The sequence below is a fragment of the Mytilus edulis genome, chromosome 5 (assembly GCF_963676685.1).
Source record: "Mytilus edulis chromosome 5, xbMytEdul2.2, whole genome shotgun sequence".
Classification (NCBI taxonomy): Eukaryota; Metazoa; Mollusca; class Bivalvia; order Mytilida; family Mytilidae; genus Mytilus; species Mytilus edulis.
In genome coordinates this window covers 35,795,398-35,863,336 of record NC_092348.1, presented here as the reverse complement: position 1 = coordinate 35,863,336, position 67,939 = coordinate 35,795,398, and the positions used below count along the sequence as shown (strand labels likewise).

At 32.0% G+C, this 67,939-nt stretch overlaps 1 protein-coding gene across 4 annotated transcripts; it reads right to left on the bottom strand.

The window, feature by feature from the left end:
• Positions 1-17,377: 17,377 nt before the first annotated feature.
• LOC139523538 (uncharacterized) lies at positions 17,378-59,058 on the bottom strand. Of its 4 annotated transcripts, none has more exons than XM_071317640.1 (2): positions 58,951-59,058; positions 17,378-19,577 (listed from the first exon to the last, which is right to left on the bottom strand). In XM_071317640.1, exons 1-2 carry the CDS (start codon positions 58,955-58,957, stop codon positions 17,584-17,586), a joined length of 2,001 nt encoding a protein of 666 aa, XP_071173741.1. In that variant the 5' UTR covers positions 58,958-59,058; the 3' UTR covers positions 17,378-17,583. The 4 variants fall into 4 exon arrangements, with proteins under 4 accessions (XP_071173741.1, XP_071173742.1, XP_071173739.1 ...); XM_071317641.1 differs by lacking the exon at positions 58,951-59,058 and adding an exon at positions 46,096-46,231; XM_071317638.1 differs by lacking the exon at positions 58,951-59,058 and adding an exon at positions 39,148-39,224.
• Between the last annotated feature and the right edge of the window lie 8,881 nt (positions 59,059-67,939).

Sequence of the window (67,939 nt, the reverse complement as noted above, 5' to 3'; positions counted from 1 at the left end):
TTTATATATTAGTAAGTTATGGTTACGAAATAAGTCAGATGAACTTGATGTATTTAATGATGTACCAGCCACAAAAACTGCAATCGATAGAATTCCTTATTGTGGCAATTATCAAAGAATTATAAATCTAGTAAGTGTCGTGAAGAAAATTACAAGCTACTGTTTGCTGATATGACTGTTTAGGTGCACACTTTGGATTTTTCAGTCTTACGATCTCTAAAGTAAAACCTTGTACTAGGTTTTGTATTTAAAAAAATATTCAAGTTGGTGTCTCTGACGAAAAGTTGAGTATCGAAATGAGAATCGGTTCCTAAACAATGATAATGTTCATGTTATTGGCATTTACCAATGTCGAATACGGAACAGTATTTTAATTTGACACTTAGTATTTTTCAAACAACTTAAATGACCCTTCCTAAGCAGAATATCGAAGGATAAATTAAGTGTTGTTTGCTTGCGTTATACACAATGGAAACAATTTCAGGAGAAGAAACAAACAATAAACAATAGAAAATTTCTGCAAGGTACACAACTACTTAGTACTCCAGTCTTGATATACATTTAGAAAGATACATATAACTGTATACCTGTCAAATTGCAGACGCCGATGAAGGAGTTGGTACAGGGGTTCTTCATGGAGCTTCATATAGGATAAATGAAAGAATCACTACAAACTTTGTCTTGCCAGCCCTCTCACCTCTTTTCCTAATCTGGGATCTGCGTCAGATCTGTATATGCAATGTATATCCATTGCATATATATATATAAACTGCATCCGTGAACAAATAAATAAATAAATATCAACTGTATATCTGTAATGATGTTTATGCACATCTAATATCTTTACAAATGTACAGTTCATGTGAATCGTTGAATAAAGACAACAGTAGTATACCACTGTTTAAAATTCATAAATCGATTGAGAAAAAAAAAAAAACAAATCCGGGTTACAGACAACTAAAACTGAGGGAACACATTAAATGTAAGCGGATAACTACGACACAACAGAAACACAACATTAAAATGAAACACACACAAAAACGAAGGTGTATATAGTATATACTCCAATTATTATGTATATCTTTACATACGAACAGTCTGTTGATTTGCATCTCAATAGATGTACAGTTTTCATATTTACAAATGAAAAATTTCTATTCATATTCTCAAGAGATGTAGATCAAGATCGCTTGTACTAAAGTAGCGCTGAGTATTATATGGTAAACCTGTGTATGATATAATGGTTGATGGGTATCTGAGACGGTGTTCTGGGATGGGGGAAATGAATAACAGTTGTTCCACATTTGTGATTGAAACGAGAAGGGATAAACATGGTCTTGGTTTATATTTTGTATTGTATCGTTAGTTGTATTCATTTTGGTGCTGCTTTCGTCTGAGCGAGTTATTCAAAATACTTTGTTTAACGCTTGTAAAAATGTTAGGAATATATATTCTCACAAGATAAACAAAAAGTAAACACATCAAAGGAACGGAAACTGACTGTCATATTCCTGATTGGGTACAGGCATGATCTAATGTAGAAAAAGGTGGATAAGACCTGGCGTTATAGCTTGCTACGGTTCTCGCTCGTATGACAGTGAACGGACAAAAAAGTCCTCATGCGAATATGAACTTGAAAGAGAGAGTGAACGAACGAGAAAGTGATCGTTCGAATAAGACAGTATGAACGAGATATAGAGAGTGAATGAAAGAGAAAGTGATCGTGCGAATATGACAGTATGAACGAGAAAAAGAGAATGAACGAACGAACGATTACGCAATCAAAGGGAGGAAGAGAGCTTGAATGAGAGACATATAAATGTAGATATATTTAGACAATGATTTAACGTGAATGAGTGAAAAAAAACCTGTCGGCGATTGAACTAACATAACAGTGTGATTAGAAGAAGCAGCAAGTAATTAAATGTAAGTGAGTGAACGAAAGACAGAGATAAGTTGGGCGTGACACTGTCTCTTGACAAGGCATCAGATAAACGTCCTCATTCAGACTGAATATGCGGTGTGTATATCACAAATAGTCGATGGTTAACTGACTGTCGTACTAAAAGACCATAAAATGACCTATATCGTATACCCTGGTCACTCCTAGGAGGTATAGTTCTCGACCTGATAGCCTATTTTTATCCTCGTCACAAATGTAAGACCAAATGAAATTCATCAGCACTTGTCTTTTTAAAATATATTTTTGACAAAACAGTTGACTTGGTGATTTGTCTTTTGTAGAAAAAGAAAAAGATTTAGTATGATTGTAAATGAGGTAACTCTTTTTCTGAGAGACCATATGTACAGTCTATATACAATTTGTTTAAAAACTGAATAGAGGATTTTAGAGATGGACATGTTGAATAAACAATTTAGGATTGTGTTTGAGTGACTGCCTACTGTTATTCGCTTGTGCAATGAAATTCTACGCTGTTTAGATGAATTTGGTGTCCTATTTATGTTTTCCCTTTATATATTTTAGATTTTCACGATTTGATATCACTAATATTATTGTGTATCAATTTCATTACATTGTCTTGTAAATTTGTTTTTACTATAAAACATGTAAAATGTAACTTACTTAAACATTATGATCAGTATCTGATTTTGTATATCATTTGAGAGTTAATATATATTCTATTTAAAGGTATTTTTGAAAGTCAATGCGTACAATTTCATTTTATTAACCGTGAAACAGGTATATATATCCGCTGGCATAGATGATCAGCTAACTGCATGATTTGTTGTGAAATTTAAGTTAGTACACACGTTATGAATCCTGTATTCATCTTCAAACTTCATTCATAAGATTTGTCAGCTGCAAGTCTGTTTTCTACATATATTTGTGCATTACATCGACACTGGGAAAATAGAAGTCCACTGTGGCTAGCGCTTTATATATAGATGTTAGTTAAACATTGTTAAAGATTATTATAAAAGAGTACATACACATTAAAACAAAAACAGTCATTGAGAAATCGATGGAAAATGAAATCTGCGTATATTAGCATCTGAAAAACCAAAAACAGTGACCGAATTAAAAGATCAGGTTGGGAAAGTTCAGTTCATCGGAAAATTTATTAATATTTCGTGGATAAGCAATTATGCACTGTTAATTTGAAGATAATTTTATTCAATTTTTATTTATTGTCATTTAATATTTTCGAAAAAAAAAAAACATTATTAAAGTCAAAAATATCATCCCATTTCTTTCATTTAGCTTCTATCAAGATGATGCGATAATGCTATTATCTATATACCAAAAACACAAAGGAGACTTTAACATACTTTTAAAACACCTGGCGCTTTTTTGAATTCATTCTATCCCAATCCTGAATTTGATTCTCTTTGCACGATATTAGAACCGTGGTCATTTAGAGTCCGTGTGGTAGTATGATATGGATGTAAACATGCGCCATAGCTTTTGATCAGACTTTAAAGCATTGTTTTCAACAACTAAGGAATCTTAGTCTATAACTATACTTTTTCAATCGGAAAATAATTGAATCATCTCTAATTATTTTATTTTTTTTGTCATTTTTTGTTTAAAGGGTAAAGAATATTTGTAATTCTACTCCGTCACATTCACTTTGAAAACTTTCGACTGGTATATTCTATATTCACTGAAATCATTTAGTTTTCACTGTAGTAATAATCGATGAAATTTGTTTACATAATTGTTTGCATTTAATTTATATACGTTTTTCATGAGAAAGCTCAAAAACCAATTGATGATCACCTAACTGTATGATCTGTGTAGCTTTTCTTGTTCACTGAGTTGACAAATTTCATTCACAAGATTTATGTTACATTGACGTTACATGACCTTGACAAATCAAAATATAATTCATTTAATTTAAATTTAAAAGAAAAGTTTAACTACATATCCAGAGTATTGTATTGCACGAAAATAGTATTTTTTTGTTAGAAATGAGTAATAATTTCATGTCAGCAATTTCATCACTATAGGCATTTCAATGTCTTCAGTTAGAAACTTTGGGTTCACTCTAATATAAAGATTTTTTTTAAATAAATTAAAAATTATCAATCTTTCTCTGGATTATATTGATATTATAGAGGATGTTGTTGAAAGAAAATAACGAGTGTGCTTCAGCTCACCCTAAGTAGTAAGTGAGGTTGAATGTTTCTTTATTAAACGTCCGTTTCTATGTATGTTGGCGTTGTTGTTTTTTTTGCAATCAGTGTACCTGTTGTTCCGTTGTTTTCTTCATATAGTTGATGTCTCTTGGTGTCAGTGTTTAATCCGGATTTGTTTTCTCTCAATTGGTTTATGACTTTTGATTATCGGTAAACTACTGTTGCCTTTATTTATTTCAAAATACAGTGTTGTTTAATAAGAAATATGATATAACTGTGAAAACGTCATATGAATATTTGAAGGAAAAATGTGTGTGAACATTTTGAACTCGCATACACTTGTTTAAACACCGTATTTACAGTCCCATTTTGTATTGTTCATTATCACGTTGGTTACCTATTTCCTAGTCCTCTTATATATACAAGGCTTATAATTTCATCCACTAGACGCGCGTTTCGTCTACACACGACCCGTCAATGACGTAAGATGTGAAAATTAAAAAAATATCAAATGATTTTTAAATCATACCACATCTTCTTTTTTTATAACTAGGCGAAGATATGAAAAAAACAAAAATAATATTTAATCAAACCAGATATCCACAAGTCGACATACGGTTTTCGGTGGTATACACGCTACAATGTCATAAGTTAAGAACTTAAGCGGCTTGGCAGCAGTGGAAAAATCTAAATCTAAAAGAACTGTAGAAATCGTATATGGAGTTCAAATTACAAACCAAATAAAGGCCTACCCAAAGCCAATGGCATTCAATATCGAAGCACTACACTCTGGACTGGCAGGTATAAACCCCCTTAACTAACAGTCAATTTAAGTAGTGTTTCTCTAAACGACCAGACATACATTATGCGATGAAAGATAGATAACTGTATTATTATTTATACAATGTTTTTTTTCGTTAATACTGATTTACTGTTAATGTAGTTATCATATATTACATATAAAACATATTAAAATAAGCTCACATAATTATATCGTTAATTCAACCGAATACAATAAAATTGCATTCAACTGTTTGACAAATGTCTCTTCACGGCTGGATGGAAATTCATGGTATGGAAATATATATTCAGATTGCAAGAACGCTTGTCGTTCCAATTCATTGTCACCTGATAATTGTAAAGCAATACCTAAAAGATTGTTCAAAATGGAAATTTCCATATGATCTAATATGAACAAGTGTTCAGCTATAACCCGTCGTAGAACTTCGAGGGAATCCTGACATTGTCTGACAAGATTGAGATGGTAATGACATAGAAACTGAAGAAAATAATCATATGCTGGAGATTCACATACACAGATCTTATCATATCCTTCAGACTGCAGTTCATTAGGTATCAGTTTAGAATTTTTGTTAAAAAATAACAAAATCTACAAGTAATATTTTACACTGATAAGAAATATTCTTCTTCTTGGATGATTTCCAGTCAAGCAATTGATGATGAATATCACACATAGCTCTGGAGCGGCGACACATTTTTTCTAGACTACATTTAGATATACCATATACGATCACGGTCGAAGCTTTGTGTTGTAAAGACACGCCGCCACCTAAATACAGCGTCATGATAGATATTTGGTAGTAGGATACTAAGACAGGATTTGTACTGCCTATACTGGAATTCATTATTACTGTTCGTCCTTTTCAGTAGTGTAAACTGGGCGAGTGTTGTGCACCACATTGACATGTAGTACGATACTAAGTACTTAATTGAAGATAAAACAATCGGCTGAATACCTCCTATCAATAACAACTTGCCATTGTTTAATGCCGGTATTTGTCGAGACGCAAGAATATTTGCGAGCTTAAGTAAATTACGAGCCAACAATATTTTTATCTTCATTTACATGGAATGAGTGTGGCCCATTATAAACGTGTAACATTGAAACATGCAAACTATGTACTTGATCTGAAAAAAAGATGCATCGCCAACCATAACTAGGCAAGGTAAATAGGTTCTCTTAAAATATATCTGGAGCAGGTTCTTTTATCTTGTTTTCCAACATGTTGTTCTCTGTAATAAGGTAGTGCTGGCAAATTGAATATTCAACAAAATACACTATCAAAACAACGCATTAAAAAGAAATAAAATTGCAAGGTTTCCACACAGATTAAAACACAGACTGACAACACGTTTATGTAAGGAGTAACTGAGTAAAACCAGACTTTACATTGTCTGTATTCATTGCACAATATGTTATACATTTGTGATACTTGCATCTTCATAAACTTCAATTCCTTTATAAACATGCATACAATCTAAACCACTGCCTTGCATATCGAGTCCTTTACCAAAGCTTCCACTTGTTATAACTGCTCTAAAGTCGTCGCGTTATAAATTGTTCCGGACAGTGTTCATCAATCGCATTGGTTTAACATGATCTTCTGATTCAACTATATTCTGACGCAGAAACAGATACAGCGCTATTGGTATGTTTTGAGTTAGGAAGTATGTTACGATAATATATCAACATATATGATCATAAAAATGAAAATTTATGTACAAAAAGAAATAGCGCATTCAATAGTAAGTTGGATACATTGTATTTGTATTGCACTTTCTTTTAAAATTGAATTTAGTAGGCAACTGATATGTGCATTTTGTAAATTACACAAATGTTACTGGACAAAGTTGCATTCTAAATCAAGGAAGCGATTCGGAATTCAAAAATAACATCCAATAATAATGGTTCGTTGAAATGACGACTTTGTCCTAAAAATATGTTATATTTTCTTTGAAAGAGAGGCGAAAGAACCAAAGGGACGTTCAAATTCACAAGTCAAAAATAAACTGATAACGCCATGACTAAAAGCGGAAAAGGCAAACAGACAAGCAATCGTACACAAAATATAACATAAAAAATTAAAAGCCGACCAATACGAACCCCACCATAAACTGGGTCAATCTTATTTCCTGCGGAAGGGTAAGAAAACCCTCCAACACATGTGGTACCCGTCGTGTTGTTCATGTTTGTTTAAAATCAGTGATAAATCTAATTCGATAGGACACCTTCGGGGGAAAGTGGACGGGAGTGTAGTTACGACAATCGGAACATATCCTTTGTCATCTGTTAAACGGATATTTCATAACGGACAAACTACTCGTGATGGGTTACATAAAGTTAACGAAGGGTTAACTTACCACTTGGAATTCTTGGTTTAATGACTCCCTTGTGAGCAGCAACCCTCTATCAAGGAACTCATGAAATACAAGCCCCGGAATATCATATCTATAACATGATATATACTCAGTATGCAGGCGCTCCTGAAAGGTTACTAATAGTATATCTGCATTTTTGCGCCTGTCCCAAGTCAGTAGCCTCTGGCCTTTTTAGTCTTGTATTATTTTAATTTTAGTTTCTTGTGTAAAATTTGGAAATTAGTATGGTGTTCATTATCACTGAACTAGTATATATTTGTTTAGGGGCCAGTTGAAGGACGCCTCCGGGTGCGGGAATTTCTCGCTACATTGAAGACCTGTTGGTGACCTTCTGCTGTTGTTTTTTTCTATGGTCGGGTTGTTGTCTCTTTGGCACATAGTATTGCTTACATCCACTTTAATATTATTGCACTTTGATGATAATCTAAAATAAAATTTTCGTTATCCACTATAGTCTTTGACAAACACGTAAAAATGGGTAAAATTCTTTCAGGGAAAAACTCCGACAAACAGTCAGTTGAAAATTTCGGCCATGTTGACTATTTTGTAGGTATCAACTGGTTGAACCATATTTTGCTATTTACTGATCATCTTAATCAATTAGTTAAAATTTCTTTAAAAACATATAAATGGGTACAATCAACTTTAAAATGAGCAGTCTATTGACTTATTTGTCGGGGTATTACTCCAAACATTATTTTTCTATATTTTCTTTCTTTCCATATTATGCTATAGTTTCTATGAAAAAAACACAAGATTATCTAAGCATATCTTTCAGCGCAATAATTCATACAATAAGTCTATTGTCAATAGACGTTTGTTGAAAAATATGTAAAATCCATCTTTCAAGGGCAATAACTCGTACCATTATTTGACATTTCGGCTATCTTTACTTGCTCGAAGATTTTGTATGAGTTACCTACCTAGACGAAATAAATTTGTCGGTTTGTTTTTTTAACTCATAAACCTTTAACCGTATAACCCTGGAACTTTTTTATTTGAGGCCCCTTGGTCCAAACTAAGAAAATGAGGTCAAGGTCAAAGGTAAAGTTCTAAATGTTGACTTTTGCATATTTTAGCATATTCTCCAACACTTTTAAAGATATATATAAAAGAACAAGTGCAAAATGTTTGCTCTATTGTAATGAAGATATGTTTCATTTGGTCTGAAACAATCCAATGGCATTTTATAGGAGTTATTGTCCCTGAAATATTTAATTAGAAGGTTAATTTATTATTACTTTAACTTGGTTCATTATAAAGCCATATGATATTTTACAAAAGGTTGGGTGACATATGACCTTGAAAAATGACAACCAGCAATGACCTGGAGAAAACCGGAAGTAGCAATTTTTGCATTTTTTTCATGAAAAAGTACTCGGAATTCATATATTTTGTTATTTAGACACATTAACCTATCACTCAAGACTAGAAATTACTTTCGATCAACCGGAAGTGGCCAATTATCTCTTGGTTTAAAGGCTAAAGAATATAGAAACTATATAATTTTCGAATCAGTGTGAAAGAAGCTATCATCATGATCATATGAAACCGGAAGAGACATTTTCTTCACCGGAAGTAGTAAATTATCTCCCTTTTTTCACTCAAAAGTATATCGAAACCGGTTATGTATAGCATCAGTATAGAGTAGCTAGCTTCTGTTCAAAATTTCTTTAATGTGGAAATACCTTCAATTGTTCTCTGAACAATTGTTTTTTAATTGTGCTTGCTTTTCTTGCAAATATAGTTGATCTCTTTTCATTGAGATTTCCAAAAGACACAGGCTAAAAACTCCTATAAATTATCAATTTATTTCAGCCATGTTGGCTTTCTTATAGATATTTTTTTGCTTTTTGTCCTTTTATATCTATTGTAAGTTCTCCAAAAAATTAAGAAAATGAAAATAAAAGTCTTTAAAAGCCAATAAATCGTATAAGGACTCACACCTGGGTATTTGGTCATTATAACTTACTTGTAGATCTTATTTGACTTACCATATTTGCTTTTATAATGGTTCTTTTTATCCCTTACGGTTTCTGCAAACAAATAGGGGAAACAATCGTTTTTCAATGGCATAAACAGCTTTAAAAGACTGTAAAGGGTCAATTGAGCATGTTGACTTATTAGTATATTTTATTTTGCCTTACATCTTTGCTATCATTTTTCTCTCTATCTATTATGTGTTTTACATAATGAGATGAAAGTCGACTTCCAAGGACAGTAATTCTTATAAGAGCTCCAATTTGATTTTTGCACATGTTAGACTTGAATTAAGATCCTTAAGCTGTATATAGTGAACGCTTGTCTGTTATTAATTCTACATACAAGTGTGGACATGCTGAAATGTCTCGTCTGTTTTTTTTTACCAGGAATGATTTTCAGTCGTAAGGATAAATGTTCAGTCGTAAGGATAAATTGGAACTACAAGAATCATGACTTAAACTGAACATTATAAATGTCATTGTTATATATATATATATGCACATTCATGTATCTAAAAATCTGTCGGTACCTGCATGTTGGATTTGCACAAGGTCATGTTTTTCTCTGACTGTTTTTGACGTCTTTTCTCTAAATCCATTGGATATTGGATGTGTAATGATTGTTAATTTAGTCTCAAATGCATAATATTTTATTAGTTGTTATCGGTTTTGAACTAGCTCTCAGTAACTGTGATTACTCTCAGATTTTAATGTCCTAGAAAATAATGTGGAGTGTTTCAATTTGAACTTATTAAGCCTGAAACTCATACCATCAAGTATACATTAGTAATTAGATTCACGTTGATTTGCATTTCAAAATTTTGTAGTTGGCATTTCGTTTATAATAGGTCAAAGACTCTCTTGACATGTTTGCACGATCAGATGTAGGTTTACGCTATTTTAGATCTAAAATAATATAATGAAGTAAATAGTAAAAATTTAATCGGATTACTGATTTAAATTTACGTTTTAAAAAAAACATTGTCTACTAATTATGTTTACTGAGGAAATTGCCCCGAGCTAATAGACAAGTTTTCTCATTTCTAATTAATTTTATGTTTTTGGATTAACAATAGTAAGAGATATACTGGACAATTGATCTGTCAAATTAACTGCCACGACGATATTTTTTTTTTATATAGAACAAACAAATTTAATTATTTAATTCATGAATTGAGGATTAGAGCTGGCATGTCAGTTAACTGCTAGTAGTCTGTTGTTATCTATGTATTATTGTCATTTTGTTTCTTTTCTTTGGTTACATCTTCTGACATCGGATTCAGACTCTCTTGAACTGTCTTTTAATGTGCGTATTGTTATGCGTTTACTTTTCTACATTGGCTAGAAGTATAGGGAGAGGGTTGAGATCTCATAATAGTTATCAAAGGTACCAGGATTATAATTTAGTACGCCAGACGCGCGTTTCGTCTACATAAGACTCATCAGTGACGCTCATATCAAAATATTTATAAAGCCAAACAAGTTCAAAGTTGAAGAGCATTGAGGATCCAAATTCCAAAAAGTTGTGCCAAATACGGCTAAGGTAATCTATGCCTGGGATAAGAAAATCCTTAGTTTTTCGTAAAATTCAATGTTTTGTAAACAGGAAATTTATAAAAATGACCACATTATTGATATTCATGTCAACACCGAAATGTTGACTACTGGGCTGGTGATACCCTCGGGGACGAAACGTCCACCAGCAGTGGCATCGACCCAGTGGTGTAAATAGTTATCAAAGGTACCAGGATTATAATTTAGTACGCCAGACGCGCGTTTCGTCTACATAAGACTCATCAGTGACGCTCATATCAAAATATTTATAAAGCCAAACAAGTTCAAAGTTGAAGAGCATTGAGGATCCAAATTCCAAAAAGTTGTGCCAAATACGGCTAAGGTAATCTATGCCTGGGATAAGAAAATCCTTAGTTTTTCGTAAAATTCAATGTTTTGTAAACAGGAAATTTATAAAAATGACCACATTATTGATATTCATGTCAACACCGAAATGTTGACTACTGGGCTGGTGATACCCTCGGGGACGAAACGTCCACCAGCAGTGGCATCGACCCAGTGGTGTAAATAGTTATCAAAGGTACCAGGATTATAATTTAGTACGCCAGACGCGCGTTTCGTCTACATAAGACTCATCAGTGACGCTCATATCAAAATATTTATAAAGCCAAACAAGTTCAAAGTTGAAGAGCATTGAGGATCCAAATTCCAAAAAGTTGTGCCAAATACGGCTAAGGTAATCTATGCCTGGGATAAGAAAATCCTTAGTTTTTCGTAAAATTCAATGTTTTGTAAACAGGAAATTTATAAAAATGACCACATTATTGATATTCATGTCAACACCGAAATGTTGACTACTGGGCTGGCATAAACATGTTTAACCCTGCGGCTTTTTTGCGCCTGTCCTGATTCAGGAGCCTCTGGCCTTTGCTAGTCTTGTATTATTTTTACTTTTAGTTTCTTATGTATAATTTGGAGTTTAGTATGACGTCCATTATCACTGAACTAGTATATATTTTTTTAGGGGCCAGATGAAGGACGCCTCTGGGTGCGGGAATTTCTCGATACATTGAAGACCTATTGTTGACCTGTTGTTGCTGTCTGTTCTGTGGTTGTTGTTTATTTGACACATTCCCCATTTCCATTCTCAATTTTATTACATTTATATCAAATCCAATAAAATTGTTTAAGGTTCGGATATTGCCTAAATTCTGTGTTAATGTTTATATTCTAACCTTTCAATATTGTCACGATAACTGGTTCAAACTATCTTAAACATATAGTTATGTTGTTGAATTACAATGAAATATAAAGGAATGAAAGTCGGCACCCTTGATTTCATCACGAAAGATATTTTCTAGAAGACAAAGTAAGAAACAAATGTAAAGATAATTGAACACTAGATGTAACATGACATTACACATGCAAGGTACAAATGGAAACAAAATAAGATGGGTTCGTTATTAGAAATAAAATTGCCAAATATGAAATGTTAAATAACCACAAAATATCTACTTTATATTATAATCAGACGACTTCTTATATTTTTTTCAAACGATTTACTCATACCTAACAAAGGCAACTGAAAGTATTTGTAGTAAATTTTCCAAGACCATGGTAGAAACCGGTCGATTATAGTGAACGAGAAAGATCAAATTGAATGAGTAAACTAGACGATGAAAGTTACAATTTGAGTGAACGAGTATGGCCTTGAATGAGTAAGTGATCGTGAGAGAAACAGAGATCGAGTCAGTGAGAGAATTAGTGATTGAGCGAACGAGAAACAGTTTGTGAATAAGAAAGAGGTTGAAAGATAGAGTGTTTTAATATAAGAGTAAACGAACGAATAAGAGAGTCATTGAACAAGGTGAGCGAGCGAGCAAATAAGAGGGATTGCGCGTTGGTAGCGTCGGTAGGTGGCATGTTAGTGAATACGAGAGTATGAGCGAACGAATGAGTGAAAAAGAGTATGACCGAGCGTATATTTGAATATGGGCGAACGAGAGTGTGCGTGTGCGCGTGCGAAAAAGACAGCACGAACAAAAAAGCAATGAAAGGAAGAGAACGCGAACCAGAGAAAGATAGATATGAATATAGAATGATGTAAAATGAATGATTGATAAAATATGGGCTCAAATTGTCCAGACTTTGGTAGATTTAGAAAGGGGCATATATGTATTGAATGGACACTTTATAACTGTGTTTATATATCAGTATATACATTATATAAGTATGTTTTCTTTTGAATGGTTGCCCACTGTTGATTCGTTTGTTTAATGAAAGTCCATGATGTTTCAAAGTCATGCCTTTGGCGTCCTTTTTTTATATATTCGATCTTTACATTTTTTGATTTTCTGCAATCCCAACTGACAAGAAACGATCATTGAAATGATTTTATTGTGTATCAATTTTTATTACATTGTCTCAAATATTTGTTTGTACTATAAAGATTTAAATAAGTTGATATGAACATTTTGATAAGTACATGATCGTGTTGATTAATTCAGAGTTAATATATTCTATTAAAAGGTATTTTTCAAAGTCAATACGGGCAATTTCGTTTTATTTTATGAAAAAAAAGTATATAAATCAACTGACATAAAATGGTCTTGTAACTACATGATTTGTTTTGCAATCAATTTTAGAACACAATTTATGAATTTCTTATTAATTGGCAACACTTCATTCATAACGTTTGTCAGCCGCATGACAATTTTGTGAATATACAGTCCGCCAAAAGTTAAGCACCACCTGTTTGTATTGCAGCGCATTTTTTTTTCATATAAAAAGATTACATTCATGTAGTAATTTTGCTATCATAAACCATAAAAGCTGTGACCACAACTTAACTGATAGCACGAACGGACGACTAACGGATGAAAAACAAAAGTTTTCCGTTGTCAAAACTGTTATCCGTCGGGAGTCCATTGATGTACTGACCAAACTTATCGGACGCGTAACGAATGCATAACGGACTGCAACGTACGAGAAACGGAAACGTACAGGACAGAACGGATGTCGAACGTACATCCAACGTACGAGTACCACATAAAACGCGCATGAAACAGAAGATATGCTGAAAAATTAAAGGCGACAATAATAATACATGTCAATCGCATAAATATTTAAAAAGTTTATGTATAACTGGTTTTGGTTTGTTCTTCATAATGACACCAAAGGGTATGGTCTAGCCTGAATAACAGCCGCTTTTTAGTGAAGACGTGCGTTTACTCTTAGATCAATAATAAATAATAAACATTCATGACACTGAAGAAATCTGACATACCAATAATTAACATTTCCGACTCGAAATTTTCAATTGGTATTTATCCGTTTCAGATCCGTTCATCATCCGTTTTATCCGTGTTACCTCCGGTAGAAGTCCGTTTCACATCCGTCCAACAGCCGTTTTATCCGTTATACGTCCGGTAGAAGTCTGTTGGTGAATTTATCTACCGGACCCCTAACGGATGAATAACGGACAAGAAACGGATACAAAACGGAAACTGAACGGACTAGTGCCGTAAAAAACGGACGCCTACCAAATGTACAACGAACACTTCATCCGTTGAACGTCCTTTCAAAGTTTTCAACATGCTCAAATTTTTTCACCGGACAGAACGGACAACGACGGATAAAACGGACACTGAACGGACATTAAACGGAAATGAACTAACGTCTAACGGATAAGAACGGATGTCCAACGGACATGAACGGACCGAAAAAATATCATTCGTTCGGCCTTCGTTCGTGCTATCTGTGAAAGTGTGACCGAGGCTTTAACAAACCATTAAATTAAGTTTGGTCACTTATGCAGGTTCTATGCATTTAAATTTTGCATTCACCAAAGAGTGCAAATTACAAATCAGAAACAGAATTTAAGTTTCACTGTGATTTCATTTTTTTACAACAATTAATCACCCAATATCAGTAAAATTCTTTACAAATAATCTTTGGTATTTCGGCAAATTTCTTGCTCTTTTTACTCGGGTACAATCGTTGCACTGTGTGGTCTAGCGTTTTCGTCCATGTACAAGGGTCTTGACGCAAGTGGGTGATTATCAAAATGAGAGATTACAATGTTTCCAAGCACCAAATCCCTGTTCATTCATGTTACCTAGCAGAATATGCACACCCAGCTTACTATGGTTTGAGAAGCAATCCAATACTGTAACACCAGGAGCACCGAATGCAGTCGTTGTGCAAATTTTGTTTTGGTCATAAGCAGTTTTTTTACCGCTAAATAAAGGCAACAGTAGTATACCGCTGTTCAAAACTCATAAATCCATGGACAAAAAACAAATCGGGGTAAAAAACTAAAACCGAGGGAAACGCATTAAATATAAGAGGAGAACAACGACAAAACACTAAAATGTAACACACACAGAACTCGTTTATTCGTTTCTACTGGTCGTTACAGAAACCGACTATCACCTGACCAATGCACTTTTTGGCTAGCTTTTCATGTTCCAGCGTCGATGGTCATCAGCCAATTGGAACATGATTAAAAGGTGCCTGGCTGTTAGTGCAGGTTTCTTGACAACACGAAGTGCTCTTAGATTGCCTCTATGAGTTCGCTAACCAATGTTCGAACACTAACACGACCACCTGGAGGCCAGAGGTGTCTATGCTGCGGGACAGGAATTAATGAGTTGACTTTAGCACGACGGGAATTTAAAAGGGGTCAGCCGGACCTTGGGCTATCATTTACAGCTCCTGTGTCAACATGACGTTGTAAAAGTCTGACAATGCCGGTGTGATTAACATTGAAATGGTTACCTATGCTGCTAGTGCTCCTACCGGCATTTGACATGCCAATCGGTTGCAAACGTTCAGCCACAGATGACTTACGCCTTGACACAATGACTTGATGAAGGTCAAATTTCACCTGTACTTTGGATATTAGGAAGATGATTGAATGGTATCAAAACAGTGTATTTGTAAACGTGCAGATGGCCTTTAATAAAAAGTTGATGGACGGGTTTATCGGATTTTAATCTTTTTGGTCGTAATGAATTTTCTCAGTGTATGTTAAAGGCAATTCATAACACCAAATATAAATATTTTTTTTCAATAGTCAAGAAGATATTTCCAGTTATATTCAGGTGGTGCGTAACTTTTGGCGGACTATATATGTGTACATTACAGTGACACTGAAACAGATCAGTCCCCTGAAGCATGCGCATCGATGGCAGTTTAATGTTGTTATAAGAGGGTATAATCTCCTAATAACAACAACATGGAAAATTTAATGTGAGTATATTATCATCTAAAAAAAAATCCGAATACGTAGATCAGTTTGGTGAGGTTCAGTTCCTTGGACAATCGATTGATGTTCCGATGAGTAACACTTATGTACTGCTTCTGTTGGAGATAATGTAAGAAAATAGATATAAGTAGCTTACATAATACAAAAAAAAAGCAATATACAAAAGTCACAAAATATCATAAATTCAGTCCTTTAAATAAGCTTCTCTTAACTATACGACGGGATAATGTTATTGTCTCTCTAAAAACAAGACAGAGAAGAACGAAGAGTCATTAAAATAAATAAGAGATGATTCTATTTTGAATATGTTCTTAACCAGACATGTCCCAATATATATATATATAGTCAACGATTAATCTTACAGAACGATGGATCATGTAATGATACTGTACACTTCAAAATATAATATATAACAATTCAAAAAGGGTACAACATCGCCATATATATATAATAACTATGCATGGTAACTATGATAACTACAGTAGCCTATGCGCCGTGTTTGGGACTTTTAAAATTGTACCAGCGTCTGTGATTTTCGCTTAAATGGTATAAAATTTCAAGATTTTGATAGTGTCTCAGTTTGAATATATTGACTTGATTCATTTGACATCCTGCTATTATTGAAGAAGGATATCTGTTATCCGAAATATGTAATATTTGTTCATTTTATAGTTATTATGTGGCGATGTTGTACCCTTTTTGACTTGCTATATATTATATTTTGAAGTTTATAGTATCATTACATGATCCATCGCCCTGTAAGATTAATCGTTGACTATTTATTCAGTCATTTTATATATAAATATATATATTTACTTCAGATATAAATCATTTTTGTTAACTGCGTTTCTCTATACACGACAATACAATCAGTGATCATTGGCGTCCGTCCGGTAGTATGATAGTGATGTGTAAATGGTTTGTGACTTCTGATCTAAAGCGTTTAATCCAAAAAGGGCATTGTTTTCAACAAGTTAGAAACTTGAGCCTACATTTTTACTTTTCCGTCAAAAATGTTAAATTATCTCTCATTTTTTTGTTTTCTGCTTTTCTTTCAAAGTATAAAGTATTTTTAAGTCCTACTACGTCACACTCACTTTGACAGTTTTCGATCGACAGGTTTACTTTAAATAATTTAGTGTACACTGTAGTTATAATTGATTCAAAAGAACTATATAATCTGATATTGAAATCCAATTCCCTTATTGGATAAAACAAAAGCCACCAAGAAACAATGACATTCAATATAGAGGTACATGCCTTCGCACTGGTAGATAAATGTGTCCTTATAGTGAATTCGGAATTTTTGTACTTGGTGAACACTTTCAGGGCGACGTTCACCTCAAATTTTATTTTTCTTCATAGTAAATTAAAATGATTTTTTTTTTATGTAAACAGACATATAGTATGTATCAAAGGCAGACAACTAGATTATGCCTTAATAATTTTGGATATCATATTTTAACAAACAAAACTGTAAACATGAATCCGTTTATAATAATGTCGGTCGTTCAACTGAATACAATATTGTTTCACTCAGTTCATTGCAGCAAATCTCTTAATAGCTGGATTGAATTGACGCTTTGGATGTACTAGTGCAGATTCCCAAAACACGTTTTGTGCCAATTGAGTGTCGCCTGATAATTGTAAAGCAATACCAAAAAGATTGCAGACCATAGATAGTTGATACCTTTCCGCGTAGAAATAGTATTCATTTTTCAACCGTTCTAGATCTTTGAGGCAATCGTGACATTGTTTAACATTATTGAGTCGATAATGACATAGAAAATTAAGAAAATAAGGATATGCTGGAGATTGATAAGTATATATCCCATTACATGCTTCAGATTTCAGTTCATCTGGTATTAGTTCAGAGTTCCAGAGGAATAACATATTTTCTATCAGCAATATTTTAAGTAGAAAAGTAATATTCTTCCTCTGGAATAATTTCAGATTTACCAATTGCTGCTGATTATGATCCATATTCCTATTATTATACAGTTTTTCGGGACTACATTTAGATATAGCATAAGCGATAACGTGTAAAGCGTTATTATATTGTTTTGTCTTGTAAAAATACGAAGCTAACATCATCCATCCCGATACAGCATCATGATAGATATTCTGTAGCAAAAGACTAAGACAGGATGTGTACTTCCTGTACTGGCATTTATTATTACTGTTGCATGTGTTCAGTTTTATACCCTCTGCAAGTGGTGTACAGCATATTGACATATAGTACGAAACTATGTATTTAATTGAAGATTTTTCACATGAAAATATTTGCCTAACTGCTCTTTTAAATAAAAGGCTGCTACCTGTTCGAAAGATAAAGTCAGGCGCCATGACATTTGCCAGTGTAAGTAATTTAGAGTTAACAATTTTTTGAAAGTCATATACATGGAATTCGTTTGGTTCGATTGGAAAGTTTATTGTTGGAACGCGAAATTGGCATATTTGGTCTGAAAATAAAATGCATCGCCAACTATAACTTCGCAAGATATATAGATTTTCTAAAAGTATTTCTCGAGCAGGTCCCTCTATATTGTTTTCAAACATGTTATTCTCTGGAATGAAATAATGCAAGCAAACTGAATGTTCAACACAATAAACCAGTCGGTTAAAACAACGCATGAAACACGGTATAAGATTTTCAGCTTTCCACACGGATTGTGGTAGTTCCTCCGATATCCAGAAAATGATTGTTTTCAGGAAATATGAACAGAGTAAATCTTCACATTTCGAGAATTTAGCTATTACATCTTTCGTAAGAATTTTTAAGAGAACGTAGCATACTAATTGGGTATGTGTAAATGTATTCATCAACAGTTTTTCACCAACCGAAAAAGATATTCGCCATTCTAGATCTTCCTTTGATGATTCTTTAACTCCTATTGGCACAAAAATTACTCCATGCTTCAATATCATTTGTTTGACACTATAGCCTGGCCATGAGTTATTCGATCTTGTTATCCATTGTTCCGCAGTTGATATCCATGTTTTGCAATGAAAGCAATAACAGCGGTCATAAATGTCTTTAGTGTTAGATATGCAAGGTCCATGAATTGTACTTACTTGACTTCCATCAATTTTATTAAAAAGACTAAAGATCTTAAAAAGACGTTGTTTAAATAATTTACTCGAACAATAATGTCTACCATCAATTTCGTCACAGATATTAATGTCGAATAATGACTGCCGATCCGTATGCTCCAGGAGTAACGTAGTAAAACCAGGCTTTACATCATCGGTTTTCATTGAAAAATATGTGATACCTGTATATAAACGTGGTTTTATATCTTCATAAACTTCGACAAATTTGATAACATGCATTAAATCTAAATCACTGTTTTTCAAATCGAGTCCTTCTCCAAAGCTACCACTTGTAATTAATGCTTCTTGGTCGTTGCAAAACAAATTGTCCCTGATAGTATTCATCAATCTCACTGTCTTAACATGATCTTCTGATCCTACTATATTCTGACACAGATAACGATATAGAGCCGTTGATATGTGTTGAGTTTGGGAGTCTGTAAATACAAAAAAAATATTCAAAATGTACTTGATTATAAAATAGAAAAATTATAAAAAAAAAGTTAGTACATTTACGAACAATTTGGAATAATTGTATTGCGGTTGCCGTAGACAGTGAATTCAATAGGCAATTAACGTGTGAAATTCATTTTTCCAAAATGTAACACGGAGAAAAGATGTTTTCTGAATCACGAAAACGATTCAGAAAAAAAACCAATAAGAAGTTTCTTTTTCGATAAATAACATGCAATGATTCGGTAAAATGACGACCCTGTCATTCAAATGTCTTACTCCTTCTTTGAAGTGCCTATTTGTATGAACGAAAATGTTGGATATATGTCAATGAGACAGCAACCTAACGGCAAAACAGAAATACACGAACAGAGTTGTTAATCGTCCTAGACAAAATGTTACTCAGTTTTCCTACAACTTCAAACAAAATGCACACACAACAAATCAATTAGCACGATTAGAAACTATACAACTAAATATGCAGTACCTTTTCATTCTTTCGTTTGTGATTTTATCAGTAAATGCTTGTACTCTTATATATCGATACTTGATGTCGATTGTTAGTATGTTATTATGTTTTACTGTTAAATTTTTATCCCAGGTTAGCTGATGTTACACCGGAAGCAAAAAATAAAATAAACTCTTTAAAATTACTATTTAAAAACATTTTTTTTTATCAAATAAATGCAATTTTGGACAGAACTTGAATTGTTCTATGAACAATTTGGTGTTAATTGATTCATTGATTGGTATTTGCCTTACGCCATATTAGCTGGTCTTAATTGTGCTTTTTGCACAGAAAATTAATAGTTTATAATTTTTAATGTAATGTTCTGTTAAAAACTTTAAATATTTTAATGAAATATTAATTGCTTAAATTGTGTGGCAATCAACTTACACCTCTGACATTTCATTATTTTATCAAAAAACTTGGCCTGGAAAACAAGATATTTTATAAAAATAATCTGATTCTAAAAAAATAAAATATTTTTTATTCCTGCATAGTCAATTTGAATTAAATCAAAATATTACCATAAAAATCCGATTTTTTCTTCTGTTTTACTTTTTAGATCGATATAGTAAATAAAAAGTAAAATAACAAATATACCGAACTCTGAGGAAAATTCTAAACGACAATTCTCTAAGGAAATGGCAAAATCATTGTACCTAGAAGTATCAGTTTGTTAAAAAAAACCTGAGCCTTAGTTGGAGGCCGAGTGTTTGCTAAGTTAATAAGGTTATAAAACAGAAAAAATAGAGATAACAAGAGTATTAGACATATATCGAAAGTACAAATATGGGCATTATTACACTGATAAATTATGAAAGTTTTTATTCTTATATATTTCTTATGAGTCGTTTTGTTCTATACTGTAAATCAACAATAAGTATGACGTAATAAGTTAAAAGGTTAAACACAAATCGTTCAAAGTTGATACTTATGCATTCTATATTTCACTATTTCACCCTGGTCATGTTCAAAATACAACTAATAGAGAAGCAATAACATACTAGTTAAATGTGAAATTGACATACCAGGTTTATATTGTCAACCCTGATTGTCCATCCTATCAAATAAAGCAAAAATAAATATGTGTTCAATGCTAGATTGACATTTGAAGTCAATTACGTTTTTTGAAAACCTATAAAATGTAACGTTGTTATATAATTGGGTTATCAAAACTTAAATATCCGAAAACATCAACCGCGAGCAACAATGGTAACCTTTGTGGCGAGTGATCGCAGCGAACTAAGAAATAGGCTTTACAATGTGTCGAGCGGAGGACATTTTTTTCGTACCTCAATTGCATTTAGTAAAGTTTCCTATTTTTGATCTTATATTGAGATTATTTTGCTTATCATTTTTTTTAAAGGGAGAAAGATGATAACACAATGTTGACTGTTGTACCCCTATTTTTGACATGTTTACCTATTGTGTCTGTTTGTTTTGTTCACGCATCGTTGTCAATATAATGGCATTTGACGCAACTGTCATGCAAGTGAGAGAACTAGCTAGCTATAAAACCAGGTTCAATCCATCATTTTCTACATAAGGAAATGTCTGACAGTTGCTATCAATTCGCTTGATGTGTTTGAGCTTTTGATTTTGCCATTTGATTAGGGACTTTCCTTTTTAAATGTTCATCGGAGTTCAGTTTGTTGTGTGATTTTACTTTTTAGACATTTTGAAATTTCTCTCTATCGATGATAGCGCTTGACAAAAGGGCAAAATTTAGATTAAATTCATTTCGGAACAGTCCATAATAAGCAGTCGGTTGACAATTTTGGCTACTTTGACTTATTTGTCGGTGTTATTATGCTGAACACTTTTGCTGTTCTTTTTCTCCCAATCAATTAAGGTCTCTACAAACACTTAAAATGGAAAACATTATCTTTTAACGATAATTATACTTGATAAGAATTCGGTTGACTATTTCGGTCATGTTGAATTATTTTTAAATTTTTGATACGATAGCTGTTTTTGCTATTTTCTGTTTCTCACTATATAGTACGTGTGTAAAATTGAGTAAAATTTACCAATTAATGACAAATTGACAATTTCGGCTATTTTGACTTATTTGCAGATCGTTTTTTGTTGAAATCTTTTGCTTTATCCTGTTTCTCTCTATATATAACGGTTAAGCAACAATGAAGGTAAAACTCGTTCAATAACTCATACAAAGGTTCAAATGACTATTTCGGTCATGTTTAATTATTTGTCAAAATAGATAAAATTGAGAATGGAAATGGGGAATGTGCCAAAGAGACAACAACCCGACCATAGAAAAAAACAACAGCAGAAGGTCACCAACAGGTCTTCAATGCAACGAGAAATTCCCTCACCCGGAGGCGTCCTTCAGCTGGCCCCTAAACAAATATATACTAGTTCAGTGATAATGAACGCCACACTAATTTCCAAATTGTACACAAGAAACTAAAATTAAAATAATACAAGACTAACAAAGGCCAGAGGCACCTGACTTGGGACAGGCGCAAAAATGCGGCGGGGTTAAACATGTTTGTGAGATCTCAACCCTCCGCCTATACCTCTAGCCAATGTAGAAAAGTAAACGCATAACAATACGCAAATTAAAATTCAGTTCAAGAAAAGTCCGAGTCTGATGTCAGAAGATGTAACCAAAGAAAAATAAACAAAATGACAATAATACATAAATAACAACAGACTACTAGCAGTTAACTGACATGCCAGCTCCAGACTTCAATTAAACTGACTGAAAGATTATGATTTCATTATATGAACATCAGGCACAATCCTTCCCTTTTGATTGTCCACGAAAAATCAATGAACATGGCTTAATTTCTATTGGTTATTGCACAAGAAACATAGAGCGCATACGTCGACAAAAAGATATCCGAAAATCATGTTTGTAATGACATTTTACATGTCTAACTTGAATATTTATTTTGTCGACGCCTGCTCTCTAAGTTTCCTGGTCCTAAATTTGTCTGAAATCTGGCTGAATTTGTAAAGTTTCTCAAAATCCCTTATTTTGACCTAATTGGGATGCAAGAATGAACGCTTAAGAAAACAAATTGAATGGCTTATAAATTTGTGAACACCTCCGGAAGAGGATAATGAACTTTCGGATATTTAAACGGATTGTCTGATAGTATTGTTGGACAAGCGTTGATATTCAAAATTGAACCATTTATTTTATCGCATTCCTTATACTTCAATCCATATAACACGATGAGTGTTATTCACATTATTTTCTACATATCATTTGTATTGTGTAAATTGTATTACATCATTCATTACATATACAGTGTATGTAAAGTGCGGATCCTAAAATATCATTTTCACTGTATATGCCATAAATTTCTGATGTAGAATGATAAATAAACAGACAATTTATTTTTTATTTTTGAAGAAAATGAAGAAAATGAGTTAAAATGAATATGTTTAGAAATAAATTATACTAGTAAGACAATGTAAGAGATGCGAATGGGGTTTTATCGCACTTAAAGCCATCCAGCTGTGAAATATATACCGAAATAGGTGAATATTTAGGACATTTCACGAACAGATCGTGCAGGTGATTTAAAACTAGCAGGTAAGAAGTTGTTGCAGAAAAATAGTCATTTCAACACAATTATTAAAGTTGTATAACCATTGATAACGTAGAATAGGTTTTGTCATTCAGTTTCTTTATATTGAACTAAATTCCATTATGATGCTTTCTTTATGCGAGTCATGTAGACTGTCGAATAATGATACTATACTTTCATTTATACTGTAGAGCGATTCATTAGATTGAAACGAAATGGGGGTTTCTTGAAATGGAACTTGTTTTCCCTAAAATTGTGTGATGGTGTTGTTAAAACCTTACCGTAAATTTACTGTTCCTATTATAAATTTATTGTACAACTTTATGTAAACATTGTTAACTTTTTATTATTCTTTCCTTTGTTTTTACAATCGGAACAGATGTGAATTGTTTACTTCAAATGAAGTACACCAATGACGTCATAACCTATTTTTGTTATGACGTCGGCTCTGGGTTTGGTAATTTAGGTAAATGGTAAGCCAAAATGGTAAAAATGGTAAGCCGAAATGGTAAATGGTAAACCATTTTGGTAATGGTTTACCAAAGTATAAATACGGTGGAGAAAACCGATAAGACTTTAGTACGACTTTACCCTGGGCAAGTAACACACGCTAATTCCAAGCGATTTAAATATACATGTACCGAAACCATTTACCAGACTATTAAAGTAGTAACCAGACTATTTCCGTATAATGTGGGCTTGTTAGTTCCTTAACAAGTGAGAAACGTTATCTTTTTACATTGAATTCAATTTACCATTTGCCGATTACCAAGCTATAGTTCGTAAACTTTCGAAATATAGTTCCGCTATCCATTTTCTTTAATACATGATATTCTAATAAAGTAGGGTATTTATTTGTTAGACTAAAATACTGTTAAGTTATATACTATTTGTATGAATTGTAGATATTTAGCACATCTTACAGATAATACAAGTTGATTTTTATTTAACGAGTCTGTTATTCTTACAAAAACCTTAACAGAACTAAACTAAGATCTACCAGAATACCACTAAGTACCACAAAACCTATACAGAACCAACCTTAGATCTACCGGAATACCGCAAAGTACCACGATACCAGAGTACCACGCTACCAAAGAAGGGTCGCCAGTTATAACTTCAGTTCATATATACTTATCCATGTTATAAAACACATTCTTATAGCAAAACACTAAGGATTACACATTTATAGTTTAACACCAAAGCCTAACCGCTCGGTTTTCGTTACAGTATTGTATATGCGGTGCATTTTCACTATATGAATTTTAAAAAAACGTATATCTATTAAAGTTTTAATTTTGCCGACTTGCTCAAACAAAAGATAAAGTAAGAGATGGATTTTATAAAGTTTAACTTGCGGAGGAAAGTTTGCTTTAAAACTCTTATAAATTCAATAGAAATAACATTTATTTCAAATGTATTCTATTTAATTTCTTATTAATCGTAGGGATCTTTATCCTTGGTTTTATTTATCCATTTCCATGACACTTCATCCCTAATTACGTACATCTTGATATAGATTAAACAGTTGGTTTTCCCGTTTAAAGGGTTTTACACTACGACCCGTTATAACTTGCTGTTCGATGTGAGCCAAGACTCCATGTTGAAGACCGTATTTTGACCTATAATGGTCTACTTTTATAAATTGTGACTCGGATGGAGAGTTGTCTCATTGTCATATATGACATCTTCTTATATATCTATCTATGGCTCAAACCGAAACTGGATGGGATAAAAAGGGGTGTTTTCAAATCGTCCAATGTTGCCTAACCGGTTACGCGGATAGTCGTTCGACCGACTAACCGGTTAACTGGTAGTTTTACTTCATTTTTGAGAGCCTCACCTATAGTACACTATAAATGTTCGTTTTCATAATACGATGAATTTAAAAAGAATAGAGAATGGAAATGGGGAATATGTCAAAGAGACAACAACCCAACCAAAGAGCAGATAACAGCCGAAGACCACCCGTGAGTCTTCAATGACGTTTGTCCTTTTGCATTATACATGTTAGAAGGATTGTCTGCGAGGAATACTGGCGAAGTTTGACTTTTAATAATCCAATACCACAGTATATACTATGGCGTTTGTAATATCTTCATATTGAAAAAAATAAATAACCTTCTTGATCTCTTCGAATTAAAATGATTCTTTTTCTTTCTCTTGATGTCTCAGAAAATAATGTGGGGTGTTTCAATTTGAAATTATTAAGCCAGTTGCATCAAGTACACATTAATTACATTCACCTTGATTTTAGTACAATTTTTTGAGTTGACCATTCGTTTAAAGTATGACAAAGCCTTGCACATTCAGATGTAGGTCTACGCAATATCAAAAATAAAATAATGAAGAAAATTCTAAAATTTAATCGGATTACTGATTTAAAGTAATTGTTTAAAAAACATGTATACTACTTATGTTTACTTGAGATCTAAATACGAGCTAAAAGTTTGAGCCAAATCAAAAGGTTGAAAAATCTGCAAATTCAATAACACATGTGGAAACACACATGATGGTAGTCTCACAAAGCAAAAATCAGCTAAAAATCTGGAGGCGTATAGAAAAATGTCCGTATAATTGTGATTTTCAACAATTTTCAAAGTTGTAAACCCTTGATTTTTGCAAAAATTAGCAGAGCGGAAGGAAACTTTAACTTGATCTGTAACTCATCATGAGTAACTCGCATACCAAAAATCAACCCAATCTCTGAAAGCGTTAAGAAAAAAAGTCTGTATAACTGTGATTTTCAACAATTTATCAAAGTCCATAGCCTGTAATTTCGACAAAAATAAGTCGAGCGGAACAAAACTGACACTTGATCTGTAACTCATCTTGTTATACTCACATGTCAAAAATCATCCAAATATCTGAAAGCCTTTACAAAAAAGTCCGTATAACTGATTTTCAACAATTTATCAAAATCCAAAGCCCGTAATTTCGGTAAAAACTAGCGGAGCGGAGCGGAACGAAACTTAAACTTGATCTGTAACTCATCATGGTTAACTCACATAACAAAAATCAGTCCAATATCTGAAGGCGTTTAGAACAAAAATCTGTATAATGGTTTGTTGCGGAATGACAGAATGGCGGAATTTCGGACAAGAGTAAAACTATATGGCACCGACAACTTCGTTGCGGGGCCATAAAAATATGTTCTGGGAGAACTTTTCACAGACAATTTCTATATAATTTGTTCAATCTCTATACAATAAGTTCCACACTTTACATGGTGAAATATGTACTGGGTTGGGGGAATATGTACCTGACCTAGTGAAATTAGTTCCGGATTTGTGAGATTTGTTCCTTACCTTCTGAAATAAGTTCTTGGTTTGTGTGTTGATCCTGAACTGGTAAAATAAGTTTTTTATCGGTGAAATATGTTCCACTGGTTAAACAAGTTATCTTATATACTGAGCATTTGTCAGCAGTCAGTTTACAGCTATCATTCAAGTGAATTATTAAAATAAGTATTATATTAATTGTACAATAAATAAAAAGTGTAAATCATCAAATTTGTATTCTTCGGAGTATAGCAATGTTTTATTATATAATCGTAAATGATATCAAAATGACACATTTGAGACAAAAAAAGAGTAGAAAAGGAATTTTTATCTTCATCCTATTGTGACAGTTATGCCTTCAATTGCAATTGTATCCCATGCAAGCACACTCGGTACAGCATTAAGCTTGCATTATGGTTCAAGTGTAACAAGAAGCATTATATATTAAATATTTTTGATTTCTATGAAATAGGTTCATATTCGTTTAAAACAAATATCACAGGAACTTATTTAACTTTTAATATTAATTTGAACAAAACTCATAGGAAAATTTGAAAATATCATAAATACCAAAGTCATCAATTAAGTTTTTTCATTTGTTACAAGTCCATTTATCACATAAATCTACAATAAAAATTCCTCGCATCTTCGAAAATTCTACATCAGAAATGATTGCACTAATAGTGATAATTCATCGCATCTATAGTTAAAATTGATCGCTTTCAATAATCGATATGCTATATTATGTTGCTTTTGTAACACTTATTTGAACTTTAATGCTGTTTTGTACATTAAAAAGACATATCACAATGAAAATATGTTGAAACTTAACTTCAAATCAATTATTTTGGTATTTTCGAAACGTAAACAAATACAGTTTTCCCATGATCCTTTATTCTACAATAGACATACTCGCATATGATAGTGAAAATGAACTACCTGCATTCGCACTTAAGGTGGCACGGTAGTATTTGCATTCCAGAATTTAGGTTGCTCTTTTGTGTACCCTACTTAGGTAAATGTATATAAACAGTGTGATTGGACAAAAAATACAGTATCAACATAACATACTTTCCCAAATTGAGGGATGAATGAGGTGTAGAAAAATATGAAATAATTTTACATACAGATGAAAATGAATTTTTGAGAATTTTTGAGAATTTTGTATTCACTGCACCATAACAGACCTAAAAGTACTAGTGGCCTTAGGTTTTTAAAAATAGCAAAAAAAATACACGGTCATGATACATATTCAAATTCATTTCTGAATAGTAAAATGGAAGTCCTTCAGTTAACTGTGAATGTAGAATTTTTTGCAGTGTTAGAAAGTGGTGAAAATTCTTAAAAGGCTATCATTATCCCTTATGGGCCAGGAAATACTACCGTGCCACCTTAAGGGGGATATATATTTTTACACTAAATCAATAAATGAACATTTTTTACCTATACAGTTTGTAATTTTATCAATAAAAAGTTGATTGAGGGCAACTATGATAAAAACAAGCCTTAAATTCCACCCCTGAGAGTAAAAATTGCTGATTCAGCAAATTTTGCCTGATCTGTAGGTAATAATGTAAAAATTTACCTAGAAAGTAGAACTTCATTAGTTATATGTAACTTGCAATACATTTTTAATAATAAATACTCGCTTTAACTTTTCGCAGTGTCTGACACATGTGCAACCACTGAAATTTGAGACGCGACATTCTTCAGTTGCATGTACATCCTATTATTTCACCGAAATAAATAAATTGCATAATTTCTTATTTTTTTCAACACAAGTACAGCTATACTAGTTTTCTTGAAGTTTAATTTGTAGTTCTGATGTAACATTACACCAGTAGGAGCTTTTGGGGAACCAGTAAGTGGTTAAGGGGTCCTTACTTATTCATTTAGCTCTCATATTGGTCTGAAAAAGAGATAGAAATAGGGGTTTCTATGCATTGACTAGACATTATTTTTGACAAAGAATGTATTTATGATGTTATATCAGCAAGATTAAATGGTTTATTCATTTTCCATGCAAATACCATTAGTTGTTAAGATTTTCTGACAGTGAAAAGCACAATAAAGGCAAATTGATCAAGTAAGGGGACATAATTTAACTTAATGCATACATGAGAAATAGACAAACAGTCAACTTAGAGATGTATTCTAGTACATGTATTGTCAAACAGATTTTTGAATAATAGTTAACTGCAATCTAAAGACTCTTGTTGTATTGCCCTTATAATCTGGAAATGTTTAAAGTAATATAAGGCATGCTGTAAAATGTGGAATGGACTTTAATATCAGTTTTCATGTTTTGGTGCTTAAACTGTTTCTTTCAGTCAGATTAACCATAAACAGAGTTGGAAATCCAATAATTCCTCCTGAATCACCATGTTTGACTTCTGTGTTGATTTGAAACATCATATATTTGGGTTTTGTTCACTCCTTAAGTAAAAATGGTAAGATGAAAAAAAGTTAAAATCTGCCAGATGGGGTAGGGATGTAATGTTTCATTTTTTTTGGGTAAGAAATGATTGCAGACTAGTATTCTTTATTGAAATATGTTCCAAAGTAAGAAGTCTATGCATCATAGGTGTCATGACTGGTTTCAAGTTTGTTATGTCTTGGTTAAGGTGGCACGGTAGTATTTGCATTCCAGAATTTAGGTTGCTCTTTTGTGTACCCTACTTAGGTAAATGTATATAAACAGTGTGATTGGACAAAAAATACAGTATCAACATAACATACTTTCCCAAATTGAGGGATGAATCAGGTGTAGAAAAATATGAAATAATTTTACATACAGATGAAAATGAATTTTTGAGAATTTTTTTAAATTTTGTATTCACTGCACCATAAAAGACCTAAAAGTACTAGTGGCCTTAGGTTTTTAAAAATAGCAAAAAAAGTCAACGGTCATGATACATATTCAAATTCCTTTCTGAATAGTAAAATGGAAGTCCTTCAGTTAACTGTGAATGTAGAATTTATTTTTTGCAGTGTTAGAAAGTGGTGAAAATTCTTAAAAGGCTATCATTATCCCTTATGGGCCAGAAAATTCTACCGTGCCACCTTAATATACACTGATATATTATACAAAAAATGATAGCCCTGCTCATTGATGCGTTTACATGAAGCTGGCCGATATGTAATCATATTAACAATAATGAAACAGAAACCAAATAAAAGTATCCGAAAATAAATGAAATGATAGATATTTTTAATAGAGATTATTAAGTTTGACGTTTTATCTACATAGATCCCTCCCCCAAATTACTTAAAAAACACTCATGTTAATTTATGATATGGCGTAGCACATCATACCATTTTGGAAAGATTAAACTTGTTTGTCAGTCTTACTATTATCTTTTGAAGTAATCCCGCATTTCTTTGTTATCTTTTTACCTAGTATGAAATAGTTAGAATATATATTTTCTACTGTAAATATCTTTTTCGTAATATGATCACTGAACTTTTGTTTTGAAAGAAACGTGTGTTTTATTTGATTTATCTTTTATCTTCTTACTTCTTATGTATTAATTCATATTTAAAAAGAAAAACTAACGACAATATGAACATAAATGTAACAAGATATCAAATTATTATATAGAAAGATATATACAAATTTTTACATACCTGCCATATTAGTTAGTCTGTTGACCCAGACGTTTAATTTGCACTTATTTTGGTTTTGCCGTCAATACGTTTCTAATTTTAGTTTCTTTTAAGTTTCACGCTTTTTTCCTTTTTCCTTATTTTTTTTAAATAATTATTTTGACATGATATAAAAAAAATATTTTACATTGCTTTTTAATTAAAATCAAAACAAAAGTTGAATTAAAACTAACGCTTACAATGGACCTCAATGAAAACATAATCCTTTTAAATGCTACGAATAATACGAGTGTGAACATGTGTCCTTGTACTTTCTTCTTTTCCAAAAATGGATTATAAATTACTACTGTGTAACATCGTTCTAAGACTTTTTCAATATCAAATAGATATACCAAGATGTGGTATGAGTGCCAACGAGACAACTCTCCATCCAAGTCACAATTTATAAAAGAAAACCATTATAGGTCAAGTTACTGTTTTCACCACGGAGCCTTGGCTCACACCGAACAGCAAGCTATAAAGGGCCCCAAAACCACTACTAGTGTTAAACCATTCAAACGGGAAAACAAACGGTATAATCTATATTAACAAAAACGAGAAACGAGAAACACTTATGAACCACATTAACAAAAGACAACTACTGAACATCAGATTCCTGACTTAGGACAAGTGCAAACAATTGCAGCGGGTTTAAACGTTTTAATTTACCAAAACCTCACCCTTATCGAAAACAATAGTGTAACATAGAAAAACACACTATGCAATATCAATTGGAATCGCTTAACTCCATCAAAGTTTATTTAAAGTTTACATTCAGTTAAAGAATACAAAAAAATATTGCCAATATACAAACGTATATACAAAATTATTGCAAACAACATTAATTTTCAACGCATAACGCTTTATAAGTTTACAACTATATATCAAATAATAGTTAAAAAGCAAACTTCCAGAAGAAATTTTAAAAACTGCATGCAAAAAAAAGAATATATAAAAAACATTATTTTTTAATCGTATCAAAAGTCATAGGTACTTTTGCACAGGACAATTGTTTTTCTACTCGTCCGCCTTTTTCTCCCAAATTTCCACTTTTTTGTTTTCTATTAATTTCAATATGAACATACATTTTTTATATTTTGAACATTCATTACTATAAATAAAGTGTGTTTGCTTTTTACTATCAATTCTAAGTTTACTAATCAATTCACGGCGGTCATTGATATTATATATATACAACCTCTCTCTCTATTTAATATACTTAGTGAACCGATGGATTTTTGTAACAGCCGGATTTTATGAGTGGAGAATATCAGAAAATGTATCAAAAGTCATAAGTACTTTGGGACAGGACAATTGTTTTTTTTAACCCGGCTCCTCCTTTTTTTTCAAAAATTTTCCTTTTTTTGTTTTCTATTAATTTCAATAATGTTAGCGTTTAAATGTATATTATGAACATTCATCACTATAAATAAATAAAGTGTATTCTGCTTTTTACTATCAATTCTTTATAAAGACCCTCTATATTTAATAAACTCTGTGGCCGCCGTGGATAGTAAACTTGAAAATGATAGCAGATGGCAAATAAACTTTATTGTATGTATGGTCAAAGACTTCAGAGTGTACAGAAAAACGCAAACCGGAAGTCTAGTCTGACTTAAAATTTTGTCCAATGACAGACACAATATCCGGACACCTTTTTTCCATTTTCCTCCCAAAATAACCCATACGGAATAATCATAAGAATGGATGACAAATGGGACTTTGCAGGGTACCTACAGAACAGAACACAAAGGCATGATGATTAATTTATTGTGAAAGGAAGAGAAGCGACACACAAAATGAGGTCTTCTCGTTTAATAGTATAGATATTCGATTCAACGGATTACTTTAATTTGGAACGATATCATACATGCCGTTTTTCTACGATTTTTCCTTTTTTCCCTTGTCTCTCTAATATAATACCCATTACATGTATGTAAACGATATTTAACGTTGAATTGTATAAAAGTAGAAAATACAATTATATGATGATTCATAACATTTTATACGCGAGTTTTCAAGGAAGACTGCACCACCTACCAGTAGCGGTTAATTCGTTTTGAAAATCCTTTTTATGTCTCTTCATATAATTACCTTTCGCAGCATGTGTTTTTGTCTCATAATTGAGGTTATTCCTTCGCAATATGTTGTCACGAACTGCTTAACTATTGATCAAAATGATGTCCAACAGTTCAAATTAATGCAAAACATTTGTAGCGTATTCCGCTATATTTCCAGAGAAGATCCCAGGAGATAGAGTATACCTAGATCCCTAACCTTTAGTTACACCATTTACGACACCTCAGAAATACCGAATTCTCAACACATAATAAAACTAAACTAGTGGCTAAAAAATCAATAATAAATTCTACCTTATGGAGACAGTCAAAACCAAAGTTAAAGCCATTATAGACACATGTACCTCCCATATCAATAAATGTAATTACTAGTATTGTTTGATTAAACATATACATTAATAAAATACAGTTTTCCCAGTTTTATGCACAGGTACGAGACATCAGTGAAAATTTATGGAACGCCATGACTGCCTTATGTTAATGATCAGCATTATATGCAGTGCTCACACCATTATATTAAGTGCTCACAACATTATATTAAGTGCTCACAACATTATATTAAGTGCTCACACCATTATATGCAGTGCTCACACCATTATATTAAGTGCTCACAACATTATATTAAGGGCTCACAACATTATATTAAGTGCTCACACCATTATATTAAGTGCTCACAACATTATACGTTTTTTGTTGTATGATGAGATTGTTGTATGATGCGATTGATGTATGATGAGATCATTCGGTAAACATCGTTTTTTTGCGGAAATTACCGAATCCATAATTTGTAAATTACGGTAATTCCCAGCAAACAAATTTAAACAGTTATTAACGTTTGGTGCAAAATAACTAGTTTGTGAATTTAAATTCTTTTAAGAATATAATTCGGACTACGCCGCATTTTTGCGCCTGTCCCAAGTCAGGAGCCTCTGGTCTTTGTTTTTCTTATATTATTATAATTTTAGTTTCTTGTGTACAATTTGGAAATTAGTATGGCGTTCATTATCACTGAACTAATATATATTCGTTTATGGGCCAGCTGAAGGACGCCTCCGGGTTCGGGAATTTCTCTTTACATTGAAGAACTGTTGGTGACCTTCTGCCGTTGTTTTTTCTATGGAGTCGGGTTGTGGTCTCCTTGATACATTCCCCATTTCCATTCTCGATTTTATGCTATACATAAAAGTCAAATTAGTTTCGACAATTTTCCATTTTTTCCCCCGTGAGTGATCCCTATCCATGAGAAAGAAGCCCAACAGAAACAATCAAGATCCGCCGTCAAAAGTAACTTTCCAGATAACGAAAAAAATATTCAGATATGAAATTTTCAACCTTTGAGATTGATCCTAACATGGGATATGGAAAAAAAATTGGTAGCAAAAATAACAGAAATCCTCAGACTATAGACAAGCTTGTATGTGAGAAGAATTAGAACGCCAATCACAACAACGAGAAGAATTCACAGTAAAACAATACTAGAAGTTCTCCATTAATATAATTATATTACAATTATATATTGACATAATAATGAGTATCTTTTTTTGTGCTTCCGTTACAAAACAAATTGTGTGGACTTTAAATAAAATCAAAGAAGTGCTCAGCAACAAATAGCATTCCTATTTTTTGTGTTGTTGCTATCATCTGGACCTAAACACAAATTTGAATCTTTTTTCGAGGTCCATTGTTATCAAAGAAGTGCGATCTAAAAGATATTATTCTTCTATGACTTGTAGTCAAGGATTTGTATAGGAAGAACTACTCTAATCATTCACTTCTTAGTTTCATCTTTTCCTTACTTATTTCAATCAGTTTTAAATATTGTATACTGCCTTATGATCACATGACTTTAATAACTGTTTAAATTTGTTTGCTGGGCATTACCGTAATTTACAAATTATGGATTCTGTAATTTCCGCTAAAAAACGATGTTTACCGAATGATCTCATCATACATCTATCTCATCATACAACAATCTCATCATACAACAAAAAACGTATAATGTTGTGAGCACTTCATATAATGTTGTGATCACTTCATATAATGTTGTGATCACTTCATATAATGTTGTGACCACTGCATATAATGTTTTGACCACTTCATATAATGCTTTGACCACTGCATATAATGTTGGGAGCACTTAATATAATGTTGTGAGCACATAATATAATGTTGTGAGCACTTAATATAATGTTGTGAGCACTTAATATAATGATGTGAGCACTGCATATAATGGTGTGAGCACTTAATATAATGTTGTGAGCCCTTAATATAATGTTGTGAGCACTTAATATAATGGTGTGAGCACTGCATATAATGTTGTGAGCACTTAATATAATGTTGTGAGCACTTAATATAATGGTGTGAGCACTGCATATAATGGTGTGAGCACTTAATATAATGTTGTGAGCACTTAATATAATGGTGTGAGCACTGCATATAATGGTGTGAGCACTTAATATAATGTTGTGAGCACTTAATATAATGTTGTGAGCACTTAATATAATGGTGTGAGCACTGCATATAATGCTGATCATTAACATAAGGCAGTCATGGCGTTCCATAAAAATTTTAGGGCAATAATAGCTGGCCGACTTCGATCATTAAGGATATATTTGCCGCTTCGTTTGATTGGAAGCCTTTCGTGATATAAAAAATAACTGAATTTAACATAACTGGCTGCTTTAACATGTAGATTAGATGACCTCAGCCTACTTTCACAGCGATCTTACAATGTAATCCTCCAACTTTTCTATCTTTTTACAGTATATAGATGTTATCCCATGAATAATCTGTACCCTCTTCAAATGGACGAAACAAGAAATTTATCCTTCAATATTTCACCGACTTTCACATTGATTTTGCGATTAAATTTGATCACTCACACACAAATAAAAACCAGTTGTTGCTTGTCTTCTTGGTTTTTTTTTCAATAAATTTAATAAAGATTTCTATTAATAAAATTGAAAAAAATATCATGTTAACACCCAGTCTTTGATAGAACATTGAAAAATGATTTTAAGTTGGTCCGTATGACATGTCAACCAAATGATATGAAATTTTGAACACATGTTATGATAGTCAAGAGAAAAACTATATATAATAACTTTATAAAATTTTATCTTAAGCTACTTTTAGATTTTATAGCGCCATCTACTGGAAATACCTCAATTTCCAAAACAATCTACAAAAATATCACAATTTTGGTACTCTAAATATGCTATATAGGGTTATGTTGAACTGGTATTTGAATCGATTTTTATCACAAGCATTATTCGTCCTTCGAAAAGGAGGGACAAAAGATACCAAAGGGACAGTCAAACTCATAAATCAAAAATAAACTGACAACGCCCTAGCTAAAAATGAAAAAGACAAACAGACAAACAATAGTACACATGACACAACATAGAAAACTAAAGAGTAAGCAACACGAACCCCACCAAAAACTAGGGGTGATCGCAGGTGATCCGGAAAGGTAAGCAGATCCTGTTCCACATGTGGCACCCGTCGTGTTGCTTATGTGATAACAAATGCGGTAAATAGTCTAATTCGGTAGATCACATTCGTAAAAGGGAAGGGGATTGTAGTTACAACGTAAGGAACATATCCGTGAAACGGTTATTTCATAACGGACAACCAACTCGTGATGGCGTCCGTAAAATTTACGGAGGGATGATTTCAACTTCACCATTTGGAACTCTTGGTTTAATAGCTTCCTTGTGAGCAGCAACTTTGTCGAAATTTGACAAAATGATAAAGCTTGAGTATAGCTAAATTTTTGGGCTGACCAGTCTAAAAAGGGCATTTTGAACATATTTTGGATACTTGGTAAAAAGATCAACAAAAGGACATGAAATCTCTTAAAGTACTATGATTTAAATAATTCTATAAAGGTTGACATGTGTACTACAAGTTTTATGATTTTCTCGCTACATTGAAGACCTGTTGGTGACCCTCTGCTGTTGTTTTTTATTTGGTCGGGTTGTTGTCTCTTTGACACATTCCCCATTTCCATTCTCAATTTTATCTCTTACACCGTAACCATGGCAACGGTATAAAAATGGGTTATTTCTCGCAATAATCTGTGTATTTAATCATGAAAACTTATTAATCTTTTGACACTATCTTATGATATTTGGCATGAAGGTGTATTACACTAAGACAGTATACCTGAAAAAATTAACAGCCAATTGACCTTTACCTTTGACCTCAAGGTCAAAATATTTAATTTTTCTTTTTTTTTTTACTAGAGCACACATTTTTCATTTTGTTGAAGAAGTATTTTTATACTTGAAACACTATGTCATCACCTTTATATGATGTGTTGTGTACCATAGATAATGACCTTGATATTTGACCTTCCCGGGGTCATGTCCCGCTCCTTAATGACGTTGCTATTTAGATTTATATTTAAAACAATCAGAACCTAACTTTTGACTTATTTGCAGATCGTACTTTGTTGAAATCTTTTGCTTTATCCCTTTTATCTCTTTATATAACGGTTAAGCAACAATGAAGGTAAAAATCATCTTTTTCGTTCAATAAATAATATATAGTTTCAATTGACTATTTCAGTACCGGTCATGTTGAATTATTAGTCATTTTCTAAATTTACCCACTGTTTTACAGGTTATAAAAGCCTGTAGAAAAATGTTTGATATCGTAAAATGAATATTTTTTTCCAAGAGTTGAAATCGAATGGTGGTATGACCATCTTGGAACGGAGCTTGTTTATAGTATCCATGACAACTGTCATTTTACATCATATTTATAAAAATTTAAAAGTCTTTTCGAATAAATCTCAATTAAATATACCATGTGTTTCAAATTTCATATTGTAAATGGACACACTTCAATTGTCCATAGTTGATTAGAAAAAAATATGTTAAAACCTAACATTCAATCACAGCCCCAAAGGAGAAGGTTTGATAAGGCCATAAAATGGTCCCCTTGTTTAGCTTAAATTTAAAATTGGGATTTATTGACCAATATTACAATGAATCATAGCTAATATAGTGATTAGATAGAAATTAAGTCTATTTATATATGCTGACAATTTATGTTCCGGCGTTTTATTCATGACGTCAAAAATAGAACTAGTTTTGATTTTCCAAGAAAAATCAATGAACATGGCTTAATTTCTATTGATTATTGGACAGGAAACATAGAGCGCATACATCGACAAAAAAGATCTTCGAAAATCATGTTTGTGATGATATTTTACATGTCTAACTTGAATATTTAGTTTGTCGACGCCTGCGCTCTATGTTTCCTGGTCTTTAATTTTGATGAAATCTGGCTGATTTTGTAAAATTTCTCCAAAATGCCTTTATTTTGACCTAATTGGAATGTAAGAATGAACGCTTTAGAAAACAAATTGAATGACGAACACATCAGGAAGAGGATAATGAACTTTATACGGATTGTCTGATAGTATGGTTGGATAAGCGTTGATATTCAAAATTGAACAAAATATTATAACGCACTCCTTATTCTTCAATCCATATAACACGATAAGAGTTATTCAAATTATTTTCTACATATCATTTGTATTGTGTAAATTTTATATCATCATTCATTACATATATTATACAAAAAATGATAGCCCTGTTCACTGACGCGTTTACATAAAGCTGGCCGATATGTAATCGTATTACCAAAAATGAAACTGAAACCCAAATAAAAGTATCCGAAAATAAATGAAATGATAGATATTTTTAATAGAGATTATTGAGTTTGACGTTTTCTCTACATAGCTCCCTCCCCCAAATTACTTAAAAAACACTCATGTTAATTTATGATATGGCGTAGCACATCATACCATTTTGGAAAGATTAAACTTGTTTGTCAGTCTTACTATTATCTTTTGAAGTAATCCCGCATTTCTTTGTTATCTTTTTACCTAGTATGAAATAGTTAAAATATATATTTTCTACTGTAAATATCTTTTTCGTAATATGATCACTGTACTTTTGTTTTGAAAGAAACGTGTGTTTTATTTGATTTATTTTTTATCTTCTTACAAGTGCCTTTTACATTATTGTATTCATATTCAAAAAGAAAATTAACGAGAATATGAACATCAATGTAACAAGATATCAAATTATTATACAGAAAGATATATACAAATTATTACATACCTGCCATATAAGTTAGTCTGTTGACTCAGCCGTTCAATTTGCACTTATTTGGGTTTTTCCGTCAACACGTTTCTAATTTTAGTTTCGTTTTAGATTCACGCTTTTTTCCTTTTTCCTTATTTTTTTTATATAATTATTTTGACATGATCTTTCTAGTAATATGATCACTGAACTTTTGTTTTGAAAGAAATGTGTGTTTTATTTGATTTATTTTTTATCTTCATACAAGTTCATTTTACATTAATGTATTCAAATTTTTAAAAAAACTAACGAGAAAATGAACATCAATGTAACACACTATTAAATCATTATGTAGGAAGATATATACAAATCATTACATACCTGCCATATTCATGATATTAGTTAGTCTGTTGACTCAGGCGTTCAATTTGCACTTATTTGGGTTTTCCGTTAATTGGTTTCTAATTTTAGTTTCGTTTTAGATTCACGCTTTTTTCCTTTTTTCTTACGACATAATTATATATAACTATTTTGACATGATCTAAAAGTTTTTTTTACATTGCTTTTTAATTAAAATCCAAACAAAAATTGAATTAAAACTAAAGCTAAGACTAACAATGGACCTCAATGAAACTTTGTTAAAATGCAATGAATAATTCGAGTGTGATCATGTGTCCTTGTACTTTCTTCATTTCCAAAAATATATTATAAATTACTACTGTGTAACTTTTTTTTAATATCAAATAGATATACTAAGATATGGTATGAGTGCCAACGAGACAACTCTCCATCCAAGTCACAATTTATAAAAGAAAACCATTATAGGTCAAGTTACTGTCTTCGCCACGGAGCCTTGGCTCACACCGAACAGCAAGCAATAAAGGGCCCTAAAAACATTACTAGTGTTAAACAATTCAAACTGGAAAACAAACGGTCTAATCTTTATTTAAAAAAACGAGAAACGAGAAACACTTATGAACCACATCAACAAACGACAACTACTGAACATCAGATTCCTGACTTAGGACAGGTGCAAACAATTGCAGCGGGTTTAAACGTTATAATTTACCAAACCCTCACCCTTATCGGAAACAATAGTGTAACATAGAAAGACCCACTATACAATATCAATTGGAATCGCTTAAATCAATCAAAGTTTATTTAAAGTTTACATTCAGTTAAAGAATACAAAAGCATATTGCCAATATACAAACGTATCTATAATACTAAAATTACGAGGTCCAATTTGTCAGCCGTCATCGGGTAAAAACGACAAATCAAAGAATTCAACTCTATATAGAACTAATATAGGACAATGGTGTAGATTAAAAATTACACCACTCCAGACCCTTTTGTTTTCCACATAATTAGTATTGCCAATAATTAACAAGTTCCGGGTCGAATCCGATATCGATACCAATAGTATATTCACCTGTTAGCTATTACCTTATCTGTACGTTCCGCATTTGACAGGAGCACCATAAAACGGTGTATTTAGGATTTTGTTATATACACGGGTCATAATCAAAGGGCTGACACTACTAAATTCAATCATTATCAAATTGTTCCCTATTGTAGTTTTATTCAGCAATCAGCAAGACTTTCTAAGATAACTAATATAGGACAATGCTGTTGATTAAAAAATACTCCATTCCTGGATAGCCAAGACCTTTTGTTTTCCAAATAATTAACATTAGTACCAATAATTGATAAGTTCCAGGTCGACGGGTTCAAACAGAAAGATTTGAAAGCAGAGAAAACTGTGTATCTTATAATCGACATGTCTTTATCTGATGACAATACCAATTACTAAAATAAGGCTTAGGCATAGTTATATACTTTAATTCAGTCACGGACCCACGATATCACGGGTGTGTACTTGTATACAAAATTATTGCAAACAGCATTAATTCTCAACGCATAACGCTTTGTAAGATTACAACTATATGTCGAATAATAGTTAAAAAGCAAACTTCTAGATGAAAAGTTAAAAACTGAATGCAAAAAAAAAGAATATATAAAAAACATTATTTTTAAATCAAAATTTAACACACTAGATAATAAACCTTTTCAATAACTCGACACAGACTAATGACACTTGCAGTTTACAAGTGAAACAGGTGAAGCAGAGGGGTGACATCAAGGTAAAAGAAATCATTCAGGAATAACATTAAGTAAATACTAGAACACACCCACGAAATTGCGGGCATTCAGGGTTTGGTTGAAAGTATGTAAAGTGTTGTAGGATGAACTTTTGTAAAAGATTTAATGACTGAAAAATTGCAGGAAAGGTATCAAAAGTCATAGGTACTTTTGCACAGGACAATTGTTTTTCTACCCGTCCGCCTTTTTCTCCCAAATTCCCACTTTTTTGTTTTCTATTAATTTCAATATGAACATACATTTTTTATATTTTGAACATTCATTACTATAAATAAAGTGTGTTTGCTTTTTACTATCAATTCTAAGTTTACTAATCAATCCACGGCGGTCATTGATATTATATATACAACTTCTCTCTCTATTTAATATACTTAGTGAACCGATGGATTTTTGTAACAGCCGGATTTTATGAGTGGAGAATATCAGAAAATGTATCAAAAGTCATAAGTACTTTGGGACAGGACAATTGTTTTTTTTAGCCCGGCTCCTCCTTTTTTTTCAAAAATTTTCCTTGTTTTGTTTTCTATTAATTTCAATAATGTTAGCGTTTAAATGTATATTATGAACATTCATCACTATAAATAAATAAAGTGTATTCTGCTTTTTACTATCAATTCTTTATAAAGACCCTCTATATTTAATAAACTCTGTGACCGCCGTGGATAGTAAACTTGAAAATGATAGCAGATGGCAAATAAACTTTATTGTATGTATGGTCAAAGACTTCAAAGTGTACAGAAAAACGCAAACCGGAAGTCTAGTCTGACTTAAAATTTTGTCCAATGACAGACACAATATCCGGACACCTTTTTTCCGTTTTCCTCCCAAAATAACCCATACGGAATAATCATAAGAATGGATGACAAATGGGACTATGCAGGGTACCTACAGAACAGAACACAAAGGCATGATGATTAATTTATTGTGAAAGGAAGAGAAGCGACACACAAAATGAGGTCTTCTCGTTTAATAGTATAGATATTCGATTCAACGGATTACATTAATTTGGAACGATATCATACATGCCGTTTTTCTACGATTTTTCCTTTTTTCCCCCTTGTCTCTCTAATATGATACCTATTACATGTATGTAAACGATATTTAACGTTGAATTGTATAAAAGTAGAAAATACAATTATATGATGATTCATAACATTTTATACGCGAGTTTTCAAGGAAGACTGCGCCACCTACCAGTAGCGGTTAATTCGTTTTGAAAATCCTTTTTATGTCTCTTCATATAATTACCTATCGCAGCATGTGTTTTTGTCTCATAATTGAGGTTATCCCTTCGCAATATGTTGTCACGAACTGCTTAACTGTTGATCAAAATGATGTCCAACAGTTCAAATTAATGCAAAACATTTGTAGCGTATTCCGCTATATTTCCAGAGAAGATCCCAGGAGATAGAGTATACCTAGATCCCTAACCTTTAGATACACCATTTACGACACATCAGAAATACCGAATTCTCAACACATAATAAAACTAAACTAGTGGCTAAAAAACCAATAATAAATTCTACCTTATAGAGACAGTCAAAACCAAAGTTAAAGCCGTTATAGACACATGTACCTCCCATATCAATAAATGTAATTACTAGTATTGTTTGATTAAACACAAACATTAATAAAATACAGTTTTCCCAGTTTTATGCACAGGTACGAGACATCAATGAAAATTTTAGGGCAATAATAGCTGGCCGACTTCGATCATTAAGGATATATTTGCCGCTTCGTTTGATTGGAAGCCTTTCGTGATATAAAAAAAACTGAATTTAACATAACTGGCTGCTTTAACATGTAGATTAGATGACCTCAGCCTACTTTCACAGCGATCTTACACTGTAATCCTCCAACTTTTCTATCTTTTTACAGTATATAGATGTTATCCCATGAATAATCTGTACTCTCTTCAAATGGAAGAAACAAGAAATTTAATCGTTCAATATTTCACCGACTTTCAAATCAATTTTGCCATTAAATTTGATCACTCACACACAAATAAGATCCAGTTGTTGCTTGTCTTCTTGTTTTTTTTTCAATAAATTTAATAAAGATTTTTATTAATAAAATTAAAAAAAATATCATGTTAACACCCAGTCTTTGATAGAACATTGAAAAATGATTTTATGTGGGTCCGTATGACATGTCAACCAAATGATATGAAATTTTGAACACATGTTATGATAGTCAAGAGAAAAACTATATATAATAACTTTATAAAATTTTATCTTAAGCTACTTTTAGATTTTATAGCGCCATCTATTGGAAATGCCTCAATTTTCAAAACAATCTACAAAAATATCACAATTTATGGTACTTTAAATATGCTATATAGGGTTATGTTGAACTGGTATTTGAATCGATTTTTATCACAAGCATTATTCGTCCTTCGAAAAGGAGGGACGAAAGATACAAAAGGGACAGTCAAACTCATAAATCAAAAATAAACAGACAACGCCATAGCTAAAAATGAAAAAGACAAACAGACAAACAATAGTACACATGACACAACATAGAAAACTAAAGAGTAAGCAACACAAACACCACCAAAAACTAGGGGTGATCTCAGGTGATCCTGAAAGGTAAGCAGATCCTGTTCCAAATGTGGCACCCGTCGTGTTGCTTATGTGATAACAAATGCGGTAAATAGTTTAATTCGGTAGGTCACATTCATAAAAGGGAAGGGGATTGTAATAACAACGTAAGGAACACATCCGTGAAACGGTTATTTCATAACGGACAACCAACTCGTGATGGCGTCTGTAGAATTTACGGAGGGATGATTTCAACCTCACCATTTGGAACTCTTGGTTTAATGGCTTCCTTGTGAGCAGCAAATTTGTCGAAATTTGACAAAATGTTAAAGCTTGAGTATAGCTAAATGTTTGGGCTGACCAGTCTAAAAAGGGCATTTTGAACATATTTTGGATACTTGGTAAAAAGATCAACAAAAGGACATGAAATCTCTTAAAGTACTATGATTTTTTAAAAGATTTAAATAATTCTGTAAAGGTTGACATGTTTACTACAAGTTTTATGATTTTGAGCTGGGGTCTCTTACACCGTAACCATGGCAACGGTATAAAAATGGGTTATTTCTATCAATAATCTGTGTATTTAATCATGAAAACTTATTAATCTTTTGACCCTATCTTATGATATTTGGCATGAAGGTGTATTACAATAAGACAGTATACCTGAAAAAATGAACAGCCAATTGACCTTGACCTTTGACTTCAAGGTCAAAATATTTAATTTTTCTTGTTTTTTTTACTGGAGCACACATTTTTATTTTGTTGAAGAAGTATTTTTATACTTGAAACACTATGTCATCACCTTTATATGATGTGTTGTGTACCATGAATGATGACCTTGATATTTGACCTTCTCGGGGTCATGTCCCGCTCCTTAATGACGTTGCTATTTAGATTTATATTTAAAACAATCAGAACCTAACTTTTGACTAATTTGCAGATCGTACTTTGTTGAAATCTTTTGCTTTATCCCGTTTATCTCTTTATATAACGGTTAAGCAACAATGAAGGTAAAAATCATCTTTATCGTTCAGTAAATAATATATAGTTTCAATTGACTATTTCGGTACCGGTCATGTTGAATTATTAGTCATTTTCTAAATTTATCCACTGTTTTACAGGTTATAAAAGCTTGTAGAAAAGTGTTAGATATCGTAAAATGAATATTTTTTTCCAAGAGTTGAAATCGAATGGTGGTATGACCATCTTGGAACGGAGCTTGTTTATAGTATCCATGACAACTGTCATTTTACATCATATTTATAAAAATTTAAAAGCCTTTTTCGAATAAATCTCAATTAAATATACCATGTGTTTCAAATTTCATATTGTAAATGGACACACTTCAGTTATCCATAGTTGATTAGAAAAAAATATTTTATACCCTAACATTCAATCACAGCCCCAAAGGAGAAGGTTTGATAAGGCCATAAAATGGCCCCCTTGCTTAGCTTAAATTTAAAATTGGGATTTATTGACCAATATTACAATGAATCATAGCTAATATAGTGATTAGATAGAAATTAAGTCTATTTATATATGTTCACAATTTATGTTCCGGCGTTTTATTCATGACGTCAAAAATAGAACTAGTTTTGATTTTCCAAGAAAAATCAATGAACCTGGCTTAATTTCTATTGATTATTGGACAGGAAATATAGAGCGCATACATCGACAAAAAAGATCTTCGAAAATCATGTTTGTGATGACATTTTACATGTCTATCTTGAATATTTAGTTTGTCGACGCCTGCGCTCTATGTTTCCTGGTCTTAAATTTTGCTGAAATCTTGCTGATTTTGTAAAATTTCTCCAAAAGCTCTTTATTTTGACCTAATTGGAATTTAAGAATGAACGCTTTAGAAAACCAATTGAATGACGAACACCTCAGGAAGAGGATAATGAACTTTATACGGATTATCTGATAGTATGGTTGGATAAGTGTTGATATTCAAAATTAACAATTTGTCATATAACGCATTCCTTATTCTTCAATCCATATAACACAATATTCACACTATTTTCTACATATCATTTGTATTGTGTAAATTTTATATCATCATTCATTAAATATATTATACGAAAAATGATAGCCCTGTTCACTGATGCGTTTGCATAAAGCTGGCCGATATGTAATCGTATTACCAAAAATGAAACTGAATCCCAAATAAAAGTATCCGAAAATAAATGAAATGATATATATTTTAATAGAGATTATAAAGTTTGACGCTTTCTCTACATAGCTCCCTCCCCCAAAATATTTTAAAAACACTCATGTTAATTTATGATATGGCGTAGCACACCATACCAATTTGAAAAGTTTAAATTTGTTTGTCAGTCTTACTATTGTCTTTTGAAGTAATCCCGCATTTCTTTGTTAACCTAGTATGAAATAGTTAAAATATATATTTTCTACTGTAAAATTTCTAGTAATATGATCACTGAACTTTTGTTTTGAAAGAAACGTGTGTTTACTTTTATTTATCTTTTATCTTCATACAAGTTCCTTTTACATTAATGTATTCATCATGTTCATATTTAAAAAGAAAACTAACGAGAATATGAAGATAAATGTAACACACTATTAAATCATTATGTAGGAAGATTATATACAAATCATTACATACCTGCCATATTCATGATATTAGTTAGTCTGTTGACTCAGACGTTCAATTTGCACTGATTTGGGTTTTCCGTCAATTGGTTTGTAATTTTAGTTTCGTTTTAGATTCACACATTTTTCCGTTTTTTTTACGACATAATTATAAATATAACTATTTTGGCATGATCTAAAAGTTTTTTTAAATTGCTTTTTAATCAAAATCCAAACAAAAATTTAATTTAAACTCAAGCTAAGACTAACAATGGACCTCAATGAATCTTTGAATAATTCGAATATCAACATGTGTCCTTCACTTCTGAGAGAGCCGTGGTGTAGTGGTTAGCGCATCGGACTACTAACACAAAGGTTCCTGGTTCGATCCTCGTTCCGGGGAGAAAATTTCAGGGACTTTCAGGGCTCTGCCTCGACACCATTTGCGAGTATGGTCTTCAAAAACGATGCTTGTCCGTCAAATGGGGATGATAAATGGCTGACCCGTGTGAGAGAGAGCAATATATCTTGCACGTAAAAGACACCCTTGTAGATTTCGAAAAAGAGTAGGCTAATGCCGCTACAAGGGCAACACTCGCACCCGCAAAGTGGAGAGGGATTTATATAAGTTGTAATAACTTGTTTCCCAATCCACTATAAATAAATATGTTTAAACTACTTCTAAAAATGGATTATATATTACTACTGTGTATCGTAAAACTTTTTTTAATATCAAATAGATATAACAAGATGTGGCATGAGTGCCAACTAGACAACCCATCATCCAAGTCACAATTTATAAAAGAAATACATTAAAGGTCAAGTTACTTTCTTCGCCACGGAGTCTTGGCTCACACCAAACAGCAAGCTATAAAGGGCTAAAAAAACATTACTAGTGTTAAACAATTCAAACTGGGAAACAAACGGTATAATCTTTATTAAAAAAACGAGACACGAGAAACACTCATGAACCACATAAACAAACGACAACTACTGAACATCAGATTCCTGACTTAGGACAGGTGCAAACAATTGCACGGGTTTGAACGTTTAAACGTACCAAACCCTCACCCTTATCGGAAACAATAGTGTAACATAGAAAGACACACTATAAAATATAAATTGGAATGGCCTACATCAATCAAAGTTTATTTAAAGTGTACATTCAGTTAAAGAATACAAAAGCATATAGCCAATATACAAACGTATATACAAAATTATTGCAAACAGCATTAATTCTCAACGCATAACACTTTGTAAGATTACAACTATGTGTCGAATAATAGTTAAAAAGCAAACTTCTAAACGAAAAGTTAAAAACTGCATGCAAAAAAAAAAGAATATATAAAAAAACAGTATTGTAATCAAAATTTAACACACTAGATAATTATAAACATTTTCAATAACTTGACACAGACTAATGACACTTGCAGATTACAAGTTAAACAGGTGAAACCGAGGGGTGACTTGAAGGTTAAAGGAATCATTCAGGAATAACATTGAATATATATATTCGATTCAACAAATTCATTTATTAGAATCGATATCATACATACCGTTTTTCTACAATTTTCCTTTTTTCCCCTTGTCTCTCTAATATAATACCTATTACATGTATGTAAACGATATTTAACGTTGAATTGTATAAAAGTAGAAAATACAATTATATGATGATGCATTACATTTTATATGCGAGTTTGTAAGGAAGACTGTGCCACCTACCAATAGCGATTAATTAATTTTGAAAATCCTTTTTATGTCTCTTCATATAATTACCTATCGCAACATGTGTTTTTGTCTCATAATAATTAAGGTAACCCTTCGAAATATGTTGTCACGAACTGATTTACTGTTGATCAGAATGATTTCCAACATTTCAAATTGATGCAAAACATTTGTAGCGCTATATTTCCAGAGAAGATCCCCAGGAGATAGAGTATACCTAGATCCCCAACCTTTGGAGACACCATTCACGACACCTCAGAAATACCGAATTCTCAACAAACAATAAAATCAAAATCAAACTGGTGGCTCAAAAATCTATAGAATAAAGAGTACATTATGGATGCAGTCAAAACCAAATTTAACAGCCATTATAGACACATGTACCTCCCATATCAATAAATGTTACTACTAGTATTGTTTGATTAAACATATACATGTACATTTATAAAATACAGTTTTTCCCAGGTTTATGCACAGGAAAGAGACATCAATGAAAATTTTAGGACAATAATAGCTGGCCGACTTCGATCATTAAGGATATATTTGCCGCTTCGTTTGATTGGAAGCCTTTTGCGATATCCCAAAAACTGAATTTAACATTACTGGCTGCTTTAACATGTAGATTACATGATCTCAGCCTACCTTCACAGCGATCATACACTATAATCCTCCAACTTTTTTTTTTCTTTTTTTCTTTTTACAGTATATAAATGGTATTCCATGAATAATCTGTACCCTCTTCAAATGGACGAAAAAAGAAATTTAATTGTTCAATATATCACCGACCTTCAAATCCATTTTGCCACTAAATTTGATCACTTACACACAAATAAGAACCAGTTGTTTCTTTTCTTCTTGGTTTTTCTTCAATTAATTTAAAAAAGATTTTTACTAATAATCTAATACAATTGACAAAAATATCATGTTAACACCAAGCCTTTGATAGAACCTTGAAAAATGATTTTAAGTGGGTCAACATGACATGTCAACCAAATGAAATGAAATTTTGAACACATGTTATGATAGTCATGGATAAAAAATCTAACTTCATAAAATTTAATTTTAAAGTATTTTTAGATTTTATAGCGCCATTCATGGAAATGCCTCAATTTCTAAAAAAAAATACAAAATCTATCACATTTTTTACTCTTAATATGCTAGATAAGGTTATGTTGAACCGGTATTTGAATCGATTTTCATAACAACCATCATTCGTACTTCGAAAAGGAGAGACGAAAGATACCAGAGGGACAGTCAAACTCAAAAATCAAAAATAAACTGACAACGCCATGGCTAAAAATGAAAAAGACAAACATAGAACCTAAAAAATAAGCAACACGAACCCCACCAAAAGACTAGGGGCGATCGCAGATGATCCGGAAGGGTAAGCGACTACTGTTTCACATGTGGCACCCGTCGTGTTACTTATGTGATAACAAATCCGGTAAAAAGTCTATTACAGTAGGTCACATTCATGAAAGGGAAGAGGATTATAGTAACGACGTAAGGAACAAATCCTATATCATTTGTGAAACGGTTATGCCATAAAGGTCAACCAACTCGTGATGGCGTCCGTAAAATTTACGAAGGGATGATTTCACCATTTGGAACTCTTGGTTTAATAGCTTCCCTGTGAGCAGCAACTTTCTCGAAACTTCACAAAATGTTAAAGCTTGAGTATAGCTATCTTTTTGGGGCTGATCGGTCTAAAAAGGGCATTTTGAGCATATATTGGATACTTGGTAAAAAGATCAACAAAAGGACATGAAATCTCTTAAAGTACTATGATTTGTTAATTGATATAAATAATTCTATAAAAGTTTACATGTGTACTACAAGTTTTATGATTTTTGAGCTGGGATCTCTTACACCGTAACTATGGCAACGGAATAAAAATGAGTTATTTTCACATATTTTTCACAATAATCTGTGTATTTAATCATTAAAACTTAGTAATCTTTTGACACTATCTTATGATATTTGGCACGAAGGTGTATTATAATAAAACAGTTTATCTAAAAAAATGAAAACTGCCAATTGACCTTGACCTTGACCTTTGACCTCAAGATCAAAATTTTTTTTAATTTTTTTTATTTACTGGATCACACATTTTACATTTCCATGAATAAGTTCTTGAATACTTGACACGCAATGTCATTATCTCAATATGATGTGTTGTGTACCATGGATAATGACCTTGATATTTGACCTTTAAGATCAAATAAAAGGTTAATGTCAAATATGTAATTTTATATGTCAGTCTAAACAAAACATTCTTTTCTTGCCATGTCAATATGAAAGAGAGGTGTACTGACTGCTTATGAGACAACTATCCACCACATTTATAAAAAGGAGTTGTAGTAAATAACTTATAGGCCACAGAACTTGCAAGACATTTGCAGTACAGCTTGTACAGTTTCGTTTTTTTTTTATCTGGGGTCATGTCTCGCTCATTCATTTAATGACGTTACTATTTAGATTGATCTTTAAAACGTCAGAACCCCATCCCTAACCCATACTTAATCTTTATGGCCTTTCTAGTTCATCATGGGGGTCTTGTTGTCCTGCCCCTACATACAATTGATGGTCAAATAGCTTGCATTTTGAAATACGATTCATATTCCTACCTTCAAATTATATATTTTTTCAATCAGACCTTTGAGTACACCAATGATGTTTTTGGTGGAGTTCGCGCCCTTATAAACACTGTTCAGATACCCACCCATAAACTATATACTTTTATTAATATATCATGGCTAGACCAATTAAGTGACCCATATATGTTGTTTCTCATGTCCTCACTCCTCGATTCATAAATTGGTAAAGTTATCGGGAACAGTGCATATTTCCAAACACGCACCATATATTCTTATTTGTAATTGCAGTCTTTTCTGACTGGAGTCATTTCTACAAGGGTGACATTAGTTTTGATTCACTTAAACAGTTCTTTCGAGTTGTAAATCGTAGAATTTTAGCTGAATGCAGAAATTTGAAATACTGCTAATTCTGAACTTAATGTGTGTAATAATAATATTAGTATTCATGGAAAATGTGTGATTAATCAAAGCAAATTTTAACCAGATGCTCCACAGGGCGCAGCTTTATACAACCGCAGAGGTTAAACCCTGAACGGTTGGGGCAAGTATGGACACAACATTCAAGCTGGATTCAGCTCTAAATTTGGATTGTGATTAAATAGTTGACACAGCATAGGTTTCTGACTCAGAATGGATGTGGTCTAATGAACTTAAAATTATTGTTTTTGCCTTTGAGTAATTCACTATGCTGTTGAATATTAATCCTCTCAATAAATGTTTGAAGAAATTTTCTTTTTATTTATGAAATCTGAAATGAGAAAAATTGACCCCCCCTCCCCAATTTTTTTCACACACCCCTTTCCTTTATTCCAAAACTGATCTCAATTCAAATTTCTAATGGAGTTTGCAACAATAACTGCTCATTTAAATACATCATAAAGTATCAAAATGTAAAAAAAAAAGTGCTTGTTATCACTGAATGGTTAAGCTTGTTTTAATTTATCAGTTGGTAGTAAAAGTGAAAATACATTGTATATTGTATAAAACAATGATTTAAGTTGATTCAACTACTATTCTGGACAACGAAAGATAATTCCAATTGAAATTGTCTTGCTATTGCACAATATTGTGCAATTAGATATTTCTTGCTATTGCGCAATACCGTGCAATTGAAAATACTTGCTATTGCACAATACTGTGCAATTGAAGATTTCTTGCTATTGAACAATACTGTGCAATTGAAAATTTCTTGCTATTGCACAATACTGTATAATTGAAGATTTTTTGCTATTGCTGAATACTGTGCAATTGAAAATTTCTTGCTATTGCACAATACTTAATATAATAATTTTGAATCCTGATTTGTACCAACTTGAAAACTAGGCCAATAATCAAAAATCTAAGTACATGTTTAGATTCAGCATATTCAGCGTCATTAAATGAAGCCCAATAATTTACTTTTTGTTAAAATCAAACTTAGTTTAATTTTGGACCCTTTGGACCTTAATGTAGACCAATTTGATAACGGGACCAAAAATTAAGAATCTACATACACAGTTAGATTCGGCATATCAAAGAAGCCCAATTGTTCAATTTTTGATGAAATCAAACAAAGTTTATTTTTGGAACCTTTGGGCCCCTTATTCCAAAACTGTTTGGACCAAAACTCCCAAAATCAATCAGGACAGTAAATTATAGTAGTGTTTCTCTTTACGACAAGACATTCATTTTGCGACGAAAGGTAGATAACTGTATTATTATTTATAAATTAATTTTTTTCCATTGATATTGATTTTCTGATAATGTAGCTATCATATATTATATATAAAACAAATTAAAATGACCTCACATAATTATATCGGTAATTTAATAAAATACAATAAAATTGCATTCTTCTGTTTGACAAATGTCTTTTGACGGTTGGATAGAAATTCATGGTATGGAAATATATATAACAGATTGCATAAACGCTTGTCGTGCCAATTCAGTGTCGCCAGATAATTGTAAAGCAATACCTAAAAGATTGTACGAAATAGCAATTTCAATATGACCTAATACAAACAAGTGTTGAGCTATAACCAGTCGTAGATCTTCGATGGAATCCTGACATTGTCTGGCATTATTGAGATGATAATGACATAGACACTTAAGGAAATAGGCATATGCTGGAAATACACATACAAAGATCTTATCATATTCTTCAGATTGATGTTCATTATATATTAGTTTAGGTTTTTTGACAAAGATTATTATTTTACACAGAGAAGCAATATTTTTTTCCCTGAATGATGTAATGTCAAGCAATTGACGATACAGTTTGTCAGGACTGCATTTATATATAGCATAGTTGATCAAGTGCAAAGCTTTATGATATTGTTTTGTCTGATAAAAATACATGAGGCTAACATCAGCCATCCCGATACAGCGTTATGATAAATATTCTGTAGCAGTAAAGGGAATGTTACCAGTAAATAAACAGTCACGTGCTTATTGTTTACATTGAAATCTGTGGTAACCTTTCATTCGAGGTAGGGGTAGTTAAGAAAATTAGTGTAAGTTTAAACTCTGAGAAGTTCAGGGCATATAAACGTTGAACATATGCCGCATAGCCCTATATTTTGACCTTTGAAAACAATTGTGGTACATATGAAGTTTCAATTCTAGGATAACATTTTTTTTCAAAACTTCATAGTAAAAGTGGTACAGAATAAGCCGTACCAGGAGTTCCTATGGGAAATTGCATTGTCAATATTTACAGAAATGCAACCTATATAGGGTGCAAAAAGGGAACATTCAGAATTTAACCAAATTTGCTTTATTTCACAGATTTTAAAGAAATTAACTCAGATATGAATTTTCATAAATATTAAATGAAGACTGATAGAATCCAGGGCCTGACATATGATGACTCAGCATAAATTCACAGTTTACAGTATGCATAGTTTACTTAAAGTACTGGATACAAAATTAATTCATAATATTTGCATATTTGTAAGTTAAATTGTTAAGAAGTGCTTATATTTACTCTTCGCAGTCATTGAAACTCATAGATCCTTCCTGAATATTATGTATGGAGTATTTGTGTCTTTTTGATAACCCAAAAGTAAGCCGCAACAATTAAATCTGCTTTTTTGTCACCATGTCATAATAAATACAAGCTAGAAAAACAAAAATATCTCAAGAAAACTTACAATCATTGTGTCTTCTATCCTGAATATGTACTAAATATTCCAAATTGCTAGAAACAGCAGAATGATTTAGGTAATTTGAGGCCCCAGGGGCAAAAAAAAAACATAGAAAATTGCCTACCCCCTGGGTCATAAAACAAATAATTTAACTTGTAAATGCTATTATATTATGATTTTAAAGTTCTTGATATAGAAAACAATAACTATGCTTGGAAGTTACATGTATGCAAAAAGCAGATGTTAGCAGTCATCTCTACATCATTTTAAGTGAATCTATATCTCAGACTGGTATCTGCATACATACAACTATTGCAAATATGGCTTTGTTTGAACACTTCTAGTATATATAGTAGCTAAATTATGTCAGATATATGGTTACAGATGATACAGAAAATGTGTTCTTTGATTAACAAATAGGCATACAGTAAGATGTGTACTGGAGACAGAGGCTGGATTGGATACTTTATATAATCCTGAATGTTGTAATGATTGCCTGCTAAACATTACATTTATAATATTCTGATATTCTTCAATATGTTATCAAAACAGTTTTAACAGGTTCTAGGCATATTTTTTTTATCAGAAAATATGCAAATAGGGTAAGCTGGCAATAATTAAAGTTCTGTTTTCAAATTCTTTAAAAAATTGAAACATGGGAGGGGGTATAAAATGTAAAGTAAAGAAAAACGTACAGTAACACAGTGATTTCTTTAAGACAATAATTCTGATAAATGAGTATTAATGTTAGAAAAACTGATTTTAGAGAGTTTTCTATTTGAATAAATGTCTGTATAATCAAGTAATAAGATTGCAAGATTTCCACATTGATTGTGTTAGTTAGTTCCTCCGACATCCTGTTTTTCAGGAAATGTGAACAGAGCAAATCTTGACATTCAGATAAAGAAGCGATTACATCTTTCATACGAATTTTAATAGAGCATAGCATAATAATTGGGTTTATACTGCACTCGTTCTATTTGAGCAGTCAAAATGCGTTGACCGTATATTTCTATGTCATATACAATCACTGACCTGATATCACTTTTCCTCATGAATATTTAAATAGAAAATGTCGAAATTGTATTTAATTAGTCATACGACCTCTTCAACCTGTTCTTGTTTCCAATGTAAACAACGATGAGTTTAACGACTCAAACTTGTTTCTTTTACAATTTTTGGGAAAAACATATTTCACTTATTAATATTTTTTGATTGCAACCTATAAATCATTATGTTTTATGTTTATTGATAATATGTTAGTCTGTAAACAAACGAATTCGTTCACCATTGATTGCGGTTTTCAACAGGTAATGATGTACATTTCATCGTGTTGTATATTTCTCCGCCTGTGTGATATGAGGCCTTTTTAAAGGGGGATTTCTCCCAATATTAAAATCAAATAAATAACATTAACACACTAAACAACAATCATGACAATTAAAAATGTTTTTTTTAGATTGCAGTATAAAGACAATAATAGTGCATCGACTTGACATATCACCGATATAAGGATTCGGCCCGAAACAGGGGAAAATGCTCGGCACAGCCTCGCATTTCCCCGTTTCTAAGCCTCATCCTTATATCGTAGATATGTCAAGTCAATGCACTATTATTGTCTATATGTTTTTAAAAATGTATTCATCAAAAGTTTTTCACAAACTGAAAAAGATATCCGCCATTCTAGATCTTTCTTTGATGCAAACAATTCCTGATCACCTATTTGTTCAAATGATACTCTATGCTTTATTCGAGTGAACATTAGTGTTACTCTAGGGAAAATGCAGTCTCCTGTAGCAAACGATATCCATATAAGTTAAATATTGTTATAAAATAGTACATTCACATTACAAAAAAAAACCATCGATAGTGAAATTGATGGAAAATTTGTACACTCTTGTAAACTTGTAAAATTTTTATCATTTTGACTGATTTGTAGATTTTACATTGCTTTACATTTTTACTTTTTACAAATTATGACTATCTAATATTATATTCAAGATTATAAACAAAACCTCAAAATTTCATAGAAACTGCAAATTCAGAGGCAGCAACCAATAACTGATTATCTGATGCGTCTGACAATTTTAGGGCAGATTGATCTCGACCTGATGAACATTTTTAATCGGTCAGATTGTCTCTTAATGCTTTAGTTTCAAAAGTGTACGCCAAACTGCATCTTATCCTCACGTTCTATTTTAAGCTAAAGCGGCCTGCATTGCTATGATGGATGTGGTCATAGGATACATCTTTTAAAGTAGGAACACTAGGGATGAATTATACCAAGTCTGGTTTAGTTTGGCAGGGTTGTTTCAGAGAAGAAGATTTGTATATAAGTTCACGAACGACGACGGACGACGGACGTCACGTGATTACAAAGCTCAATTGGTTCGTTTTGGCCAAGTGAGATAAAAAAAAAAAATTATCCGAATAAGTAAATTAAGTTATCATATATACAAGGATTAAAGTTATATTAAACATTACACTGACAATCGATTGATACTCAGCAGTTATGTACTGTTTATTTTCAATGCAATGTTATAATGTTGTTTTCTATCAAAGAATTAAACGATGACGATAGAAGAGTATTTCACGGTACTCTTTCAAAAACATACTAAATAAGACTTGACATATCAGCTTTAGTTTTAGTCATCTAGTTTTCACTGTAGCAATAATCGATGAAATGTGTTAACATAATTATCTGCATGTAATTTATAGACATTTTTTTTTAATGAAAAACTTAAAACACCTATTGATGATCACCTAACTGTATGATCGATGTAGCGTTTCTTGCTCATTCAGTTGACAAATTTTATTCACAAGATTTATGGTACAATGACGCTATATAACATTGAAAAATCGAAACATAATTTATCTATATTACATTGATTTGAAGCATTTTAATAACAGAGTACTTTTTGTAACGAAGATGATATTTTATTTGAGACAAATGAGTAATGTTTTGAAATGAGCGATTTTCAAAACCATGATAATATTATATTCCATTTTGCTCTGAAAACAGATTGAATATCATATTGTTGGCAAAAACATAAGGCTTAAGAATGACTTGTAAAATCATTACCATTTAACCCATGAAGTAAGTTTTGTGAAATCGGGGAAGCTCGGCTAAACCAAACGAAAACGAAATATCTGATAGGAGTAATCATCTTACCTAAAACCAAATCCATATTTATAATTGTTCTTAATACGGTGTTGAGATTTTTCCCTTTTCACGAGGAATTAGGTTTAATGTTTTATTTTTTACTGGATCTGCCATTGTATTTTCACACACCAGTTATGTTTATATCAATGTCAACCAATCGAATTCCGAGAACGTGTTTAAATTCAATATTTTCATATTCGTTATCTAAATTTTTTGTCAAAGCCAATTTCTCAGGCCAATTTATTGATTTTAATTCGTGAACTTGTAATAAACGAGAGCATTCTGTTCTCGAAATTACCCAAAATGACAAGTATTAAAAAATGTGAAAAATATAATTACGATTAAAAGATCAGTGGAAGAAAAACGATTTGAAGTCATTCGATGTCTTTAGTCACTACACAATCAAAATTGTATCAAGATATTAACCTGAATTCACATTGAAAAAGATTGCATCTTGCATTGCTGAATAGAGAGCGAGAGATAGAAAACAATATGCGGATGATGCAGCGGCGTTTTTTTTAACAGCCAATCACTTATATGGCATGCCATTTGAACGGGATGAAACGACTGTTTATGATTTTAATCATGCTATTCTGAGAAGGTCCAACCGTAATCTCATGATATCAACGTAAACAATATGAATAAACCAATGCCAACATTTGAATATACATAAATCAACATATGGTCTTCATTGGAAGACAAGCTATTATGTCATAAATTATAAAGTGAAAAAATAAAAATATATTCAACAGCAACTTAGAAAAACTGATATAAAGATCAAATTTCCATAATGCAGGATACAAACCACCAACTAATGATGGTAAATTTCGGTTTAAGCTTAGATAAACACATAGATGCCTATTCGTTTAACCATATATATATTTTCTTGACGGAATTTTACAATGCTATTAAAGCCTTTTGATGTACAAATGTACCACTGGTTGACTATTTTTCCTTATACCGACATAATAAGCGTTCTTTAGAAAATGATCAAAAGTAATAAACTTCAGCTTCCTTATTTATGAAGTTTTAAGTCAAATGTGTAAAAGTTAATGTTTCTATCATAAACATTATCATCTTAAAGCAATGTCTTGTACTTAATCCGTTTGATATATAAAAGGGTAATAAGCAGTAAAAATCATTATCACCGATTTGATTCAATTCCTCATATTTGACTCCTAACATACTAAAACGTATAATCCTAATTGAAAAGTATCAACAAACAATTAACAATGTATGAATACAATAATCAGTTTCAACATTTTGTGTGTTTATCAGTACATTTAAATTACAATCGTGGTGACCTCCGATGTTTTGCGACGGTCATATAATGTAATATAAACATTAAAATAGATAAAAATAGATAGCGACTCGTGCAATTGTATTTCTCTAGTTATGTTGGACTTCATATTAAGGCCGAACAAATTTGTTAACCATCGTTTTTACCTGTATTATAGTGTATAAGAATCAATAAGACAAATGGTTAACCCTTGATTGACTTACAAAATTGATATTATTTTCTGTTTAATGGCTGAACGTCTAATTCATGCGTAACCCATCGGTAGCTCTGGGGTTAAATAGAAAGTCAATAATTAAAAATAGTATGGTCAAACTTTCTCATATTATTAATATGTTTTCTTTTAGAAAAGATTTGCATCCGCGTGAACTTTTATTCACAGTTATTCATCTCTTTGATCTCACAACACAATTATTTTGACAGACAAGTCAAAATTAAATGACACAAACTGCACTGGCTCAAACTTTACTTGCAACAGAATATTTTAGTCATATTACTGTCTTGAGAAACAATACAACATTTTTATATATAAAAAAGAAGATGTGGTACGATTACAAATGAGACAACTCTTTACAAGAGACCAAATGACACACAAATTAACAACTATAGGTCACCGTATGGGCTTCAACATAGTCGGCTATAAACGGCCTCGAAATAACATATGCATATAATTCAAAGGAAAAAACTAACGGCTCATGAATGTACCAAAAAGAACGAACATTTTTTTTTACTTTGAAATATTCGTAACATAAGTTTTTTTTTCTACTGTAAATATTTCTATTGAAACATTATCACTGAACTTAAGTTTTTCCGTTTAAACGTTGATGTACTAGTATTTTAATCTATTTCCTATTCTTATGTAAATTTCTTCCACATTTGAGCCTCATATAAATACACCTATAAACAAATATCAATATAATTCTAAACGTGATTTATCTCATTTCAATTAGGAATATGTATGCAAGTCATTTCTTTTACATACCTCCCATATTGATTGGTATATTGAGGCTTAATCTATTCGAATCAATTTGACATCTCTGTTTTATCTGCTTTCGTCTCTATTTGGCATGCCGCATTATTTCTATACAATTATATCTACAAATACATGAGTTATAATCAAGCTATTAAAATATCGTTGACTCTCAATGAAAACGTTTTCATTAGAATATACTCGGCCATTTTCTCGTTGAAAAAAATCAGTATTCCCCTTCTATTTATCATAGAACATGGATTTCCATGCCCAATCATGCTACACACGAATGACTGTTATGAATGTTAACTCGAAAATAAATTGGAGAACTGAATTGTAAAACCACTAATTGCAGTTTCAAAGGGAAGATAAGAAAAAAGACTAAATTTATGAGTACTGTAATCAGGAGAACAGAACTACAGAAAAAGTAAAATAGCAAAAATATCAAACACCAATGAAAATTCGAAACGGAAAGTCACTATGTAAATGGCAAATCAAAAGTTCACACACGTCAAACGAATGGATAACAACTGTCAAATTCCTCAATTAGTAAAAGCATGTTCTATGTATGGTGTATTTAACCTTGTTTCAAAGCTAGCTTAACCTCTCACGTGTATGTCAGTCGCATAACATTTCATTATGTTGACATCGATATGAGAACAAAACAAACAGACAAAGTAGGTAAAAATGTAAAAAAATAGGGGTACAGCAGTCAACATTGTGTTGTAATCTTCATCACTATAAATACAAACAAATGTGTCAACAGCGAAAAATAAGGCATATTGACGAAGCACATTAGCAATACGAAAGACAAGAATACTAAAATTTACCATAGCACAGTGCCTTAATGACGGAGGATATATTTAACGAGCCAAGTCAATAGAATATTATAAAAAATGGATAAACAGTAAATATTTATCAAAGGTACCAGGATTAAAATTTAGTACGCCAGACGCGCGTTTCGTCTACATAAGACTCATCAGTGACGCTCACATCAAAATATTTATAAAGCCAAACAAGTAAAAGTTGAAGAGCATTGAGGATCCAAAATTCCAAAAAAGTGTGCCAAATACGGCTAAGGTAATCTATGCCTAGGATAAGAAAATCCTTAGTTTTTCGAAAATTCAAAGTTTTGTAACAGGAAATTTATTAATTTGACCACATTATTGATATTCATGTCAACACCGAAGTGTTGACTACTGGGCTAGTGATACCCTCGGGGACGAAACGTCCACCAGTAGTGGCATCGACCCAGTGGTGTAAATTGTTATCAAAGGTACCAGGTTTGAAATTTGGTTTGCCAGACGCGCGTTTCGTCTACATAAGACTCATCAGTGACGCTCATATCAAAATATTTATAAAGCCAAACAAGTAAAAGTTGAAGAGCATTGAGGATCCCAAATTCAAAAAAAGTTGTGCCAAATACGGCTAAGGTAATCTATGCCTTGGATAAGAAAATCCTTAGTTTTTTGAAAAATTCAAAGTTTTGTAACAGGAAATTTATTAATTTGACCACATTATTGATATTCATGTCAACACCGAAGTGTTGACTACTGGGCTGGTGATACCCTCGGGGACGAAACTTCCACCAGTAGTAGCATCGACCCAGTGGTGAAAATAGTTTTCAAAGGCACTAAAATTAATAACTAAATGTACAAAGACAAAAAAAGTCGAGTTACAGTATGTATTTATTACTTTGTCTCTGAGAAACAAACACAAATACATTTCACTAAGATTGGTTTATCCGTAATCTTGAAAAGAGATATTCACCTTAGAATTTCATTAACCCTAAACCAAATATGAGTTGCACATTTGCCTTACGTGATGATGATGATGAATCTAAAAAAGGTTCATTTAATCATGATGAGCTGTTTTAGAGGAATATCAGATACAATATAGATACCTCATATGAAGCAATGAAAGAAGTCATGTTTAGGAATGAAATTCCCCCAAAAAATATGTCCAAAAACTAAAGTGCAAAATGGCATTGTATGGTAAGGAATGTGAGATTACATTTCATTTTGATAAGTGGTTAAAAAGATTGAAGCTGTGGATAACATATCGTACTCGAAGAACAGACGAACTGTAAGATGGACGGAAATGATAGATATATATATATATATATACATTCGCTTTACCATGAATTCGGGGGTATGAATATGAATAAGTCATCCAGTCATCAAAGATTCCCACGCTTGCAAAAGCTATTTCATGGAACAAAATATAAAGTTGTATGAATTTAGGCGTCTATTTTATCTTTTATCTTTGTTTATTCTAAAAAGATATAATCATTTCATATTGGTCAAATGAGATATTTGTTTTTTTGAACTTTTGTAAACAGGCCCAGTTTGTTCAGAATGTCGCGGCTCATTCATAATGGCTAGGTATTTAAGACTGCAATTTAAAGGCTGCACTTTTATTGATAAAGACAGTTTTGGTAAAATAGGTAAAAGACGGACTTCATCACGGACAAAAGTGTACAAAATATGTTCATCTTTTTACCGTCCCCACTTTTTATACCACATTTTTGTGCTTTCTGAAGCAGCAATTTCATTATACAGAATACCGAAAAAAATCTAGAGTTTTTATATAGAGGCGTGTACCTGAACCTTCAATCCGTTTTGACAGGTTTCAAAATGCTCAAACGATTTTATACTAGACATTGGTGAATTTTTTTGGATTTTAAATATTTTATGTTTAATTAAAGCACAGGGTACAATGCATAACAATGGACAAAGCCTGTTCGACTACTCTTAAAAGGAGAAAAAGAAAGTCATACGTGTAAATTTAGGAAATCTAGAGTTCTCGAACTATTGAAGTAGAAATTGAAAAGTTGTGTGTTTGGTGACAAAACAAACACAAACTTTAACTATGACTTTATATATTTGTAACGAAAGTTTCCATTACCAATATATAATTTTAATTTACTAAAATTATGCTAAAACGAAATCGGTATTCTGTGATGACTCTGTTTAGCTTCCTTGATTTTTTTCTGTAGGTGTTCCGGCTTTCTGAGTTTCTGTTATTTGTTGTCTGTTATATATACATCATCACAATAAGATACCAGTTCTGACTTCTAATAAATCACCAAGTTTGTTTTGCTCAATTACTGTTGTCAATAATTTTGAATTCTATGCAACTGTTAAACAAATGAAAGGTTCTGCTAGTTGTAGCTGTTATTCAAAATGATTCAGGTATGTAAAAATAAGGATTATTGTTTTTTCTCTCATCAAAATAAATGGTAACATGAGAATATATTACAATTCACTCGCAGATGAAATAACAAATATTCTAGACCCTAAAAGGTGAGATTCATTTATCATGCCATCCTCAACGAAAATACCAATGAAAATAAACCCATCACATAAAACACATATCAAATAAAAAGAACGTACTATTCAATTCCCTTTCGAAAAAAAAAATCATCAGTAAGGATAGGACAATTTAACCTGGAGATTTTTAAAACATTGATGTATGCGATTAAAATTATCATTTAACAGAAGCCAAAACTGTTGGGGAGAAAATTTAAACTTCCTGAACAAATGTGTTGTGTGTTGTTTTCGTTAACCCTACATCAAAAGGGGGAAACGACCATTTGGCAGATGTTTTTTTTTCCTAAGACCACGGCAAAATTACTTTATTATATTAAAACTTATTTAAAATCGCCTATTTATGACCTACCTGTATAAATTTGTGGTATTACTAGTACTCCGACAGCTATTGCAAATCTCAAAAGAAATGGACATTTTTGTATGAGTAATCTTTGTATATGTATATATTGAAATACGACTTTTGTTTCTTATTTTTCAGGTCAAAGGTTGTGCTTCCTTCATGAAATAACAAAGACATTTTTGTTCAATTCACATCAATGTACTGTGACAGGAAATTGACAATGATAAAGATAACGTATTCAGTTGGTAGAAATTGGATATATGTTCATTATATTTGACTAGGTACCCAAAACGATCAAAAGAAAATACTAACAATGCCAGCTCGCCATTTTCACAAACAAACACTGACAGTCTACTTCCTTATCGTGGCAAACTACCATTTTGTTAGAGGTTGATTGAATGATTATTGTGGTCTTATTCCCCAATCTTAGCTAGCTGATTTAATCATTACAACTCAAAATTTGAATACGATAGAAATGAGCTCTCAAAGTGAGAAGCGCACTTCATTTTTTTAATCATTCAAACAATACACTCGACAACTTCAAGCAATATCATATCAACATAGTTTGGTTTATGTACGTCTATCTCAGCAAGATGTATCACTTATACCTAATGACATACAAGTTAGAGGGTTAGCTAGCTATAGGTTTAATAAGGAATATTACAGAGGTTGCCTGTTTTGAACATGTTTAAAAAAAAATTAACTAAAACAAATATTGTTCTACTAAATGTTACCAATTCCTTGTAAGACACAAGTTCTAGACCAACAACTAAGAACTTTAAAGTGTCAACAAATATAATCTAAAAAATGTTGTTTTGGGGCATATTGTTAGTTGAAACATAGGTTATATGACATTGAAGATTAAACGTTGTAGAGTGTCTTTTGATCAATTTATAAAGTATTTATTCATCACAGGGCGTTAAAAATGTTCTATTTCAACATCAACAAATACAAAAAATATTTTATTGAAATGTAGATTTTTCATGATAGCGAAAATATATATTCACTTCTTATAAAAATTCAAATGACTAATATAGACATAATGATGAATAGGGAAAAAAATAATAAAAAAATTGTTTGTTATAAATAACAGTTTTAAATTTTAAAACTGTTTCAAGCCAATTTCTGATAAAAAAAAAAGTGAACTAACCAAAATTGTTGATTTATTACAGATGATTTTTGGAAATTTTAAGTAAATAAACTCATCATAGATACCTGGAATAAAATTTAATATTTACGCCAGAGGCGCGTTTAGTCTACAAAATCTCATCAGTGACGCTCCGATCAAAAATGTTATAAAAGGCCAAATAAAGTATGAAGTTGAAGATTATTGAAGACCAAAAATTCCTAAAAGTTTTGCCAAATACAGCTTAGATAATCTATTCCTGAGGTATTTAAAATTTGTAAGGGTTCCGCGGAACTCAGTGTCTCGCCTACTTTTGCTGTAAATCGAAGGCTAAAAAAAAATGAGGAAAAAAATCAGTAAAAATAATCCTCTTGATACAATCTATTGATTGTAAGAAGCTTCTGTCCAAGTTTGGTAAAAATCTAGGATGGTAAAAGAATCTAATAAATGTTTGATAACTTTAACTGCAGACTGTATGTAATGTTAACTGGAAGAAAATATAAGTCCATTTAAAAGTAAAATACAGAAAAAAATTGAGTGATCTTTTTACCAAATTTACTTCTGGATACTATCTTATGATCATCAATAAGCTTCTGTCTAAGCTTGGTACAAACCCAGGATAGTTTAAGAAAGTTATTAAATTTTTAAAAACCTTCAACACAGAGTGAATGTAATGTTTCCTCGCAGAAAAACTAAGTCCATTTAAAAGTAAAATAGGGAAAAAATGGATTTATTTTTTTACAAAATTTTCTTCTGGATACTATCTAATGATCATAAAAAAAGCTTCTGTCCAAGTTTGGTACAAACCCAGGATAGTTTAATAAAGTTATTAAAATTTTGAAAACTTAACCACAGAGTGAATGTTATGTTTCCCCGCAGAAAAAAAAACTAAGTCCATTTATAAGTAAAATACGGAAAAAATGGAAATTTATTTTTTCAAAATTTGCTTCTGAATACTATCTTATAATCATAAACAAGATTCTGTCCAAGTTTGAAAGTAATCCAGTATAGTCTGAGAAAATTATTAAAATTTGAAAAACTTTAACCACATAGTGAATATTTGTGGACGCCGCCGCCGACGACGACGACACCGACGACGACGGAATGTAGGATCGCTTAGTCTCGCTTTTTCGACAAAAGTCGAAGGCTCGACAAAAAGCCTTAGTTTTTTCAAAAAATCAAAGTTTTGTCAACAGTAAATTTATGATTATAAACATATCAATGATAACTCAAATTAACACAGAATAGCTGACTACTGGGCTGGTGATAAATTATAGGCCTAACTTGAATACCTTTTATATATTCATATTTATATTTCATATTATTTTAAAGATTGTGTTAATCCTTAATTAATCATTTATCTTTCAGACATAATTTACAGAATCATCTTATGTAATGTAGATAAGATCAAAAGTAATTGGCAATAAATAAATCTATCATCCTTATATATCAAACATCTAATATATACATTTGTGTATTCAATTATGAGGTCAAATATTTGTGTATTGAGATGTTTATTGGGTCTGTACAATTATGTAACACTGATGTTGGTAAGTAATGTGGTCAATTTAATCGACAGTTTAGGAGGTGGGGCATTGTAATTTAAGGTCCACCTTGTCCCTGATGGTTTGGTGATAATGACAGTTGTCAATCATACTGGAATTGTATCAATACTAAATTACCTAATCAAAATGCTTTAAAAAAAAGCCTGCACATCAACACACCTTAATTACATAGTGATACATTCTTGAATGAACTGCTCCAAAAATATACCCATTTTTCACAGTTTATATGTGTATTATGTGCACATACATGAGAACTATAGGGAACTATATTTCAGTGTGAATACATGCAGTAATAGTAGCTACCCTGTCGTGTTGTAAGGGAGGCTAGTGCCTAAGGAAAGATTTAGAACAAGTTCCAATCTTTCCAAAAATGAAAACGACGAAATGACAAACATAACGGAAGGAATATAGGTCACTGTATCATCTTCAACAGTGAACAAAATTTGTAAAATATTTAAGTTCCCATGTTCAAATGGAGATTAATAATTGGTATGCAATTCCACAATAACAGGTACACAGTTTCAACATATTTAGATATATGAAGATGTGGTATAAGTGCCAATGAGACAACCAAGTTATTAAAGTAAACCATTATAGTTCAAGATACGGTCTTATGCCATCTTCCTGTGAAGTTTCAGTGATCTCGCTTGAAAAGTGTAGGTGATGATTTGGTTAAATTTCTTTCTTTTGTTCTATCTCCGTTTAAATAATAACTCTTGTAGTTCCGGTCAATTTGTTTTCCGAGTCGGGCCACTTCCAGTGTCCAAGTAGCCTGGCCGGAAATATGACGTCATTTAAGGGATAGAAATACGTAAGCTCTAGGGTTTGGAGGAGTGCACTTTTGGGATTAGAACGCCAGTTAATAGTTGACTTTATTATATTCTACATTTTATCTAAAACATATTTATCTTACCAGGTAACTAAGTCTAAGGACTAAAACGTAAACTTGACCATCGTATCCTGAATATTTATATCTTATTGAAATGTATTGTAAATGTGAACTATAAAAATACATGTAAATAGCAAGTAATAAAACATATATCTACTTTAATAATCGTCAGTTTATTTGAGAACCTGGGAAAACATTAGGCAAACGGGAACAGGTTTACAATAATCTGTTACACACTATAACGTTAACGTACGTTCATTGAAATCAAAAAAGCAACTACAAAACAAACATAGACGTATAGATAAATCTGCCTCGAATCTCGACATTGACAACGAGGGTCAGTTGAAAACTGAGCTGTATGCCAAAAGAGATGATTTCAACATCCAAATGGTGAACTTTGCATTTCTATCCAACAAATTTCAAGCGGCGCCTGCATATGGAGTACATCTCCACTCTCGAGGTTGGTACAATATTTCTAAGTTCGTGTTTTTATCATGATTTTCTTGATAGAGGGTTGCTGCTCAAAAGTAAGCCATTATGAGTAGTTTGGTCGTTATGGAATATCTCTTTCACAGGTGACGACGGATGTGTACAAATTGTCGTACATGTAACTACAATCTCGTCACCTTTACCCCGAATGCGACTGTCGAATTAGACATATAACTAGGTTTGTACTAAAATTAGCAACACGATGGGTGCCATATGTGGATCAGAATCTGCTTAACCTTCTTGACTACCTGAGATCACCCCGCTTTTGGTGGGGTTCGCGTTGCTGTCTTTTGTTTTCACATTGAATGTCAGTTTATCATCGACATGCGAGTTTGAATATCCCATTGGTATCTGTTACCTCTCTTTGAGAAGCTATACTCTTGTCGAATATTTACAAGTTTCTCTTTTTCTTCCTTGGAGTGTGAAGATTTGAATATGTTTTTGTATATCTGATATTTTGAAGAAATAAACTGGAGGCAAAAATAATGACAAGCGTGAGAGTGATAACACTGGCAACAGTCTATCTAATATATATGTTCCTGGATAACCATACAACGTGTTGACAAACCAAATGTAATAATTTGATCATTGAAACAACAGTAGGTAGAGTTCTTTGTATCGCTATGTTGATGATTCTTTGACGTTTGCCCTATAGTAGGGGTTGGTGGATGGTAGATTCTTTATTCCTTGAATATTTAATGTTTTTGCCATTTTCCTCTATTCTTTATCATTTAGCACCTCATTATTTTCTATTTTTTTTTTTTTGCCTATATTTCTCTATAATTCGTAATCTTTTTGCCATTTTGTGTGTAGTTTTTGCCTACTATTCTCTAGGTTGGATTGTTTTGTATACTCAATACAGGTAAAGGAAGTCAACATTGAAACGTAGTGAGTTGATGTACGGATGGGTATAATATAAATAAGTATAATATTTGCCAGTGCCCACTATACGTTCTCAAAGACGTAATTTGTCCATATTATGTATAACAATATTATATATTGCTACTTCTATTCAAACCAAGGCTATATGGATTGTTTTAATATATGTGAATTCAGATTATCATTATCATAAAATTGATTCGAAAATATTAAGCTAATTATCTTGAAAAAAATGTATAATAAAATCATCATCAACTTGTTATATGGACAATCAGAAATAACATGGGCTGATAATTTGTTTTCATATATCACACTGACAGACTGGCATGACTGATCGCCTTAAAATAGGTTTCAAATCTCCAAGAAGAACATTGACATGAG